Genomic DNA, 72,089 nt, shown 5'->3' with positions numbered 1-72,089 from the left:
GAGGGAGTGATGTGAGGCCAAGAGCCAAGGAATGTGGGTGGCTTCCAGAAGCTGGAAAAGATGAGGAGACAGATTCCCTGCTAGAGCAGAGCAGCAGAATGCTTCTGGGGAGCATTTCTGGGTAGGCACCAAGGCTTCCACCTCACATTCTTCCATGTCATAGAATTACAGTCTTCTGAAAATTATCAACCACAATGAAGATATGTATCAGCTACAGTGTTTATTAAGTGCCATCTATGTGCAAAGGCTTCTGCTTTTGTGTATAATTGCAGTGGGGTGATAGTAGAGAATAGTGCCCCCCCCCCAAAGATACGTCCAAGTTTTCACCCCCAGAACCTGTGAATTGAACTTATCTTGATAAAAGGTCTTTGCAGATATAATTAAGGCTCTCAAAATGAGATCATCCTGGTTTAACTCCAGTGACAGATGTCCTTCCAAGAGAAAGGCCAAGGGAGATTTGAGACATAGAAACTCACTGAGCAAAGCCATGTGAAGAGGAAGGCAGAGATTGGTGTGATGCTGCCACAAGCCAATGAATACTTGCAGCCACCGGAGGTTGGAAGAGGCAAGAAAGGATGCTCTTCTAGAATCTTCAGAGGGAGCATGACCCTGCCAAGACTTGCAGAGGCAGTTTGGACTTCTGGCTTCCCAAACTGTAAGAGAATAAATTTCTTTTGTTTTTAAGCCCAGTTCATGGTCATTCATTATAGGTAGCCACAGAATACAACAGTCTTCCTGAGCTTCTGTATTAGGCTGCAAGCCATTAAATCCTGTTTGCCTATCATGGTACAGACAAAAGCCACATTACCATCTCCATCTGCTCCCTCCCATCCCATCCCATCCCTTCTGCTTGCGATTCCTGTCTCGCCTTGCCCACACTTTAAAGACCCATTAGCACATACTTCTCTAGGTGACTAAGCTTTCAGTATTTACAGTACAACCAGCATGAAGACTGAAAATGTTTGGCAACCATGGATGGTTGCCAACTGGTGGATGGTTGCCAAGGTGCCAACTGGTCAGAACAGTCACCAGCTGCAATGATGGAGCAAAATCCAGGAGGCTCCTGCCATGCCAGGCATTATTCCTCTACGTGTGGGAGTGTGGCTACCAGATATTGGCAAGAGTTCTGGTGTTAATTCTTTTTTTTTTTTTAATTTTTACTGAAGTATGGTTTCTTTACAATGCTGTGTTAGTTTCCGCTGTGCAGCAAGGTGAATCAGTTGTTCATACACATATACCTCCCCCCACCCCTCTTTTAAAAGATGTCCTTCCCATTTAGGTCATCACAGAGCACTGAGTAGAGTCTTTGCTGGTGTTAATTCTTCAGTTCAGTTCAGTCGCTCAGTCGTGTCTGACTCTTTGCAACCCCATGAACCACAGCATGCCAGGCCTCCTGGCATGTCCATCACCAACTCCTGGAGTCCACCCAGATTCATGTCTATTGAGTTGGTGATGCCATCCAGCCATCTCATCCTCTGTCGTCCCTTTCTCCTCCTGGCCTCAATCCTTCCCAGCATCAGGGTCTTTTCAAATGAGTCAGCTCTTCACATCAGGTGGCCACAGTATTGGAGTTTCAGCTTCAGCATCAATCCTTCCAATGAACACCCAGGACTGATCTCCTTCAGAATGGACTGGTCGGATCTCCTTGCAGTCCAAGGGACTCTCAAGAGTCTTCTCCAACACCATAGTTCAAAAGCATCAATTCTTCAGCGCTCAGCTTTCTTTGTAATCGTGTTCCAAAATCAGTGCTATGTGGACTATCTCTTTGAGACCTTACCACAGTTCCATGGGCGAGGAAACCGAGGCTTAAAGGGGCTCCATGGTGTGCCCGAGAGCACGCAGGGAGCAAACCAGTGACGGAGTAAGGTCTGAAGACAGACCGCCCGACTGTGCTCTACTGTGAGCTGTGTGAGGAAAGGCCTGCAGAGAGTTGTTTTTCTATGGAGTAGGGAGTACATAGGAAGATGTGTCCTTGGTCTGAGGACACCTCGGAAAAGTGAATTTTCAACTTCAGAAAATGATGTCAGAGGGGATACCAGTTGATTCCGTCATTCGGTCCTGACTGGAACTGCAGGCCCAGGAATGCATCGGCCTTGGGGGAGAGGAGGCAGGAATGTGGGGCTCTCAGCCATGCCCCACCCCACACCAGAGAGAGGTGAGCCCTGTCCTCCTGGCACTGGTCAGTGCCAAGGACTCAGGGTGTGCAGAGGCCGAGGGATGTCTGGGGGAGCCAGGACTCCAGAGATCGGGCCCTGGGAAGTTTTCCTGAGCCCTGAGGCGTCCCCACACTTGCTGTTCTTTCCCCGTCTGCTCTCTTGAACCAGTCCTCCGTGAAGCCTTGACTTGGAAAGGACGCATGTGCTTCTGTGAGTGAGGAGCAGAGACTGGGTGAAACAAGCGGATGTGGATACTCAGCCTCAAAGGAGCCGAATGGAGCCAGAGATGAAACACGCGGGGCTGGCTGGAAAGAGGAAAGGGCCGGGCATGCAGGAGAGGGAAGGAGAGCCCAGGGGGCCACCCTCAGCCTCAGCAGGGGCCCTGGGGCTCTGCCTCTGAACGCCTGGTGCTCGCCAGACGGGTAGGTGGAAGGCAAAGTGAGGGGGACCTCATTAAAGCAAGGGCAGCTGGTGCCCTGGCATTGACCAGTGGGTGACCGCCCTGCCGCTCCCCCACCCTCCCGCCCCCTCAGACTGATAGCCATTTTTGCTGAAAGTCAGAGGCAGGTACTACATACGTAGGTGCACTGGACAGAAGCTGCTAAACAAATCTAGGCCCAAGTGATTCAGTATTCTGTGACATTAGTTAGTTGTTGGCGGACGTGTCACACCACATACAAAAGCTGAGCTATTTCAGTGCCTGTACTTATGAGTCATCTTGCCCACTTTCTGTGTATATTTTCCTCCACTGTTCTAGAATCGCCTTCTTTCATTCTGTGTATACAGGTGAGGATTATGCTCTTACCTTCATCTACATTCTTTTCTTGCTGTGAGATCAAAATAGCAACGACAACAAAAAAGGCAGATACGGCTTTCTTTGATAGTTCATGGAGATTTATAAAACTAACCTTGAGACTAGGGCTTCTGACATTACCCAAAAGTTAACATAAAGGCCCTTCTGAGATTTGCAGTAAGCAAAAGTGTATATCAAGATAGGCCTGCATTTGAAGGACCTATCAAATCATGTGCCCATCTTGCAAACTGCTAAGTCTTTAAAAATTCTTTTTTGCATTTAATGGATCTCCTTAACCCATCATTACCACAGAAGCCTAGAAAGTTCTTCTTTTAATGTCTTAGTATTTGTTAACACCAAGTAGAGAGGAAAAAAGAAAATATGGTGACCCAAGAGAAGATGGGTTTGTATGATAGAGAAGACCACAAACCACGTGTTTCATTCACTCCATAATCTCTGGAAGTTCTCCCTTGACATTTTATGTTGTTACATCATCCTATCTTGGAGGCTTCTCCAGTTGCTCAAATGTGGTAAGAGGACAGGAGAATTAGAAATATGAATGAAAGGGAGAATATGACTCCCTGGATTTAAAAATGTTCCTCCATTTCCCCTTTTTATGTTACCTTGAAGCCTCTAGGTTGACTCAGTCACGCTGTTTGGAGCTGCATAGCACATACTCGGACTTCCCCATTCAAACCACACGGCAAGAAGTTAGAAGCCTCTTGACTCCACACGAGTTTTTCTGTCTGCCTGCTCTCCATTCAGGGGTGGTCAGGCCTCGGATGAGGTTTTCACAAGACACCAAGGTTTCTTTTCAGTGGCGTCCAACCCGATTGCTTGGCAGATGGTTTTGAGAAAAGCTTGGAGTGCAGAGAGCTGCCCATGGTCATTTGTCCTGGCAGATGCCAACCAGTCAACACTTGAGGAATGACACTCCTCAGCAGCTGGAAATCTGGAGTGTTCTCAATTGTGAAAATGTTTTCTAGATGCTGCAGATGGTGATTTTGCTCAATTGCCAGCTGGGTTGTTCTTTTTATGGTGATTATGCTCTATACATTTTGAATTCAGTTTAACTATATTTTGAAGTAAAAAATGTGTGTATTTTTCACTCGAGGTGGCTGGGTCATTGTGTTCGTATTATTAATTAGGAGTCTTTTGGTTGAATGCAACAGAAAACCCAGCTTCACTGACCTAAACACTGAAGGGAATTCATTAACTCACCTAAAGAGGCCAGAGGTGGTTCAGGCTGTAGATGAGGCTTGTCAGTATCAAGGTCTCATTTCTTTTCCTCTCTCTGGCTTCCACTATGTGATCTGCGTCCCAGGGAGACATCCTTCATGGTCCTTCGATAGATACCAAAAGTCCTGAGGTTATGTGATTCCTTGTTCATGTTCCCAGGAGAAAGTACATCACTTTTTCAATTATCAAATAAAATTCCTGGGCTTCATTCTTTTGTTGTTGTTCAGTTGCTAAGTCTTGTCTGACTCTTGGCAACTCCATGGACTGCAGCATGCCAGGCTTCCCTGTCCTTCACTATCTCCCAGAGTTTGCTTAAACTCATGTCCACTGAGTTGGTGATACCATCCAACCATCTCATCCTCTGTTGTCCCCTTCTTCTGCCCTCAGTCTTTCCCAATATCAGGGTCTTTTCCAAAGAGTTGGCTCTCTGCATCAGTTAGCCAAAGTACTGGAGCTACAGCTTCAATACCAGTCCTTCCAATGAATATTCAGGGTTCATTTCCTTTAGGACTGACTGGTTTGATGTCCTTGTTGTCCAAGGGACTCAAGAATCTTCTCCAGCACCACAGTTTGAAAGCATCAGTTCTTCAGTGCTCAACTTTCTTTAGGGTCCAACTCTTACATCCACACATGACTACTGGAAAAACTATGAAAGTGAAAATGTTAGTTGCTCAGTCCTGTCTGACTCTTTGTGACCCCTTAGACTGTAGCCTGCCAGGCTCTTTTGTCCATGGAATTCTCCAGGCGAGGAAACTAGAGTAGGTTAGGCAAGGATACTAGAGTGGGTTGCCATTTCCTTCTTCAGAGGATCTTCCCAACCCAGGGATTGAACCCGGGTCTCCCGCATTGCAGGCAGATTCTTTACCATCTGATCCACCAGGGAAGCTTTGACTATGTGCACCTTTGTTGACAAAGTGATGTCTCTGCTTTTTAACACACTGCTGTCTAGGTTTATCATAGTTTTCCTTCCAAGAAACAAGTTCTTTTAATTTCATGGCTGCAGTCGCTCTCTGCAGTGATTTTGGAGCCCAAGAAAATAAAATCTTTTACTGTTTCCACTGTTTCCCCATCTGTATGCAGGTCAAGAAGCAACAGTTAGAACCGGATGTAGAACAATGGATTGGTTCCAAATTGGGAAAGGAGTGTGTTAAGGCTGTATATTGTCACCCTAATTATTTAACTTCCATGCAGAGTACATCATGCAAAATGCTGGATTGGATGAATCACAAGCTGGAATCAAGATTGCCAGGAGAAATATCAATAACCTTAGATATGCAGATGTCACTGTTCTAATGGCAGAAAGCAAAGAGGAACTAAAGAGCCTCCTGATGAAGGTGAAAGAGGAGAGTGCAAGTTCAGTTCAGTTGAGTTTAGTTGCTCAGTCATATCTGACTCTTTGCGACCCCATGGACTGCAGCACTCCAGGCCTCTCCATCCATCACCAACTCCTGGAGTTTACTCACACTCATGTCCATTGAGTCAGTGATGCCATCCAACATCTCATCCTCTGTCGTCCCCTTCTCCTCCTGCCTTCAATCTTTCCCAACCTCAGGGTCTTTTCAAATGAGTCAGCTTTTCGCATCAGGTGGCCAAAGTATTGGAGCTTCAGTTTCAGCATCAGTCCTTCCAATGAATATTCAGGATTGATTTCCTTTAGGATGGACTGGTTGGATCTCCTTGCAGTCCAAGGGACTCTCAAGAGTCTTCTCCAACATCACAGTTGAAAAGCATCAATTCTTTGTTGCTCAGCCTTCTTTCTAGTCCAACTCTCACATCCATACATGACTACTGGAAAAACCATATCTTTGACTAGACAGACCTTTGTTGGCAAAGTAATGTCTCTGCCTTTTAATATGCTATCTAGGTTGGTCATAACTTTTCTTCCAAGGAGTAAGTGTCTTTTAATTTCATGACTGCAGTCACCATCTGCAGTGACTATGGAGCCACCCAAAATAAAGTCTCTCACTGTTTCTACTGTTCCCTCATCTATTTGCCATGAAGTGATGGGACCAGATGCCATGATCTTCGTTTCTGAATGTTGAGCTTTAAGCCAACTTTTTCACTCTCCTCTTTCACTTTCATCAAGAGGTTCTTTAATTCTTCTTCACTTTCTGCCATAAGGGGTGTCATCTGTATATCTGAGGTTATTGATATTTCTCCTGGCAATCTTGATTCCAGCTTGTGCTTCATCCACCCCAGCATTTCTCATAATACACTCTGCATATAAGTTAAATAAGCAGAGTGACAATATACAGCCTTGACGTGCTCCTTTCCCATTTTGGAACCAGTCTGTGGTTCCATGTCCAGTTCTACTGTTGCTTCTTGACCTACATACAGATTTCTCAAGAGGCAGGTCAGGTGGTCTGTTTTTTCCATCTCTTTAAGAATTTTCCAGTTTGTTGTGATCCACACAGTCAAAGGTTTTGGCATAGTCAATAAAGCAGAAATAGATGTTTTTCTGGAAAATGCAAAAGCTAGTTTAAAACTCAGCATTAAAAAAACCAAGATCATGGCACCCTGTCCCATCACTTCCTGGCAAATAGATGGGAAAAAAATGGAAACTGGCAGATTTTCTTTTCCTGGGCTCCAAAATGACTGTGGATGTTGAGTGCAGCAATGAAATTAAAAGACACTTGCTCCTTAGGAGGAAAGCTATGACGAACCTAGACAATGTATTAAAAAGCAGAGATAATGGGACTTCCCTGGTGGTCCGGTGGATAAGATGCCAAACTCCCAGGAAGGGGACCTGGGTTTGATCCCTGGTCAGGGAACTAGATCCCACATGCTGCAAAGAAAGCCCATTTAATAAATAAAAAGCAGCCAAATAAATAAATATTAAAAAAATAAAAAGAAAAAAGCAGAGACCCCACTTTGCTGACAAAGGTGCATATCGTCAAAGCTATGGTTTTTACAGTACTCAAGTACATATGTAAGAGTTTGACCATAAAGAAGGCTGAGTGCCGAACAATTGATGCTTTCCAACTGTGGTGATGAAAAAGACTCTTGAGAGTCCCTTTGATAGCAAGAAGATCAAACCAGTTCAATCCTAAAGGAAATCAACCCTGAGTATTCATTGCAAGGACTGGTGCTGAAGCTGAAGTTCCAAAACTGTCCACTTGATATGAAGAGCCAACTCTTTGGAGAAGAGCCTGATGCTGGGAAAGATTGAGGGCAGGAGAAGAAGAGGATGGCAGAGAATGAGATGGTTGGATGGCATCACTGACTCAATGGACATGAGTTTGAGCAAACTCTGGGACATAGTGAAGGACAGGGAAGCCTGGTGTGCTGCAGTCCATGGGGTTTCAAAGAGTCGTACATGACTTAGTGACTAAACAACAGCAATAAAGCTAATTAAAAGAATAGGAATTGCAGAAAGTATTAGAAAGATTAAAGTAGAACAACAATTAACCTTTCATAAATTTCCTTATTGTCTCCTGTTCCTGATTTTATATAGTTATCATGCCATATAAACAAATTTAGTGTCTTCCTCACATTGTAATAGATAGCTACAGTCCATGGGGTACCAAAAGAGTCAGACGTGATGTAGCAACTAAACAACAACAACACACTCTTCTGCTTTTCACCTTCAGTTCGAGCCCTTCTGGTTCAGGTAAGAACTCTTAGGGCCTTTGTCTACCTCACTAAGCTTGATACGTCTGCTTCTCCCTGAGCTATACTGGGCTTCCCAGGTGGCGCTAGTGGTAAAGAACCTGTCTGCCAATGCAGGAGACTCGAGAGACAGGTTCTATCCCTGGGTTGGGAAGATCCCCTGGAGGAGGAAATGGCAACCCGCTCCAGTAGTCTTGCCTGGGAAATCCCATAGACAGAGGAGCCTGGCAGGCTACCGTCCTTGGGGTTGCAAAGAGTTGGACATGACTGAGCACACATGCATTTGCCACACTGATCTTTTTTCTAGCTCTTTCAAGAGCTACCTCTTTCTCATCCTTCAGTGCAATTGTCATCTCCTTAGCAAGGCTGAATGAATCATCCTTTCTAAAATAGCCAATTATTTTCCATTGAAAACTCTGTAGATGGCTCCAAAATTTTTATAGAAGATTAGTTTAGGGGCAGTAATCTGGTTGAGAGTATGCGATGGTGGGAGGAGTTGGTGGTGGCTTTCATCTAAGAAACTCGTTTTAAAGATGTTTGCACAGTGACTTACATAATATTGAGAAGCTACTGACTGTCCTTTGCAAGGAAGAGTAATGGTGGTGGGGTTGATGAATATTATGACGTTAAAGTATCCCTCACTGGGTTTCCCTGGTGGCTCAGTGGTAAAGAATGTCTGCCAATGGACGAGACATGGGTTCAATCCCTAGGTTGGGAAGATCCCTTGGAGGAGGAAATGGTAACCCAATCTGGTATTCCTGCCTTAGAAATCCCATGGACAGAGGAACCTGGCGGGCTACAGTTCATGGGGTTGCAAAAGAGTTAGACACAACTTAGTGACTTAACAACAAGAACAACACTGTAAATAGTCCTGGGTGACGTCATGGTACTTCCCATGTGTATTTCTTTTGTTGCATTCTATCACTGTCTGCAATTGTCATGTTTATTACCTGTCTTTTCTCCCCTTGCTGGAATGTACATGGTCCTTGTTTGTCTTCCCTATATACCCTACGCCATCTTCCACTCTAAGAACAATTCCTCGCTTATAGCAGTCAAGAGTAGTTTTTGAGTAAACGAGTAAATTGCCATTTAAGTAAATAAGGCTAATTCACTTCCCACCTGGACCATTTCCTCAAGTGGAAGATGTCTGTGGATTATTTTGGTCTTCAAATCCATGATGATGTACATATTTGTATTTCTATACATAGACATGACTTCCCACATAGCTCAGTTGGTAAAGCATCTGCCTGCAGTGCAGGAGACCTGAGTTCACTTCCTGGGTAGAGAAGTTCCCCTGGAGAAGGAAATGGCAACCCATCTCAGTATTCTTTTCTGGAGAATCCCACGGACAGAGGAGCCGAGAAGGCTACCGTTCATGGGATCGCAAGAGTCAGACATGACGTAGGGCTTCCCTGGTAGCTTAGAGGGTAAAGCGTCTGCCTGCAATGCAGGAGACCGGGGTTCAATCCCTGGGTCAGGAAGATCCCCTGGAGAAGGAAATGGCAACCCACTCCAGTACTCTTGCCTGGAAAATCCCATGGACGGAAGAGCCTCGTAGGCTACAGTCCATGGGGTCACAAAGAGTCAGACACGACTGAGCGACGACACATGCATAGACACAGGTGGCGCTAGTGGTACAGAATCTGCCTGCCCAGGCAGGAGACCTAAGAGATGTGGGTTCTATCCCTAGGTTGGGAAGATCCCTTGGAGGAGGGCATGGCAACCCAGTCCAGTATTCTTGCCTGGAGAATCCCATGGCCAGAGAAGCCTGGCGATCTACAGTCCATGGGGTCACAAAGAGTCGGACACTACTGTAGTGATTAAGCACGCATGTGTACATAGACAGTACTCCATTTCTAGGAAAGGAGACTGTGTATCAGGATCCTCCTACAGAAAAGTAGAGGCTGGGAGAAAATAAAAAGATATGCTGGAGATGCTATGGAGGAAAAGTAAGCGGAAAAAAGTTCAGCACTTGGAGGAAGGTACTGCGTGATGGGATGAGGCCATTCATAACTTTGCATTACCATCAAAAAGCTCTGCAGTGTTTTCCAGATCAAAACATCCTTTCCAAGCCTTAGGAGTTCTGACCTCTGCACCAAGTCCTGCTGTGAGCCTGTATCTCTTACTCTGTTCCCTGCTCCTTGGAAGCCTTGGCTCCCTTGCCACTCAGTTTCACTGCCAAATTTGGACTCCTTATGCGTGAGTCATAACGAAATGGGCACTGACTGTGTGTGCTGAGGCCCAGTTGCAGTGGAGCAAGGCAACTGTGCTGCAAGGAGTTTGGACCTTTTCTCATGGTCCAGCCACCTTGCCTCTCTTCTAGAACCTGTTCTATCTGTCCTGCCTGTCCTGGTGCCTACCAGGCCTGGTGGCTGGAAGTAAAGAAAGAAAGATAAAAAGTAAGAAGTAAAGAAACCTGTGGGTGGCGTGGGCAGTAGAGGCTGCAGAAGAGTGTTGGGGGCGACTTCACACAGAGTCCGAGGGAGACCAGGTGAGAAGCACAGTCTGGTGACTGCAGCTGAAGGACCACTTGTCACTTAAGATGTATGCTGCTTGTGAGCTTTCCTTGTTTGTTCTCAGTTGTAAGTGTACAGAGAAGCACAAATATGGAGGAGGTCTCTTTGCATGTATTGGCCAGGGATCTGTGAATCAGGCACAACAAGGTTTAGTATACTACTTCCTGCCTTTTCATGTAAGTGGTAAAATTTTGACTTTGTTAATAATTTCAATAACAACAACTTGGAAGTTCCCTTGCTGTCCTCGGTGCTCTCGCTGCCAAGGGCCTGGGTTCCATCCCTGGTTGGGGAACTAAAATCCAACAAGCCACCTGGTAAGGTCCAAAAAAAAAAGGGAAAATATTTACTATTACAACTATTAACACCACATCCACTGTGTACTGAGCACCTGTTATTTGCTAAGTGCTTTACTCACATTACCCCTAATCTTTATAGTCCTAGGGAGCAGGGATTATTGTTCATATTTTACAAATTTTACTAATAAGAAAATTGAGGTGCAGAATAGTTAACCCATTTACATAAGGTTATTTAGTCAATATGTTGCAGTATCAGAATCTGAACCCAGGTCTATCTGGCTCCAAATTGTAAAAGTTTTAATTTTTATTTGAAAATGAATTTTTAACGAATCATGCTTAAATTTTTTCTCTTTATATAAACTTATTGTAAACTATGTTCATGTAAACTATGAGCCATCTATTTATATAAGTATTCTAGAAAAAATATATTGCTCTTTAAAGTAGATTCCCTTGATAATACATGGATTTAAAGTTTTGGATGAATTTTTTGTTCCAACTTTGCACATTCTATACTTATTTTGAGCTAGTTCTATAAATGGTAAGCTTACTTGATAACTGTGTGTTGAAATTAATGTTTTATTTGCCATTTACAGATGTTAATGTTGAGAAATAAGGCATTTGTTATATAATTTCCTACCACTGGCAGAGAAGGTAATATGTAAATCATTTAGGAATTTTTCTATCAAAGAAAGCAGCCATTGTGTCTTTTTGTGTACAAGTATTTGAATATGATTCATACTTCATTCAAATACTTATCCACGACTATGCCGTGAGTGTTTTTTACAAAAATAAAACAATATGTACTTATTATAGAAGATTGGTAAATTACAGAGAAGGAAGAGAATCATGCATAATCCTACCAAAGACAGTTAAGCATTTTATATGGCTTTTTTTTTTTATATGGCTTTGTAATTAAAAAGTTTCAGTGTTTTACATTGTAAGCCACCTTGTACATGATAGGTCATTTCCCATAGCCAAGGAGCTATGTCTTCTTCTTTCCTTGTCTTCTTCAAGGAAAGTAAATTTACTTTTTGTTCACTGGTGAATTACTAATAGAAAAAAAAGTATAAAATGCATTGTTTTTTAATTGTAGCTGTCAGTCTGGGCCTATTTTGAGATCTGATATTTAAGACAATTATTCTAGTTTGTCTTGCATTAATCAGTTTCAGTTTGGTTCAGTTCAGTTCAGTCTCAGGCGTGTCCGACTCTTTGCGACCCCATGAATCGCAGCACGCCAGGCCTTCCTGTCCATCACCAACTCCAGGAGTTCACTCAGACTCACATCCATCGAGTCAGTGATGCCATCCAGCCATCTCATCCTCTGTCGTCCCCTTCTCCTCCTGCCCACAATCCCTCCCAACATCAGAGTCTTTTCCAATGAGTCAACTCTTCGCATCAGATGGCCAAAGTACTGGAGTTTCAGCTTTAGCATCATTCCTTCCAAAGAATACCCAGGACTGATCTCCTTTAGAATGGACTGGTTTAGTTTATTTAATACTTCATCATATAGATATTTTAACTATTGTTTTTTTGGGGAATAACTTCAAATTTACATTTTGCAAGAATAGAAATCATACCTATATATGCATATACTCTACACAAATTCACCTGCTAATATTTTACTCCATTTACTTTATCACTTACATAGGTGATTTCTCTTATATTTAACCTCTAAGTTATATATATTAAATTTTTTTCTGAATTATTTGCAGATAAGTTATACATATCATAGTCCTTTACCCCTAAATATTTCAGCATGTATATCCTAAAAGTAGGGATATTCTCTGGTTATTATTCTTAGCCCAGAACAATAAATTTAACTCTGATATAGCACTTTTTACCTAGTTTTCTGTTCACATTCCAATTTTGTCAGTTGACCCAATGATATCCTCTGTAGCATTCTCCCCTTTCAGTATCAGTTCAGGACCCAGCACATGGTCAGATACAGTCATATCTCCTTATCCGCAGGGGGCATTGGTTCCAGGAAGCCCTCCCTCCCGACCATGCCGTGTGCAGATACTGAAATCCACAGGTGCTCAAGTCCCTTGTATAAAATGGCATAATAGTCAGACCCCTGTATCCTCAGACTTGGCATCTGCAGATCTAGAGGGCTGACTGTATTGCATTTAGTTATTTAGTTATGTCTCTTTTGCCTCTTTTAATCTGGAACATTTCTACTGCCCTTTTTCAGAATTTGGCCCCCTCCCCCGCCTTTAGAAAATAGAATGGCCTTTTTTTTCAGGTTTGTCTCATATTTTCCCACAAGTCTAGGAAAACAGTCTCCTGTTATCTGAGCTGCCTAAAGCTATACTGGAGAGAAATGATTTCTCCTTTTCTTCTGCCTTTCAGATCTCACATATGTGTCTCCAATGGCAGAATTCAACCTGGAACCATTCAGGGAAAAGTCCTCGGGGAAAACAGAGTTCTAGGTTTTCTCCCCATCTGCAGAGCAGAGTGTAGAAAGGGGTGGCAACGATGCTAAAATGAACAATCGCTGACCTCCTGTCCTGTTAGGACCTGGGGACAGAAGGAGAACAAGACAGTGAGCGCCCTGCCTTTAGGAGCTTACAGTTTCCAGACAGACCTCCGGGTACTGAGAGGGAAACACATACAGGGCGCTCTCTCAGGGCTCAGAGGCCTGACAGAAAACAGAGGGCTGCAGCTCTGTGAAGGGTAGGGTGGGGTGGACTTGGGACTGTCTAGGTAGAGAAATGTTCATTGGAAGGACCGATGCTGAAGCTAAAACTCCAATACTTTGGCCATCTCATGCAAAGAGTTGACTCATTTGAAGAGACCCTGATGCTGGGAGGGATTGGAGGCAGGAGGAGAAGGGGACGACAGAGGATGAGATGGCTGGATGGCATCACCGACTCAATGGACATGAGTTTGAGTAAACTTGGGGAGTTGGTGATGGACAGGGAGGCCTGGAGTGCTGCAGTCCACGGGGTTGCAGAGAGTCGGACATGATTGAGTGACTGAACTGAACTGAGACTGCACTGAGGTAGAGAAGTGGCTCAGGCAGTGGGCCCCACAGAACAAGATCTATTTTCAAAACAACAGAAGGTCAGCATCACTGGAATTTGGTGGAGAGGGGCATTGTTTTAAGAGAGACAGACTAGTAGAGGCTGGGTTGTGCTAGGCTTTGTAGGACCTGGTGATGAGCTGGCATTTTGTCCTAAGTGAAAGAGAAATGTTATACCCCGTATGGCACCTTTGGGCAAATTAGAAGAGGCATCTACTTCTCAAGACATTTTCATCTTGTTGAAAAACTGTGGTAAAATACTTTTATTAGAAGAAGACACTTTACTGCCAGCTGCCAGAGGACATCGGTGACGAATATAAAATTTACACTGCCTCAGAGGGAAAGGTGCTCTTCCACAAGGCTGTTCTACTACTACAACCTATACCCAGTACATGGCCACCTGGGCCAGGCTTGATACAGCCTGTATGGTCTCTGTGCGGAGGGGACGCAAAGAGAGGGGAAGAGATCAGATAAAGTGTTTTGGAAGCAGATCCTACAATATTTTGGAGGCAAAAGGATTGGCTAGAGAAGATGGGAAAGGGAATGGTGTAGTGACGACTCATCAGGTTTGTGGGTGGCGGTGCCATTAGTGAAATGGGTACCACTGGGAAAAGACCAGGAACAAAGAAATCCAGGAGTGGGCTTCCCGGGTGGCTCAGTGGTAAAGAACCCACCTGCCAACGCAGGGGGCATGGGTTTAATCCCCGGTCTGGGAGGATCCCACACATGCTGCGGAGAAACGAGGCCCGTGTGCCACAACTACTGAGCTGAAATGCTGCAACTACTGAAGCCCGTGTGCCTGGAGCCCGCGCTCCAAAACAAGAGAAGACATTGCAATGAGAAGCCCGTGCACCGCAACGAAGAGTAGCCCCTGCGCGCCGCAGCTGGAGAAAAGCCCTCACAGCAGTGAAGACCCAATGCAGCCAGAAATTTTTTAAAAAGTAAAAAAGAAAGAAGTGAAAGTCGTTCATTCGTGTCCGACTCTCTGCGACCCCATGAACTATACAGTCCATGGAATTCTCCAGGCCAGAATACTAGAGTGGGTAGCCTTTCCCTTCTCCAGGGGATCTTCCCAACCCAGGGATCGAACCCAGGTCTCCCACATTGCAGGTGGATTCTTTACCAAAAAAAAAAAGAAATCCGATAGTAATTAAAATCCAGGTATTTGTCATCGTCCTCTGAATGTTCTGTTTTCAACTAAAAGTTAACCAAACTCTTGTCTTTTCCAAAATACATATCCTTGAAAAACTTAGGAGTCAAGGATAATATTTTTGCCCTTCAGGCTTGTAGAATTGGGTTAAACTCAAATTTTACTAGCATTTCCAAGTTCCTCTTAGGTACTCTGCCAGACTTTACACACCCTATCTCATTTTCTCTGTGTGGCAATCCATGAGGTAGTTCCTATTTTTATTTTCATTTTATAGAGATGTGAGGCTCAGAGAGAGATCTTATCACTCGATTTGAACAGGGTGCCCCAGTTACAAGTTCAAATCAAGAGTTGATCATACTGCCTGAGTCGCTTGCTTTTTTCAGTGTTATCCAATAGGAGTCTCTGCAGTGATGGAAATATATCTGCACTGTTCAGTAGTTATGTGATCTTTAAGCACTTAAAGGCTGATATGATGGAGGAACTAATTTTTTAGTGAAGTGATTTTATTTACTTATTTATTTATTTTTCGGCCAAGTTGTGCAGCATGCAGATCTTAGTTCCCCAATTAGGGACTGAACCCAAGCTTCCTGCATTGGAAGACGGAGTCGCAACCACTGGACTGCCAGGAAAGTCCCAGGCACTAAATTTTTTATTTCTTTTTCGTTCACTGGGTTCTTCCGTCGCTGCACTCGGGCTTTCTTTAGCTATGGTGAGCAGAGGCTACTGTTGGTTGTGGTGCCAGGACTTCTCCTTGCAGTGGCTTCTCTTTTTGCAGAGCACAGACTCCAGGGGCATGGGCTTCAGTAGTTGACGTTACACGGCTCTAGAGTGTGGGCTTGGTAGTTGCCATGCATGGGCTTGAGTTACTTCGAGGCAAGGGGTATCTTCCCAGATCAGGGATCCAACCTGTGTCCCCTGCATTGAAAAGTGGATTCTCATTCACTGTATCACCAGGAAAATCCCCCCAGGAACGAACATTTTAATTTAAATAACTACACTTGGCTAAAGCGTGAGTCACTCAGTCGTGTCAGACTCTTTTCAACCCCATAGACTGTAGCCTGCCAGGCTCCTCCATGGAATTCTCTAGGCAAGAAAACTGGAGTCGGTAGCCATTCCCTTCTCCAGGGAATCTACTTGACCCAGGGATTGAACTCAGATCTCCTGCATTGCAGGCACATTCTTTACTGTCTGAGCCACCAGAGAAGCCCCCTGTCCATGTGTGCATGTATTATATATATTATTTTATACATAATTAATTATGTATATAAATTTACATTTATAGCCCTTCCCATGTACCAGGCACTATGCTTTACAAATGTTAACTCAATATCTTCATATGACGCTGTGAGGTAGATAATTTAAATATCCTAATGTTACAAGTGAAGAAACTAAGGCAAAATTTGGGTGTGGCCAAAGACATGGGTTGTTGTTCAGTTGCTGTTCGTGTCTGACTCTGCGACTCCATGGACTGCAGCATGCCAGGATTCCCTGTCCTTCACCATCTCCCGGAGCTTGCTCAAACTCATGTCCATTGAGTTGGTGATATCATCCAAACATCTCATCCTCTGCCATCCCCTTCTCCTTCTGCCCTCAATCTTTCCCAGCATCAGGATCTTCTCCAATGAGTTGGCTCTTCAAATCAAGTGGCCAAAGTATTGGAGCTTCAGCTTTAGCATCAGTCCTTCCAGTGAATATTCAGGACTGATTTCCTTTAAGATGGACTGGTTGGATCTCCTTGCAGTCCGAGGGACTCTCAAGAGTTCTCCAGCACCACAGTTTGAAAGCATCAATTCTTTGGTGCTCAGCCTTCTTTATGGTACAACTCTCACATCCATACATGACTACTGGAAAAACCATCACTTTGACTAGACGGAACTTTGTGGGTAAAGTGATGTCTCTGCTTTTTAATATGCTGTCTAGGTTTGTCATAGCTTTTCTTCCAAAGAGCAAGGGTCTTAATTTCATTAAGCTTCAGTCACTATCTGCAGTGATTTTGGAGTCCAAGAGAATAGCATCTGTCACTGTTTCCATTTTTTTCCCTATTTGCTGTGAAGTGATGGGACTGGATGCCATGATCTTGGTTTTTTGAATGTTGAGTTTTAAATCAGCTTTTCCACTCTCCTCTTTCACCCTCATCAAGAGGCTCTTTAGTTCCTCTTTGCTTTCTGGCATTAGAATGGTGACATCTGCATATCTGAGGTTGTTGGTATTTCTCCTGGCTATCTTGATTCCAACCTGTGAGTCATCCAGCTTGGCATTTCACATGATGTACTCTCTGCATATAAGTTAAATAAGCAGGGTGACAATATACAACCTTGACATACTCCTTTCCCAATTTGGAACCAGTTCATTCCATGTCCGGTTCTAACTGTTGCTTCTTGAAGTACTGCATTTTGAACTCTTTTTGTTAACTATAAGGGCTATTCCATTTCTTCTAAGGGATTCCTGCCCACAGTTGTAGATATAATGCTCATCTGAATTAAATCTGCTCATTCCCATCTATTTTAATTCACTGATTCCTAAAATATTGATGTTCACTCTTGCCCTCTCCTGCTTGACCACATCCAACTTACCTTGATTCATGGATTTAACATTCCAGGTTCCTATGCAATAGTGTTTTCTACAACATTGGACCTTACTTTAACCACCAGACACATCCACATCTGAGTGTCATTTCTGCTTTGGCCCAGCCTCTTCATTCTTTCTGGAGCTATTTCTCCGCTCTTCCCCAGTAGCATATTGAGCACCTACCAATCTGGGAGGCAGTGGGGCGGGGGGGGGGGGGGTGCTCATCTTCCTATGTCATATCTTTTTACCTTTTCATATTGTGTAGCTGGTGGCAAAGCCAAACTTTGAGTAGTCCTTTTGGCTGCTAAGTCCATGCCTTTTGTTGTTGTTTACTCACAAAGTCATGTGACTTTTGCAACCCCATGGACTGTAGCCCACCAGACTCCCCTGTCCATGGAATTTCCCAGGCAAGAATACTGGAGTGGATTGCCATTTCCTTCTCCAGGGAATATTTCTGACCCAGTGATTAAACCCATGTCTCCTATATTGACAGACAGAGTCTACCACTTAGCCAGGAGGGAAGTCCCCATGACATTTATGGTAAGATAAATAAATATAATGGGAGGTGAGAGAGGGCAAACATTTTTACTAATAGGTGAGTGATTAACAATGTTTCCTATCACTTTAGACTAGACCTTAGACAACTGATCTGACATAGCAATTCCTAATCTCAAACTTTAAAGGAATTTTGGAGGTAAATCCATCCTTCTGTCCACTGACAGAGGCTATTCTGTATGCAGAGGGGGAATGAGGCAAAATGAAGTTGGGGTATGGTGATGGTTGAGAGGAAAGTTCTAGGAACGTTTGTACTTGTCTACAGATAACTACATCTAACACTTGTAAAGGTTTCTGTGATGGTGATTTCTTGTTTTCCTATTAAAAAAATTCACCATTGCCATTTGCTTTAGTTTAGTTTTTTTTTTTTTGTTTCTGATATATTCAAACAGAAGAGGATGGGAGGTGGAAGATCTGGAGAGGACAAATCCCAGACCAAAATAAAGTTGGTTGGAACCAAGACCTGCTTTATGTTCCCTAGGTGGCTGCTCTTTTATGTGGCCTGGGTTCTGGTGGCTACAAAGGCTAAAAAAAAAAAAAAAGTTACTATTTCAAAGAAAAGAAAAAACATAAATGAAGAAAACAAAAATATAAAAGAAAAAGAGAGGTATTTTTTCAAAATCTTCATATAATAGATCAACAGGAGAGATAAACTTTACTCAAATCTAATTTCTGCCTATTCACTTTTTGTTTGAAGTGAATATGCAGTCTTCCCCCCCTCACCAGGCCCGCAGTCCTTGTCTATCTTAGGCATATTTTACGTCTCCACGGACCCACCAGCACACTTAGCTGTGGTATAAATGAAGGGCACGTTCAACCTTATATACCATCATCACTGTTTCCAGGTGTGTGAAGTACGTTTGTGGTATCACAGAAAATTTTGGGAAAGACCAGAATTCTAAGTCAGGGAATAAAGGCATCATTTAAAAGGCTGTGCGGAGTACGTGGGGTATGTTTTGCCGCCGTCGTTTCCTGTGTTTCCAGCGGTAGGATTTTTAGGGCAAGCAAGTGGAACACGTGAGGGGGCAGGAACGGGCGCGCTAGGGGGATGTAGCAAACAGATATCTAGCCGGACGCCTTGGGCAGCTAAATCCAAAGCTTTCATTTCCCGGTTGCGGAAAGTTCCTGAATTCCCCGCAGAGGCCCGCTCAGGGTGACGGAAAAGGGGCCCAGTCCTCCTTCCATTTTTATAGCGTCGTTAAGCACTTCGCGAGGAGGTGAACCGTCTTTTCCGAGGGCTCGCCTGCGCCCGGCAGCCCAGGTAAAAGACGTCGCACGTGCAGCCAATCCGCGTCAGGGCGCGCGCCCTCGACTCCGAGCAGAGGAGCCAATCCCGAGCCCCAGCCGCCCAGGCGGGTGTGGCCTCCGCGCTGGCTCCGCCCCCTCGGCCCCGGCGCGCGGGACTGCCCGGGCGGGGCGGAGGAGCAGGCCAGAAAGGGCGGGGAGCGAGCGCTGGGGGTGTGATCGTGCCCGCGCCCGCGCCCGGCGTGTGGGTGGCGGCGCGCTTGTGCGCGCGCGCGCAGGGGAGAGGCCAGCCCCGCCGGCCGTTGTGGGCTTCGACTGGAGGGGCGGGAGGGTCACCTGCGAGCGTCTGCGACGCCCGCCCGCCCGCCGCGTCCGGAGCGCGCCGGCTGCGCAGGGCCGCTGGCTGCACACCCTGCGAAGCTGGGGCGGGAGGCAAGGAGAGTCCGCGCGCGGCGCCCGGGACGAGGAGAAGTCGGACCTTCGCCTCTGCGGCCGTCCGCGCCCGGCTGGGTAGGTGAAGCCTGGGCTTGGTCGTCGGGCGGCCCCCCGGAGGGCCGGGAGAAGAGAAGCGAAACTTTCCGGGCGCTTCCCCCCCGCGGTCCCTGGACCGTCGGCGGCGCGGGGAGGTGTCGTCTCGGGCGGCGGCGGCGGCGGCGGCCGACGCCATGTTGGGGTCTGTGAGAAACGGGGCGCTCCCGGGCGGCTCCCCGCGCCCTAAGGGGGCCGCGGCCGCCCGCCGGAGGGCTCGCGGGCCGCAGGGAGGGCCGCGCCGGTGCTCGTCCGGCCCGCGGAGAGGGGGACCCCAAGGTCCGGCGAGAAGTTGTGAGGGCGTGAAGACGGGTGTCCGTCGTGGCCACTGGCGTCTTGGGGTGCCAGCGTCTTTCTGTCCAGAAAGTTTGCAGGGTCTGGGCATCAGGGACCTTGTAACTTGAACAGCGTCTTTTTACGGAATTTGAAAACTTAAACAGCGTCTTTTTATGTGATTTGAGGCCAAAAAAAAAAAAAAAAAAAAAAATGGCACCGCATAATTTGCCCTGATAGAAGTGCTGGCTCCGACGCCTTTCTTATTTGGAGTCTTTTAAAGTCGTATGCCAAAGTTTTTCTTTAAAATTTTTGTTGGGAGGCCGACAGCTTGCTGTTCATGCGGCTTGAATACCCCGTGCGCTCTTACTACGTTGTAATAGTAACTTGCGTGTGCGGTGAAAAGAACGAGTAGTATGAAGGTTACAGCTAACCAAGCCCTTCTCTGTAATTCATAGACTCAAGGTTGGTTGTTTTTTTAGTGCGTTACTGAAGAAATTCAGCAAAGAAAGCCAGGACCGTTCACTGAGAGAAAGGCGTGTGTTGTTCCCTTAAGAGTAAGGTGAAGTGATCTTGACATTGTGAAGTTTTCCCCCTCCGTTTGGTTCTATAAAGGTGCATGCCTACGGTGTTCTGAGTATTTACATTTTTCTGTACTCTGGTAGCTCGTGGGGTCTTCAGGTTAATTCAGTATTAAGGAAGGCTTCTGTTTTTAATCTCTTCGGGTCCTCACAGCATTGGAGGTGAATGGTATTAAGTTACTTATTTGGAAAGCACATGTAATCGCCTCGAAAAATAAAACTGGTGCACTGACCAAGGCATCAGAAAAGATTCAGCTTGAATCAGCCCAGTAAATGAATGTCAATTACTAGTTTTAGTAAAGGCATCTGGGCTTCCAGATTTTTGTTGATTGTGTTGAGAGCATTCTTAATCACAAATAAGATAAATCCTTCGACATGTCTTGGAGAATTTCTCTTCTTAATCTGTAGGTTAAAATAGAACTTCTGCTCAGGTTTGATGTTAATATTCCTAGTTTTTGTTTTGTTTTTTCATTGTCAGGTGATTGCCATTATACATATGTGTTTTTCTGGCTGAAAAGGTACCTGGAATTGAGGTGATTTAACTAATGTCACAGATCTAGCGGACAACTTGGTATTTAACTGAGGTCTTATAACTGAAGCCTTCTCAGTTTTCTTACAGCGTAACTTTGCAGGATACTTAATTCATTCCCTTGGAGCAGTTTCTGTCCATTTTGTTTTCTCTGTCCTAGCTGCTCTTTCTGATTTTAATTTAGTTCCTTAGTGTGTGTGTATTTCCTAGGAATTTCCCTCATTTCCAAGGTTTTATGTATTGACATTTTTCCTCTTAAAAATACTCAGCCTATGCTCTTTAAAACTTTTTTGCACAGTTCTCCTTATCCCACCCCCTCTTCTCCCCAAGAATAAGTCACTTATCTATTCAGATGCATCCCAGTAAATATTACATTTTTTCTGCCATGGCACTTCCTTAACGGCAAGGGTTGCATGAGCTTTGACTTGCCTCTTCATCCTCAGGGTACTGAGAACATGATGCTCAGAAAAGGTTTGAATGGATGAATACACATACACTTTTTGTAAATATACTTCATGAATTTCTTGTTAAGTTGCACTTTCCAAGAGTGAAAGTAGTTAAATCTTTTCTAATTGGCCCCCCCCCCCTTTTTTTTTGAGATTTTATCTTAGTAACTCAACTAATTTTGGACTGGGGGTACAGAACTTGAATGTTTATGAAATTTCCAAGTAGATAATATACTGAAGTATAATCAAAGAAGTAGCAACAGTGGATCAGCAAAAAGATAGTAATCATACTTTTAAAGTGCAACTGTATTTAGTGTTTGCACTGGGTAGAAATAGTTAATGCCTTAAAATTTTGAAGATCATGTTTATACATTTAAGTTATTTGATAGAACACCCTCATTTCTCTTGTCACTTATTGTTTTTTTAGAATTGTCTTAGAATTTTGTTTCAGAACATCTTGCTTATTGGAAAACATAAACATTGCTTTTCTGTTTATGAATTTATCTTTGGAACCAGCTTTGTACACCAGCTGTGTGCTTAATAGCAAGGTGTATGTTGGCTTAAGTGAATAAAATGTGCTCCGTGGATACACTGTCACAGTGCTGTTTTAAATTGCAAACCCTCCTTAGGTGGTGTTCTGTAATTCTGTAATAAAATTACTGTAAAATTTGGGGTTAATTCCTTGTTTCCATAATTTTCTCTCCAGTCAACCCGTAAATCACAAAGTTTGTGCTTCGCTTAGGGGTGGGAGGAGGGGGGGTCCTGGGAAGAGAACAGAAGGCATTCAAGTAGTTGCTGTGAGTGCTAGAGAAAGCAAGGCTGCATTCTAGCTTGTGACTCTTGAATCTTGAACAGGTCACTTCATTTCTTTAACCTTCATTGAACTTATTTGTAAAATGGACACAGAAACTTTGCCTTCCAGTGTTTACTAAGATGTTTGTGGAAGTGCTTGGTGCAGGATGTTCAGTAGGTTAATCAGCAAATGAGCACAGTGGCAGTGAGTTATAAAGTTTTAAAAGGGAAGGAACCTGTAGAAATACCTAGTTCAGTTCTCAACTTTGGCTGCACATTAGCATTCCCCGAGTAGCTTCTTAAAAATACTTGATGCCTGAACCCCACCCTTCAACAAATTAATTACAGTTACTGGCTTTGGAATCAAAGTATAGGTAGCTTTGCCAGTTTTTTTTTTTTTTTTGTCTCTTTGTTTTAATATGCAGTCAGGGTTAAGAACCATTCATTTAATTCAGTCTCTTATGTCCTTATTCTGTTCATTTTGTGGTTGAATAAAGTGCAGAGAGAGGTTAAGTACCAGCCAAATTCCTGTCAGGTTAGAAAGAATGAATTTGGAAGAAAGTGAAGTGCACAGAGATTAAAGTAATAGTTACCTTTATTTCAGGCCAGAAACGCCACATTCAGAGCTACACTTCACTAGAAAAGTCCAGTGACCTTCATCTCCATTTTACATTAATGACCTACATGAGTGACTGTGTTCTTTAACCTTGTCATCATTTAGACCTCAGGTCTCAAACTGTGGCCAGAGATTGGCATTTCAGGGCCTGTCTTTGTATTTTTCCATCCTAACCAGTGAACCAACTTTTTGTCCTCATGGTCACCTGCAATCCTTCCTAGGCTGTTAGTTTTCTTCCTTTTTCCCAATCTTGAATTCTGTAGTTCATATACTATGAACCCACTAGTCCCACACAGTCCTCCTCTCCTTGACCTTATATTACTGGTCAGTTCTCAACTTGTAAATATCACCTTTTACTTTTTCTTTTGTCCCTGCCTGCTGCTGCTGCTGCTGCTGCTAAGTCGCTTCAGTCGTGTCTGACTCTGTGCGACCCCAGAGACGGCAGCCCACCAGGCTTCCCTGTCCCTGGGATTCTCCAGGCGAGAACACTGGAGTGGGTTGCCATTTCCTTCTCCATTGTCCCTGCCTAGCAGCCCTGAAAAAAGCACATCTATCATGACTTAAATATTTGTTTTCCAGCTGACTGTGTGTTAGTTCATTTCTAATCTTTTTTCATCCCAAAGTTGATTCATTTTCTTTATTGCCTTTTCACTCCTAACTCAGGTTGCTAAACCCAGTTTTTTTTTTTTTTTTTAAACCCAGTTTTGAAACACTTGACTCTTAACAGATGACCTTGCTTCCTTCTGTGGATTTTATGATGTGAATTTTCTGTTTTCTTCTTTGCATCAACTCTTTCATCTTTTTTTCTTTACATTTACATTTAATTCTTTATACTTTGTTTTGTTTAAACAGTAGTTGAAGAAAAAAAACTTCTTGTATTCTTCTTCTGCATTGGCAGGTGGATTCTTTACCTACTGAGCCACCTGGGAAGCCCCTAATTATACCCATAATTTTGTGTTCATTTTTCTAAATATTCTTTGTATTTTGTTAATTTAAAACCCATTTCTTTGTTTATGAGAATATGTTCAATATAAAATAATTATGCAGTATCAAAATATTTCACCCTAGTATCAATACTTAGAGATAACCAGTAGTACTGAATTTTTGGTGGGTGTCTTTCCAGACTTTAAAGAAAAAGAGTTATATTGTATGTGCTGTTTAGAAGCTTTTATTTCATGAACTGCCATATTTAACAATTTTCCACGTTAAATATTAATCTGTATTCTCTGAAGAGCTATCTAAAAATCTGTTGTATGGATTTGCCATAATTTTTTTTGTTGAATGTTTAGGTTGTTTCTGACTTTTCAGCATTATAGACAAAGCTACAGTGAATATCTTCATGTGAACAGCTTTGTACACTGGTCTAATTATTTTTTGCATTTTTCTTGGAAGTAGAATTGTGAAACTTTTTAAAGTGCTTACATTGCCAAAAATGGCATTTTGAAAAGCTTTTCCAGTACACTCTCAAGACTATGCATGTTCATTTTCTCCACATCTTAGGTGAGTAATACATCATTTAAATTTTTAATTCATTGATTAGCACTGAGAGCCAATGTTTTTTCCATTTACTGGTTGTTTTCATTTGTTTCCTGATAGCTCATTTGGTAAACAATCTGCCTGCAATGCGGGAGACCTGGGTTCAGTCCCTAAGTTGGGAAGATCCCTTGGAGAAGGGAAAGACTACCCACTCCAGTATTCTGGCCTGGAGAATTCCGTGCTCTCTATAGTCCATGGGGTCCCAAAGAGTTGGACACGACTGAGTGACTTTCACTTTTCACTTCATTTGTTCCTTTGGAAATTGCCATTTGTATCTTACCCATTTTGGGGGGGAATATTTTCCTTTTATCTCATTGATTTATGGGAGCCCTTTATATATTAAAAATGATCCTTTGCCACATTGTGCAACAGTTTTTCTTTAACTTTAATTCTTGCCTCCCCCAGTGTTGAAGTTTAAAATGTTTATGTAGTAAAATGTTTTCTGATATTTGGCTTTTTTAAAAAAATTGGCTGCATCAAGTCTCAGTTGCGGCATGCAGGGAACTTCGTTGTGGTGGCGCAGGCTCCATAGTTACAGTGGCCAGGCTTTATTGCTCTATGCGGTATCTTAGTTTGGATTCTTAGCCACTGGACCGCCAGGGAAGTCCTGATATTTGGCTTTTGAAATGTTATATTTAGCCATTCCTTTCTAGGGCTAGAAATTTAGGTTCTGTTTATCGCTATTAGAGTTGATGCCACTGGGAAGACTTGTGTTTTACAACCCCCTACTACCACCCCCAAGAGTTTTATTTTTCAGGATAAACTGTGGTTAAAAATTGCAGGGTCAAAGAACTCTGCTTTCTGAAATATTACTATATCTTACCTTTAGTTCTTGATTTCTTCCCACCGCGTTTCAGTGCCTATTGTGGCCTTCCGGCACAACGAGTTTATTTAGTCTCTGAGACTTGGAGGACATGTGAGAGCGTGTTGAAAAGGTGCTTTGTGCTCTCTTGTCTCCTTCTTTCTTCTCTTGCTTCTTCTCCTCCTTTTTAAACTAGGCATTCCCCAAAGGTTAGTCCTCTGTTCTCTCCTCTCATTCACAGCAGCAACAGTCATCTCTTCACAGATGACTCCTAAATCCCTTTATGTCCTGGAGCTTCCTGCTTTTCTTGGTGTTTCTGTTGTCTGATAGATGTTTGTCTGATGGATACCCTGAAGGTACTTCAAGATAAGTATGTCCCAGAATGATTTCTTCTCCCTGCTGGAACAAAGCTAGCATCTGATCTGCCCAATGCTTAAACCTTTGAAGTTATCTTACATTCAGTTTCAAACACATTCACTTGGTAGCTACATCCTTTCTGCCTTACCTTAATAATAGAGGAAGCAATCTCTCTTACTTCCATCTTCCCCTTTTTATTTCTGGTGTCAAATTTGTGGCTTAGACTTGGTACCTTTCGTTTAGAGAATATTGTAATATACCCTTGCTTTTTTTTTTTTTTTTTGCCTTCATTATTATTGCTTTGGTAGTCTCGTCATGTGTTCTGCCTGTGTGTACTTATTAATATTTTCCTAGTTAAAAACCTTAGTCTTCCCATTGCCTATATAGTAAAGTCAGATTTCTGCTTTACCGCTATACATTCCCCAGACCCTGCTTCCTCCAGCCTGGGCTCAGTTATTTCCTTATTGTATTTGAACACCATCATCATCTTTATCTCTTTCTCTCCCATAAATAGTTTGACTTTTGCTCTAAGGCCTAGCTTGAATTTCTAGTCATTTAAGAGTTGTTTCTAAATATTCCCTCTGATCAAAGTTACTCCCAACCATAATCTTTGGCCTGAGGTTTCATCACTCTTTTTATATTTCTAATAAAAAAAATTTATCTTTTGGTTTGTTTTTCCTCTGCTCCTTTAGACTTTGAGTGCACAGATTTGAGGTAATCATATTCCTCTGTTCATAGCACATTATATGCGTACCAAACACTTTCTTGTTTTGTTTCCTTCCTTATCAGTTTCTCCCATCATCCTCTTTCTTTTGGAAACATATCCTAATGTATAACACATGAATTACATATATCTGTATATAAGCTTGGTGACTACTTTGCTTCACAAAAAGTGTGAGTTTTGAGTACTTCAACCTTTGTACAAAGTGATCAGTAAATTTTTTTTTTACTTGAAATTAACTGAAAATTGCTGATTTTTCTAGCTTCCATATTGCTTACACTAAGAACCCAGGGATTTAATTTCAGTTTTGCTCTTCCACATCTAATTAGTTATGGCAGTCCTGAACCTTACCAGTTTTTTCTTTTCCTGTTGCAAACTTCAGACTTGCCTCAACTTTCCCCTTTTGTAGTAATTTTTCAGCTGGGTCCTGCTTTCAGTCTCACCCTTGTGAAATCTTTCATTGTTTCCACAGTTATCTTAAAAGAATCCAGATCAAATCAGGCCACTCATTCCTAAGGCTTTGAAAAGAACCCTCAGGAATCAACAAGATCTCTCCCCTGTTTTTCTCCATTTTTCCACTAAATAGCTTCTTCTGCTAAATAATTCTTATACTGCCTCTTCTGCAGCTGTATATGTAACTTTTTTTTTTCTGGGGGAGAGGTGGAAACACTTTATTTTAAAAATTAGGAGTCCTTACAGTTCTGATTTTAAAAGCAAGGGAGTGGAGTACATGTAACTTTTTTACAACACATTTTTACTTGTAGGGCTTTATGCCGTATCATTTTTTTTGTCTTTTGAAGTTCAACTTTTTTTTTCACAACCTGTTTCAAGTGTTCACCTGCTACATTCTTCCTTACCACTTTTTTTAATTATAGTATTTATTTCATTGTGTTTTTCGTTAAAACTTTTTGGAAACACGTCTTAATTCCCAGTGTCTGGTTCATTCTTTTTTTCCCTTTAACACAAAGCATAAAGTCTTGAATGTAATGAGATTGTAACTACTCTTAGGGCTATGATGGGTACCGGCTTTATTTTTCAAATATTGTACAATGATTTAACAGCTGTCAGCACTGTACAGCTGCCCCTGTACAAATACTTTCTGAAATGATGCAGTTTTTTAATCTGAAATTTGTTGATGAAAATACGCATACATCATCATTTTTTATTTGCTAACTAAACAGCTGTGCTTTTTGGCAAGAGAAGAAATCATTTTTACATATTATCATAAGATTGAGACTTTAAAAACAGGATCTGCTATGCTCAACACTTAGAATTCATAATTAGATACTACAGTTAAATAGACCAGAACATTTGCTGTAAATTTAAAATCTGTGGGCCTAGTGAAGCATTTGATGTGTGGGGTGTGGTTCCTGTTTTGTGTGAAAATTAGTACTATGAATGTCAAAAGTGATGTCTTTGATTTTTATAAAACCCAAGATTGAGAAGTTGCTGCCACTTTTAACTGCTCAGTGCACATTGCTGGTATGTATATGCAAGCAATTTTGTAGGCACTGTTGGGCATACAAAGTTGTAGGAAATGATGTTCTTTTTTTTCAGGAACCTCCAAGTCTGTTGATAATAAGCAGACATAGACATTTTTATAAAATTTAGTAGAATTGTAAGTGCCATAAAATGGTACAGGTGAAACACCACGTGGCAGTGAGGTACTGAACTGACTGATAAGATTTCAGAGTAGCAGGTGGAGGGGAGGAAGCCCAGAGCATATCCTGGGAATAACTGGTAGTCTGATTTGATTGTAAGAGAACATACAGAAAGGCAAAACTGAATAGATAGGCAGGCTGGGGCTTAACTGAAGGGCTTTACATACTAGATTAAGGATTTTGGATTTGATTTAGTTGGCCAGGGAACCTTTGGTTGTTGAATAGAGAGTTACCTGGTCATAGCTTTAGTTAAAGAATATTAATGTTGTCTTGTGTGATGTGGTTTAAATGCAAGTTAAAGACTAGAAGACTTGTTTCAGCTTGAGGTCATATTCTTCCCCTCTCTAAAGACCGTTTTTTAAAATTCATAATGCGACCCTTCTGGTTTTCTAAATTAATTTTAGAAAATCTTCAACTGTGGCTTAGTTGTTCTTTATATACCATGGTGAGTTTTTCTCTCATGCCTAACCTATTTGAAACTGCCTTTACTGAGATGCTGAATTAGTCATAGCTTTACTTTTCACTTCCTGTTAGTGTTTGAATAATTATTTTGAGCATATTTAATACTTATTACCATATATTTTAGCTTTATTGTGTCTTCAGTGGCTTTTCCCAAGTGCATAGTAAAGTCAAATGAATGGAATAAATATTTCTGAAGGTAGCAAAGTATAATGGAAAACCATGCATTAAAAAAAAATGGCGTCCTAGTGGAAAGGGGAGGGAAAAACTTTGTCTTTTCTTATTGATAGAATAAATACATTTTATTAAAATCCCAAATTTAATTTTCCACATGTTCAACTGTTTCTTGCTTTATTATCCTAGTTTTTTATTGATCATCTTACCTAGAATTTCCTGATAATAATAATCAGGAAATTCTAGGTAAGAATTTATATATAGGTAAATTGATACAGGTAAGAATTGATATAACTAGGTAAGAATTGATATAACTTTCGAAAGTAAAACCTTTTGTCCTCTGTTTAGGTGTGTAGAATTATTGTTCATTAGACTTAGGTGTATTAGGAGAGGGATAGTCTGCTGTAACACTTACACATTTGCCCAAGGAGGATGTACCTCTGATAGTTGCTGCTTTTTAAAAATATCTTTTTCCTCCCTGCTTTCCTGTTTGTGTCTTCTTTTCCTTCTACATTTGCTGTAGTCTGAATTCAGCAGTAACACAGATTTTAAAATGTTGATTGATGTTAAGACACAGTCAAAAATTTGATTGAAAATTAATTTGTAGGCAAGTAAGGCTTGTAGTGAGCTTCCCTGGTGGCTCAGTGGTAAAGAATCTGCCTGCCAATGCAGGAGTTGCGGGTTCAGTCCCTGGGTTGGGAACATCTCCTGGAGAAGGAAATGGCGACCCACTCCAGTATTCTTGCCTGGGAAATCCCATGGACAGAGAGCCTGGTGGGCAACAGTTCATAGGGTCGCAGAAGAGTTGGGCACGACTTAGTGACTAAAAACAAAAAAACAAAAACAACAAAGTCTTGTAGTAAACCAGAAGTATGACTTATTTATTATCAGAGTTCATTATTTTAAAGACAGAAAGGGCTTTGCAGATTATTTTATCCAAGGTGGTGGCTGCTGTGGGTGGGTGTAGAGCGGTTAGGTAGTTTGTATGAAATCTCTTACTTAGTGCCTGAGCTGAGATGAGAATCCAGGTCTTTTGGTTCATAGTTTATTGTTTTTTCTGGTACAGTGCACAGTTGAATGAATACTCATTCTCACTGATATCAGATGTCTTGGATTCAAGTAAGAAATTAGATGATTTTTTGTTTTAAAGTCACCTGCAAGGATGAGATAACGAAGTATTGGTTTTCAGTAAGAAGAACTGGGCCATAGTATTCTGTGACAGTTGGACTGCTTCTCAATTGTAACTAGTATTCTTCTTTTTAAGAGAGTTTTGCCGCCTCATCTAGTATTACATTTTTAACAGATGGTAGACACTCCATTGAAGAACATATTAACTTTAGAAACAAGGCTAGCAAAAGACTAGAGTGGAACTTGGACAATTCAAATACAGTTCTTGTCTACAGGAAAACTTTTTTTCAAACTTTGGATGGTTTAATTTTTTACAATTGGTTTATAAAGCTGACTTCTTAAAGGTTAAGAGGATTTCTTTGTTTTATTTTCGGTATGCTTTTGCTGTTTTAAACTATGAATTAAGGCTGCCAGACACCATTTGCTGAAAAAGAAGACAAGGGAAGTCATGTGGAGAACTGTTAGAATGTGTGCTGTGCCGCGCTCAGGCGTGTCCTCCTCTGCGGCCCGGGGACTGCAGCCCGCGAGGCTCCTCTGTCCATTGGATTCTCCAGGCCAGGATACCGGAGTGGGCTAGAATGTAGAGGTCCCTGAAGTGGCTGGATATGGGAAGAAACTAACAGAAATATTAGTACTTTTCATATAATGAATTAGAAAATATAATGTGGAAAAGAGATTCAAAATAGCAACCAAAGTATGAAGTATGTGGGAATCTATGTAAGTAACGTAATAATCCTGTGATACAAAACCTACAGAGTTACTGGGCCCATTAACCCAACGGTTAAAACCTTGAGAAGAGATAGTATCAACCTGTTAGGAACATCTGAAATTATAAAGATGTTAATTTAATCCAAGTTAATTTATGACTATAATATGAATTCATCAAAATTTCAGTGGATTTGGTCTGTTTATTTTTTTTCATTTATTTATTGTAATTTAACATGGTTCTAAACCTGAGCTGCACAGTAGAATTACCTGGGGAATTTTAAAGGATATCAGTGTAGGCCACGGAGAAGGCAATGGCACCCCACTCCAGTATTCTTGCCTGGAGAGTCCCATGGACGGAGGAGCTTGGTAGGCTCCAGTCCATGGGGTCGCTAAGAGTTGCACGACTGAGCGACTTCACTTTCACTTTTCATTTTCATTTTCATGCATTGGAGAAGGAAATGGCAACCCACTCCAGTGTTCTTGCCTGGAGAATCCCAGGGACGGGGGAGCCTGGTGGGCTGCCGTCTATGGGGTCGCACAGAGTCGGACACGACTGAAGCGACTTAGCAGCAGCAGCAGCAGCAGTGTAGGCCATACCCCACATACCTCAGACTAATAAAATCAGAACATATTGGGGAGAGATCTAGATAACCATGTTTCTTAACCTTTTATATTCATCATCACAGTCTGTTGGTTTCAATTTTGGTTTTTGAATTTCTGTTTTAATCGGTTCTAAATATTTGTAATGAATGATATTTATATATTTTATTATTTCTTAGAGATTTTCAAAACAAAAAGGAAATTTTACTTACTAAATAACATAGCTTGTGATTACCATATGCGCTTATTAGACATGTATAAATCTAAGATACAGTACAGGATTTTAGTGATCTTATTTTTCCTATATCTTGAAGCATTTTACTATTAGGAATTATTAACAGCCCCCCCCCCCCCCCACACACACCAAAAAAAAGAACATAGAAGTAATTGCCTAGAAGGATGATACAGTGATAAAATACCACCATTGCACCATTTTTCAGTTTTATTATTGCATTAACCAAAGGATTGCATCATTTTTCAAAAAGATACAAGAGCAGTTTGGAGATACCCTTCTTAGTCTTTTCTGTTTATTTTAAGCTTTCTTTTAACATATTTGCTAATATAGGTTTTTTTAATTTTATCTTTTCCATATAATGACGATAAAAGGGCAAAACTATACATTTCAGAGCGATTAGACAAGTCAGAAGATAAGTGGAAAGAAAAGGCTACACTTAGACTTAATGATGATGGTAAAGCATTAGTGAAATCTCAGCCTGCAAGTCTTCAACTGATGATTTTCTCGACGATTTCTCAAGACTCAGAATTGATTAGTAACCAATGTTCCTAAAAGCAAATGGAAATATTATAGATTCATGCTTAATAACTTACGAGCAGTTAGTTGGATATAAGGGATACATCTTTTATCATTTGCAAACATACAGATTGTTTTGCATCTGTATGCATTCAATAACAGAAACATGGAATAAGAAATTTGCTATGTTTAAATTGTTATAAAGATTGTTCTTGAAGTTACTTTTTACTATCCCTTTATTCGTATTGCTGTAAGTTGGTTGTAAAATGACTTAATGTAGTAAAAGTAAATGAAAAGAATATTTTGGATCCAGATGGTACATTGAGATGACTGTTCTTTCTGGTGTTCTAAAGGTTAGAGCTCCCCTGTGGTTTCAGGTAGCTAAGTTGGGAACCACTGTTCTGAGAAGATGTCATCTGGACGAATAAACAGAGGAGATTAGCTAAAACATGTAAAATGTTAAATATGGGAACTACTCTAGGCTGGTTTTACCAGGTGCATGTTACTGACAAAAGAATTAAAAACAGAGTAAAGGATTAGACCAGACAGCCCAGAAGTAGTGTTACAATACTGCATAAAAGTTTAATATGAGAGAACATCATAAATCAGTAGATTAGATTATTAATACCAATAAATAATAGCTACCACATGTTGACTACTTGCTTTGAACATTATTTATACATTATCTCCTTTAATCCTCTCCTGACGTAGCTATTATTATTTCCATTTATAAGTATGGAAACCTGAGGTCACGCAGTATTTGATGATTCTAGAGCAGTTAACATCTTTAGAGTGTGAATATTTGAAAAGAAAAAAGGGTTTTTCACCTATGCCAGAATAAATTTCAGGTGTATAAAAGCATTAAATGTAAAATTCATCTAATAAGACAGAATACTAAATAGGAACACCTGATATCTGGATAAGAAAAGTTTAGCAGTCATGGGAAAAAAATCACAAAGGAAAATATATGTAAGTATAACTACTTACGAAAAACTCCCTCTGTGTCAAACACCATAAACAAAATTGCAGAATAATATACTAGGAAAATCACTGAGGTAAATGGGTTAATAGCCTTTTTATATAATATACAGATTAATAATTAAATAGATGAACATAGGAATACAGATTAGTAAACATATTAGAAAATGGCTGGCCTCACTAGGTAGCTATAAAATAAAACATTCAGTTAAATTGAAAGTACTCTTCTTTCCTGTTTTAGGACCTTTGTTCATAGTATTAGTTCCTTTGTAAAGCTGACTCCTCATCCTTTAAGACCCATTGTGTAGCACCACCTCAGTGAAGTCTTTGAATTATTGAATAAATGAGTTTTTTCCCTATATCTTGGCACACTGCTGATTTCCTTCATTGCACTTCACCTTTTAGAATCACCTGTTCATTTACTTACTTACTGTCTTTATTCTCTACTAGACTCTGAGCTCTGAGAGGAAAAGGATAATATCCAGCATTTAGAAAGTATTCAGTAAACAGTTTTTGAATGGATAGACATAATAAATAGAAGTAAAAGAAATGAATAAAAAATCTGCATTTAAAAAAATCTACGCTGCTGAAATTTTTAAAGGAAAATATTCAGTGTGAGACAAGATGGGTCGGTACAGTTATTGTGCTGCGTGGTAAGTTGGTATTGCCTTTCAGAATGGAAACCCTGTAAAAGGCAGTCTGTGCTCTGAGCGTTGGTGCCTTTTGACCCAGTAATTTTTCTTCTTGGAATCTATCCTAAATAAGCCTTCTCTGCCAGAAGATTTATTCTTCCTAGCTCTTACTGTATTCACTGGTATTCCTGCCTAAGAAAAGTAGACAGAAATTCAGTTGGGCCACATTTTATATTAATAGTTGTCTTCTTTTCCTGCAGGTATGCAAGGGGCTCGCTCTTTGGCTAGCCTCAGTATTCTTGTATTCTGATACCCTCACAAAACTCTTTGAGAGTTCTTACTGTTTGGGGCACCTCAGGTGGTAGACTTGAATTTGAACTCTGCGAGAAGGTAGAGGTCCTCTTTCAGCCTAGGCCAAAGGGTAATGCCTTATAAATCCAGTTTATTGAGAACCTGCTTTGGGGTATCTAGCAATTATCCAGTTAAAGGTGGTATTTTGATTTCCCGTTTGATAGTCTCTCATCCTCTCAGTCCCTCCCTGTTGTGCCCAGCCAACCTTCTTTTCTCTGTGTGTGTGTGTGTGGGGGGGGGGGCATTTGTGTATTCTGGGGTTTTCAAGCTCAGTGCTTCCCCTTGTCAGAAAATATTTCAGGACTGACAGGGATAAGGGAAGGGAGGCCAAAGGTCTTAAGTTCTTTGTGCTCATTGTTTTTCAAATATATTAATAGGTTACGGTCCATTACGGAAGTCAATCAAATGGGCTACAGCTGTCATTGAAATAAATGAAGATGCTAGAATACATCCGAAGAAAGCATTGGCACCCCACTCCAGTACTCTTGCCTGGAAAATCCCATGGACAAAGGAGCCTGGTAGGCTGCAGTCCATGGGGTCGCAAAGAGTTGCACACGACTGCGCGACTTCACTTTCACTTTTCACTTTCATGCATTGGAGAAAGAAATGGCGACCCACTCCAGTGTTCTTGCCTGGAGAATCCCAGGGAGGGCAGAGCCTGGTGGGCTGCCGTCTATGGGGTCGCACAGAGTCGGACACGACTGAAGCGACTTAGCAGCAGCAGCAGAATGCATCATACATAGTTGAATTATATATGTTTGTAACACTGCAATATGAAATACATTTCATATCAGTGTCACTGTCAAACTTTGAAAGCTATTTGTTCTAGCCAAGTAACAGTTAATGCCCTAAACTGCACTTTCATTGCATAATTTTTAAACAGGGGAAGAGGTTTATGAACAGAGATTCAGGCTTCATACATTGCAGAATCAGAAGACTGGCCAAATAAATAATGATGACCTATCCTTTCAGGTTATTTTCTCAAATTAGTATTCTTTTATCCTCAGTAGGTTTAGGGTTTACTGTGAGGATCCAGAGGCTAGCAGTAACTTTTTTAGTTCTTGTAGAGTCAGTGGAGCCTTAAGGAATAATTAGTGTGCCGTAATATATTAGTTACAGCACGGGGGAATCAGCTTTGAGCCCCGGTTCTGTGACACCCATGAGCATGGTACTTAACTCCTTTGTGTCCATTTGCTCATCTGTAAAATGGAGCTAATAGTGCATATTCTATTATAAAGTTGTTCTGGGTAGGAAGTATAGCAACGCATGTGAAGTGCTTAGCTCTTGCTTGGGCTCCCAGTGAGTAGTTATTCCAGACTGTTTGCCTGAATCTCTCTCCTCATGCCTTCAGCTCACATTTCAGCTAATATTACTAGATGCTTCTTTGGGAGAGAAAAACTTCTCTAGTTATTTCACAGGAGTTTGAGACAGTTAAAATAGGAAAATAATAAATGTGAAAACCACTGCACAAATTTTCTTGATTTTTGTTTTTTTTTTCCTGTTTACCTCCTCCCCAACTAGGAGGTAAGCCTTGAAAAGTGGGGACCTTGCCTGTGTTATTTAGATTTTTTTTTTTCCTGTACCTAAAGCCGTGCCTAACAAACACTTGTTGAGTGTTTGACTATAATGTAAATTATGAAAAATTATCCATAATTATACTTCCCAGAGCTAAATAACCATTGTGGATATTATAGTATATAGTTTTCTAATTTTACATACTTAACTAGTGTCTATGATTATGCGCTTATATCATATTTCATTGAGTCTAAAGATGAACAGGTTTTACTATATTTTGTGTCTTTAAAATTGGGATTCTTATAATCAGGAGTTTACTGTGATTTAATTGGCAGCATTTTTCATTCTCAATAGCACATAAAATGAGACTGTTATCTTAAAAATCAATAGGATCTTAGATTTGATGAAATTTGGTATATATTTGAAACAAAAATGAGATCATTATGTTCAGCTTTCCCCACCTAAATGTCTTGAACATTTTCCCATATCACTGTATTTAGATCTGTCATATTCTTAACAGATATTTAGCATATTAATTGTTCAACCAGTTCCTTTTTTAAAACATTGGAGCTTTTCCTTTTTTCTGTTACAGTGCTGCATTGAATACCCTTGTACATATCTTTATGCCCTCAAGTCAGTTTTCTTTTAAGCGCCTGGACCTACAGGTGCACATGTTTTCTGTAGTATATGAGGGTAACTGTCCCTATATCCGTAATAGAACTGCTTCCTAAGAAATTTAAATAATTGTGTTAATCTGCTGAATGAAAATATATCCTAATGTTTTATTTGCTGACTTAATTATAAATGGAATCAAGCCTCTTTGTATGTTTACTGTTTTTTATTTATGTGATGCACTTGTGTTAATTGGCTGGCAGATTTGCCCTAATTAGAAAGAGAGGCCATCACAATTTGGAGCCATGCATTGTCATTAATTCTTGGGAATAACTTTCGGGGGCAGAGTCCATTCTTGTGGAAGGCAAGAAGTCTTTATAAGGACCCAAGATTGGGGGAAAAATTAGATCTAGAGCTTAAATCTATGCTCATTTAAAATTAATATGGGTTTTGCATATTGCTAAGATGTTCTTGTCAACATTTTTAAGCACTTTTGCTGTGACAGGTGATGTGAGTTTCAAAGGTAGATATCGGATGATCTGTGCCCTTTAGTTTCCATTGCAGCCTGTGGAGAAGACAGATTTCAGTCCTTCCACAAGAGTGAGTCCAGAAGGTACAGGGAATATGAAGAGCACAGAGGCAGATGTTCAGTCTAACTGAGTTTAAGGAAGGCTTCCTGGAGTAGGTATGAAACCTAACCTGAGTTTGGAAGGATAATAAGAGTTAGCTGGGGGTAGTGAATGGTAAAGGATGCAGCAGCGTGAGAGAAGATACGGGTGGTTGAAGTGGACTGCCATTGATAGGGTTTTCTTAGAACATAGGATTTGAGGTAAAGAGTGACTTAGGATGAGTCTGGAAAGATAACCAAGAACCAGATAATGAAGGGCTTTAAATGCCATACTAAAGATCTGCATTTTATAGGGTAAGGGAAGTAATTTTGAGTAATGGCATGATCAGATTTGCATTTGTGAAATTATTGCCTGAAGATTGATTAAGGGGCAAGACCTCAGGCAGTGAGATGTGTTGGGAAACCATTCTGGTAATCCAGGTGAGAGAACTGAGGCTTCAGCTCAGTGGTAAGAGCTTACTGGAAAAATTAGTCATTTCTCTTAGTTTATATTAATATAATATTTGACCCTCTTGTTCAGAATACCTCTGAGATTAAATTTTATGGAACTGATGACTTATTAATTTTCTAATTATTTGTTGTTTTACATCTGTAAGAAGTTTATTCTTTCATAAATATCCTCTTAACTAGTATGGTACTATATAGAGATGGTTAATAAGTGCTTTTGATGATTATGAAAATTGAGAGAGATTACCTCTTTTGGTGTGCTTAGTGATTATTTTAGAAACAATTGGAGAACTTTGCTTTGGGGTAAAAGCAATGATTTGTAAGATTAAATTTAGATGGTGTCACTTTTAAAAACTTATATGCATTTATAATTTGTATGTGCTGATTCCTCTCTCTCTCTTTTTTAAGGCTATTAGCAAAAGATGGTGGATCGCTTGGCAAACAGTGAAGCAAATACTAGACGTATAAATATAGTAGAAAACTGTTTTGGAGCAGCTGGCCAACCCTTAACTATACCTGGACGTGTTCTTATTGGCGAAGGCGTATTGACTAAGTTGTGCAGAAAAAAGCCCAAAGCAAGGCAGTTTTTCTTATTTAATGATATTCTTGTATATGGCAATATTGTCATCCAGAAGAAAAAATATAACAAACAACATATTATTCCCCTGGAAAATGTCACAATTGATTCCATCAAAGATGAGGGAGACTTGAGGAATGGATGGCTGATCAAGACACCAACGAAATCATTTGCAGTTTATGCTGCCACTGCCACTGAGAAGTCAGAATGGATGAATCATATAAATAAGTGTGTCACTGATTTACTCTCCAAAAGTGGGAAGACACCCAGTAATGAACATGCTGCCGTCTGGGTTCCTGACTCTGAGGCAACTGTATGTATGCGTTGTCAGAAAGCAAAATTCACACCTGTTAATCGTCGTCACCATTGCCGCAAATGTGGTTTTGTTGTCTGTGGGCCCTGCTCTGAAAAGAGATTTCTTCTTCCCAGCCAGTCCTCTAAGCCTGTGCGGATTTGTGACTTCTGCTATGACCTGCTTTCTACTGGGGACATGGCCACGTGCCAGCCTGCTAGATCGGACTCTTACAGTCAGTCGTTGAAGCCTCCTTTAAATGATGTATCTGATGATGACGATGATGATGATAGCAGTGACTAAGGGCATATATAAATATTTAATTGGGTGTGACTATCTGAGAAATCAGCTCTGGGGGAATGTAAAATTCTGAGCTTTCTCTCAGTTTTGCTCTTGCCATGAATTTGCCTGAGAAACTTTCAACCTATGTGCCTCAGTATACTCTATAGAAAATAGGTCCTGTTATCATCCCCCTCCCCCCGCCACCTCCCCTCACCTCCCCCAGCTCCCTATTCTTCTACAGGGACAGACTATTGCAAATATATCAGACAAATGTTTGGTTTCTTGTTTTAATCCTAGACTACTATCTTGGATGGTTGGGAAGAGATATTTAACATATCATGTGCTGCATTGTTGTTTATTATATGTTCTGTTATATGGAAAAACTAAAAGCAAAGGATGGAGAAAGGAGTAAGATATGGTTAGTGAATTATGTTATTAGCTTTTTTCTAACCATCCTATCTAAAGGTTAAGATATCAGTAACAGAAATACATGTTTTGGAAATACTTTTTCATATACCAGGTGGTGCCTTATCATAATAGCACTGTTGCATGAAATAAGCCCCTACCTTCTCACTTTCTAGTTTGTTTTAAAACTACACTGGTGCTTTCTGAGGTAATAAAGTGAATGTTATAGATGGGTGTAATTAGGAAATACTTCTCATTTGACAGCTACAGGTAACTAAATTTTGAGGTCCTTCATTCTGTATGAATATTTTTTCATAAAACATTATTGTGATTATATTTTTACTTTTTATAGGTACCAAATTATAATTGTCATTCTTAGGAGTTTGGTTTGAAATTTACCAAGGACAAATGGTTATTGCATTTTATCCACTGACATATTTTTAAGGTATAAATTCATCTGCTTTAACATTGTTTCTAGAATGAAAAATCTTATACAATTTCTCAAAATATAAACAATCTCTTTAAAAAAATCTCATGCTAGAGCACAGATAAAGATTTGGAAGAAATAATGTAGGAGGATGGTCAGTACAGACCAGTTAAGTTTGATAGACTTCATATCTGTGGAAGTATTTTCTATTTCAGTGTGAAACTATCTCGAATTTACAAATATAGTGTTATATTTTATAAAATTTTGTAAAGTCCCAAACAATATTTCTATTTTTGTAAAACAATTGTATGTTTTAATATGTTTCTGAAATCATTTTGCAATCTATGGGAGTAGAGCAGCAGTTGATCTTTCTAAATTGTGAACTTTATTGAGTCCGTCTAGATTGCTTTTGAGAAGGGGTAATTTTTCACTCTTTGCTTTTGAGGCAGCCATTAGGTTGAAAGTATATTTATCATATAAAACTTGATGCGTTTTGCACTACTCTCTCCATTTGTATGCTGCAAATAATCTTTCAAATACGAAAAATCAGCCTGAAGTTTGTTTTAAATTCTAAATTCTTTTGTTTTAAAATCTTTAAATCTGGATGTATGGCAAATGTCATGAGAGGTTTGATTTAATAATTTGTGACAGGGGATTCTTTGGTTTGGTTAAGGCACTAACTTAACTTTTAAATTGTGAAAGTGCCTGAGATAGGTCTCCCTGTAGGAAATGTGAAAGAAAGGCACAGCAGGCATTTTGTTTTAATATCATATGGACTTTTGTTTCTAAGCAATATTTACACATAATCAATAAACGTATCTGAAAAGAACCATAAAACCTGACATGTGCTGATGGAGAGTTGGTGGTACATAGGAACCTAGCAAATTCAAGAACCAAGGGGAAATGTTCTGAGATAACATTTATGTTGGCAACCTCTATTGACTCTGTTTTTACAATAAAAAGTATTTTACAACTTTATCTTCTGTTCTGTGCATGTTGTAACTTGAAGATTTTTTATCCCTTGCTAAGGTTAACGGAGACGTTATGCATATTTTACCTCATTTCAAGAGCTGTGAGTGTCTTCAATGTCAGGGGTCTCCAGCCTCTGGGATCTAATACCTGATGATCTAAGGTGCAACTGATGTAATAGAAATAAAGTGCACAGTCAGTGTAATACTTTTGAATCATACAGAAACCATGTCCCCACCCCACCCTGTACCCTGATCTGTGGAAAAATGGTCTTCATGACACTGGTCCGTCCCTGGTGCCAGAAAGGGTGGGGCCCGCTGTTCTGTGGTTCAGGCATTATTCTAGGCACTAGGAGTAAAGCAGTGAACAGAAATTGCCTCTTTTTCATGGAATTTACCTGCAAGTAGAATCCAGACTGTTTTCTTCCAGACTTTTTTCTGTGTTTTTTGTAAAACTTAAGAATTTTACTTATAAACCTGAAATCATTTTGGTCCCAATTTCTCATTCTGTTCTTTTTAATGAAACTTACTTGGACTGTACTGGATCCCCAGTACATTAATGAAATTGATAACTGGTTGGCATAAAGGAAACAAAATCCCATAGATGCCAAAGAAAAACGTTAAATTGAATACACCTTAATACAGGAGTTCATGCCTTTGGGTCAGGTACATAAAATGGCCAGTTTTGTACAAAATCAAATGTTTATATATGTCTTTTATGCTGAAATTCTTATAAACAGGTAGTTTTGAACTATACCATTATTCCTGAACGATTCCAGTAGTTGAGCTGCAGTCTTCTTTGTCTAACTTGTTCTTAAATACATGTTTTTGCCTTATACAGTAAAGTATTAGTTATCTACAAATACACTAGATTGCTGTACATTGTAGAAGATAAATTGAATAGTAATGACTAGGATGAAAGTACATGAAATTGTGTTTATTGGTAGTGACCAAAGTTTTTATTTAAAAGCTAAATTAGAATCATTCAACATGTATTAAATGTTAAATAAATACCACTGAGATACGAGCTAAATCAAATCCCTTATGGTTATACAGTGGAGGTGATGAATAGATTCAAGGGATTAGATCTGGTAGGGTACCTGAAGAACTATGGATACAAGTTTGTAACATTGTACAGGAGGCAGTGGCCAAAACCATCTCAAAAAAAAAAAAAAAAAAAAAAACTGAGGAAAGAAGAGATGCGAAAGGCAAAGGAGAAAGGAAATACCCAACTGAATGCAGAATTCCAGAAAATAGCAAGAAGAGATAAGAAAGTCTTAAGTGAACAATGCAAAGAAATAGAGGAAAAATAATAGAATGGGAAAGACTAGATATCTCTTCAAAAGAGCTGGAGATACTAAGGGAACATTTCATGCAAAGATGGGTACAATAAAAGACAAAACCAGCAAGGACCTAATAGAAGCAGAAGAGATTAAGAAGAGGTGCCTAAAATGCACAGAACTACACAAAAAAAGATCTTAATGACCCAGGTGACCACGAAGGTGTGGTCACTCACCTAGAGCCAAACATCCTGGAGTGTGAAATCAAGTGGGCCTTAAGAAGCATTACTATGAACAAAACTAGTGGAGGTAATGGAATTCCAACTGAGCTATTTCAAATCCTAACAGGTGACATTGTTAAAGTGCTGCACTCGATATGCCGGCAAATTTGGAAAACTCAACAGTGGCCACTGGACTGTAAAAGTTCAGTTTTCATTCCAGTCCAAGGAAGGGCAATGCCAAACAGTTGTACTCATTTCACATGCTAGCAAGGTAATGCTCAAAGTCCTTCAAGCTAGGCCTAGGCAGTACATGAACCTAGAACTTCCAGATGTACAAGCTGGATTTAGAAAAGGCAGTAGAACCAGGGATCGAGTTTCCAACATCTGTGGGATCATAGAAAAAGGGAATTCGAGAAAAATGTCTACTTCTGCTTCATTGACTACGCTGAAGCCTTTGACTCTGTGGGTCACAACCAAATTGTGGGAAATTCTTAAAGAGATGGGAATACCAGACCACCTTACCTGCCTCCTGAGAAATCTGTGTGCAGGTCAAGAAGCAACAGTTAGAACTGGACCTGGAACAACGGACTGGTTCAAAATTGGGAAAAGAGTATGTCAAGACTATATTGTCACTCTGCTTATTTAACTTATATACAGAGTACATCATGTGAAATGCTGGGCTGGATGAAGCTCAAGGTTGAATCAAGATTGTTGGGAGAAATATCAACAACCTCAGATAAGCAGATGTCACCACTCTAATAGAAAGTGAAGAGCTTCTTGATGAGGGTGAAAAAAGAGTGAAAACTCTGACTTGAAACTCAGCATTCAAAAAACTAAGATCACAGCATCCGGTCTCATCACTTCGTGGCAAGTAGATGGGGAAACAGTGGAAACAGTGATAGATTTTATTTTCTGGGGCTCCAAAATGACTGCAGGTGGTGACTGCAGTCATGAAATTAAAAGATACTTGCTCCTTGGAAGAAAAGCTATGATAAACCTAAACAGCATTTAAAAAGCAGAGACATCACTTTACCAACAAAGGTGCATATAGTCAAAGCTGTGGTTTTTCCAGCAGTCATGTATGGATGTGAGTTGGATCATAAAGAAGGCTGAGCACCCAAGAATTGATGCTTTTGAACTGTGATGCTGGAGAAGACTCTTGAGAGTCCCTTGGACTGCAAGGAGATCAAACCAGTCAATCCTAAAGGAAATCAACCCTGACTATTCATTGGAAGGACTGATGTTGAAGCTGAAGCTCCAGTACTTTGGCCACCTGATGCAAAGAACCAATTCATTGGAAAAGACCCTGATGCTGGGAAAGATTGAAGGCAGGAGGAGAAGGGGACGGCAGAGGATGAGATGGTTGGATGGCATCACCGACTCAATGGGCATGAGTTTGAGCAAACTCCTAAAAATGGTGAAGGACAGAGAAGCCTGGTGTGCTGCAGTCCATGGAGCTGTAGAGTGTGATGTGACTTTGTGACTGAACAACAATATTTATTAAGTATCTGTTATACTTTAAACTTAAGGGTCATTTCTATAATGGTTATTTTTAATGGCATTCTCTTAAAAATATAAAATTTCTTAAAAATTACTTTGGCATCTGAAGTAAGAAAATTTTTTTGCAACAATATCCTTCTACCAAATTTCAACCCTAGAAAGTAGAATTTTTAAGCCTTTTAACCAACAGTATTGCACTTTGCATCCACTCTAAATGTAGTGTTTGTCAAAAATAAGTTGGCAACAGAATTGCTTGGCTTGATAATGTTATCCTTTTAATTGAGTAGTAATAGAAAAGGTAGTGGAAGTTGGTTGATGACATTGCTAATGCTATGTTGTCTTCACCATCCAAACCATTGTTACATTTGATTATTCACATTAGTTGAAATGATTGCTGTAAAGCTTTGATGGTATTAGCTAACAGTTTACCAAGGAAAAATGAGTACTGTAGTCAGTATCGCTTTAATCAGACTCACTCCAGTCAGCTTAATGTTTTGAGGAAATAATGTGCTTTACTCTAATTTTAGCTTTATTGAGATATAATTCACTTACCATAGAGTTCATCCATTTAAAGCATACAATTAAAAAATTAAGCTGAAGTTATACTGTTCAGTGGTTTTTGTTATAATCTTAAAACCATCACCACCATTTCCAGAACATTTTCATCACTTCAAAAGTTGCCCTGCACACATTAGCGATCACTCCCCTTTTACTCCTCAATCTCCCCAGCCCGAGACAACCACTAACCTACTTTTCTGTGTATAGATTTGCCTTGTGTGGGCATTTCACAAATCAGGTCATACATTATGTGGTCTTTGGTGACCTGCTTTTTTTCAGGGGACCTGTGAGGATGCCCTCCTCACCCTGCCTAGCCATCCCATTCTTAGCCATCCACACACAGGGACACTTGACTCTGCGTGGGCTCTGATTCCCTCCCTGGGTCACTCCCACTCCCGACCGAGTGCCCTCCATCCTGCTTTGACACCAGGCCTGAAGCCTTAACCTTGTGTGAACGCCCTTCCTTCTCAGTGTGCTTGGGTTAGGAACTCCGGCTCCAACTGACGCACCCATGCCAGGCTCCAGCTCCCCGCATGTGGACATCTTGCCCGCTCTGGGCTTCGACTCACCACACCAGGCTGCCTACCCTCCTCACCCCATCACCACCCTCCCCAGTGCACTCTCCTCTCTGGCTCTGACTCCTTACCCCCACCAGGCTCCTCTGTACAGACCCCTCCCTGTCTGTGGTCCACCCAGTGGCTTAAGACTGAATGCTCAGAAGGAGAAGGGAAGGACCTATGCACACGATACCCCTCCTAGAAAAAGAAGAAAGGCGGGGTGGTGGTGAAAGCAAGCGAGCAGGGGGATATCTGAAACAACTCACCCGATGGGATGTACAGATAAGAACTCTGAGCTGCTCTGGCTGACGGAGGTGTGGAGCCAAGAAGCAGTCCAGCCCTTGGCTTGCCCTCCCGCCACCTTGCTAAGACCCCTGGGGATTTGCAAACCCTGGCTTTAAACCAAGTCAGCTGACATTTGTATGTTGCCCAAGATAACCCACGTGGTTTCCAGTTCTTATTTAATGATGATTGGAAAATTGTAAAGTTATGTTCAGGGTTGAAGCTGAAGTTCCAATACTTTGGCCACCTGATGCGAAGAGCTGACTCATTAAAAAAGACCCTGATGCTGGAAAAGATTGAAGGTGGGAGGAGAAGGGGATGACAGAGGATAAGATGGTTGGATGGCATCACCGACCTGATGGACATGAGTTTGAGGAAGCTCCGATAGATGGTGAAGGGCAGGGAAGCCTGGTGTGCTGCAGTCCATGGGGTTGCAAGGAGTCAGACATGACTGAATGACTGAACAACAGATGTTCAGGGCTTTAGTTTAATTTATAAATAATCAACTTGTTTTAACAGTGCTGTGACCCTAAACCTAGAATAAGCTTGAGGGAGACCTAACACCTCAATTTCAATGAAGAATCTATGAATGGAATATATTGAATTTTAAGAGAGCTTTAGTGAAAGGAACCAGAGGAATGGGTTTGAAGCACACAATTCTCCAGAAATTATTTGAAAATTATTTCTTTGATATAAAAAGTGGCTACTATTATACACAATTCTATATTTATATGTGAGCCAGGATGGTAAACCATGATATAATTTAAGAAAATTACATGAGTCACATGTATAAAGGTAATGTTGCTAATTAAATGAAAATAATTAGCAATATGTCATCAAGAAATAGGAAAAGCATGCAAACTGCCAGGGGCAAGGACAATGAGTTTAAAAGAGATTATATTTTTAGAATATCTGGATTTTTTAAAAGACCAGCTTACTTTTAACTTGGTATAGTAAAGCATATTTTGGGATATAATGACTCAGTTTCACAGGTTTCTAGCTTTTAAAAGCTCTCTTCCTGAATTCAAGGAGAATGGTATTTTTCAGAGTCAAATTTACACACATCTTTTAATTATTGATTTTGTTAATATTTCACTTTGGGGTCTACGGAAGAACAGTTTATCTTGCTGTGGGATGACAAAGAGAAGAAAGCTCTTCTGAGTGAATAAATCGGGCATGCCAGCAGCGGTGATAATTGGAATGCTAGCAAAATGTAGCTCAGCCAGGGCTTATTCTCATTTCAAGTCATTCTGTGGCCTGATCTGTCATCAGATGAGTGGCTTTGAAGTCTGCTCCCAGGCTGCTTTGTTTGGCCTTGGAGGATAGCCACTAATTAGGACATTATGTATCTAAAGAATGCAGCTCTTTCCAAGCCTTTGCCAGTTCTTAGAACAGCGAGCTTTGGAAGGAAAGATTGGGGTTTGCTCCCTGGCTCTGGAGGTTTGGAGGAAACCCAGCTCAATTGTGACTCAACTGCCTGTTTCTTGGGCTCGTTTGGGACTGGCTAAGGGCAGAAGGCGGCCTTATTCAGCCTTTCATGTCTCACACCGTGCCTGATACATAGTAAGCGCTCAACATCACTGCCTGTTGAAAGTGCGGTATGTCTCCCCTGGAGCATCCTCTCCTGGGAGGATCTTTCCTGAGTGTGCCCAGGAACACCAGGCCGCCTGCTCCAGCCCAACTGACTGGCTCTGAGGGTGCGCCGGCAGCGGGGCGGCCTGGCTTGTGCTCCAGCGCCAGGACGAGCCCACGTGGGGCTGCCCTGGGAAAGGAGTCTGTGCCCCTTCACCGTCTATGCCCCTCCTTTGCTGAGCAAGAGCCTTTCTTGGTTTTCACGTTTCTGCAAAAGAAAGTCACATAAGTTTTTCCTTTTGCAAGTGAGCTTTGGAAATTGAATCTGCTTTAGTAAAGGTGAAGAACTTGTCTACTTATCTTTGCTGTTGTTTAGTCGCTAAGTCATGGCCCAATTTGTTGCCACCCCATGGACTGTAGCCCACCAGGCTCCTCTGTCCATGGAATTTTCCAGGCAAGAGTACTGGAGTGGGTTGCCATTTCCTTCTCCAGGGGATCGAACCTGAGTCTTCTAAGCCTCCTGCATTGCAGGCAGGTTCTTTACCACTGAGCCACCTGGGAAGCCCCTACTCATTATGACCTCTTTGCTAATCTCTTAGGTTACTCAAATCCTTTCTCAAACCAGTCTAAGGATAAATACTAAGCTTCAGGCAGACTTCTGGTGGACTTCCACTGCCTCTGAGCAGGAAAAACTTTCCTAGTAACTTTTCTTTGGGAACAATTTGAATATGTATTTAAATTTAGAGGACGTACTGCTGTATTTTCCGATGAAATGAGAGGCCAAGAGCTGTCTCTTTATTGAAGCCGATGGCTGGATTTAGATCAGCAGAGGCCAAGACTGATCAATTGATATCTTCAAACTATGGCATATTATAGGGATGTATTGGGGATTACCAGGTGGCACAATGGTAAAGAATCCGCTTGCCAGTGCAGGAGATGCAAGAGATTCGGGTTTTGGTCCCTGAGTTGGGAAGATCCCCTGGGGTAGGAAATGGCAACCCATTCCATGGACAGAGGGGCCTGGTGGGTTACAGTCCATGGGGTTCCAAAGAGTTGGACATGAATGAGTGACTGAGCATGCACGCATAGGGATGTATGGTAAAAAATACCATCTTTTCCCAGGTTTTAAAGTTTTAGTCAGTTTCCATTGAAGGCTCTATGGCTGAAACAAAAAAGATCTTATAGATTTTCCACAAAATATTGCAGTGATCTGAATTTGAAAAATAGAAGTTTTAAAACTTGGTGTCACTCTTGTTTCTAAAAGCAAAAAAGAAAGTTGAGAACTGACTCAATAGGATTGAATTCCTTACAAGTAAACTTCATAAACCAAATCTGGATATAATATATTTCAATAAAAGAAACTATATAATATTTTAAAATGTTTGGCACAAGCACGGAATAATCTCTGGATTATTGGAAAAACCATGTGACTACTGGAAAAACCATAGCTTTGACTATATGGACCTTTGTCAGCAAAGTAATGTCTCTGCTTTTTAATATGCTTTCTAGGTTTGCCATTGCTTTTCTTTCAAGGAGCAAGTGTCTTTTAATTTCATGTGACCGTCAGCAGTGATTTTGGAGCCCAAGAAAATAAAGTCTGTCACTGTTTTCATTGTTTCCCCATCTATTTGCCATGAAGTGATGAGACCAGATGCCATGATCTTTGTTTTTTGAATGTTGAGTTTTAAGCCAGCTTTTCACTGTCCTCTTTCACTTTCATCAAGAAGCTCTTTAGTTCCTCTTCACTTTCTGCCATAGGATGGTGTCATCTGCATATCTGAGGTTATTGATATTTCTCCTGGAAATCTTAATTCCAGCTTGTACTTCATTCAGCCTGGCATTTCACATGATGTACTCTGCACGTAAGTTAAATAATCAGGGTGACAATATACAGCCTTGATGTACTCCTTTCCCAGTTTGGAACCAGTCTGTTGTTCCATGTCCGGTTCTAACTGTTGCTTCTTGACCTGCATACAGGCCAATTTTGTGTAGTCTCCTTGTGAAAAGAAACTGCAAAGCAAATGACTTGGAATCTTAGACAAAAAAATTAATTGCCAGAAATAGGCAAGCAGTGTACATGAGATTATCAGGGGAGAGTGGGAAGAATCCAATAGGCATTCAAGAAAACTGACACTTCAGGGAAAGGAGAAAGACATATTGAAAAGGGGATATAGGGGAGGGAAATTAAGAGTGTTCCTGAAGCCAAGAGAGGAGAGCGAGGATATCTGTAAGACAGTGACGTGATGTGTTATGGAGTCTCGGTTTGCTAGGGAAACCCAGGAAGGGAGGGATTTGACAGGGAGGAAGTGAAACCAGGCTTGGGTTGACAGAGAAGGAAAAAGCAGAGGAGTTGAGATACAGAGGGTTTTGCTGAAATAAAATACAGATGTGATGATGATGGCTGGAGTGAAAAATGGTGTCTTTTGATCACAGTAAGCTGTCAGATTTAAGATGTCATAGGTAGAACAATTCAGGGTGATGGCAAGGTCCAGGGGTGGCCAAGGGAAGGGCAGCCTAAATGCCGTGGAGCAGATTCTCTTTTGAGAGCAAAGAACTAAGACTGAAGCTACTCAGGACAATGGCAGGACTAGGGGTGGACAGGAAGATTGAGCAAGGTGCCAAAGGCTTCTTGAATGAGGACGAAGAATGATGCGGGTTGGCATCTGACATTGACAGAGGACAGTGTACAGGCTAGTTCCGCATCAGCATGAATGGGTAAGCTGTCACTGGGAGCCGACAGTGTGGTTCTCCTCCCGCTCTTGGGTCCAGTCTGCATGAATGGCATCTCTTTGGGAAGGTGACAGGGGAGGAGTGGTGGCCTTGCAGTGATGAGCTGGGACTCGTTTAGCCCGAAGAGGTGAAGGGGAGGCCCACTGTGACATGGTTGTGGGCAAGACAGAGTTTATCATGGAATGAAGTTCCAGAGGGCTCGTGGGGAAAGGTTATGGAGAGAAGGGAGCAGGCGGAGGAGGTGATCAAGGACAAGGAAACAGCTCTTTGGAGGTTAGAGTGTGTCTAAGAGATCCAGTGGTCATGTATGGATGTGAGAGTTGGACTATAAAGAAAGCTGAGAGCCGAAGAATTGATGCTTTTGAAGTGTGGTGTTGGAGAAGACTCTTGAGAGTCCCTTGGACTGCAAGGAGATCCAACCAGTCCATCCTAAAGGAAATCAGTCATGAATATTCATTGGAAGGACTGATGCTGAAGCTGAAACTCCAATACTTTGGCCACCTGATGCAAAGAACTGACTCATTTGAAAAGACCCTGATGCTGGGGAAGATTGAAGGCAGGAGGAAAAGGGGATGACAGAGGATGAGATGGTTGGATGGCATCATGAACAGGATGGACATGAGTTGGAGCAAACTCTGGGAGTTGGTGATGGACAGGGAGGCCTGGCATGCTGCAGTCCATGCCATCGCAAAGAGTTGGACACGACTGAGCAACTGAACTGACTGAAGAGGTGACAAAGGGACTCCCATTTTGGCTGTTGACCAAAGATGATGAAAACCTGGTGCTTGGAGGGAGTGGCAGACTGCAAGTGATCCAAAGGATGAACCCAGAAGCCCCCTAGGAGATGGCAGGGGGCCTTAGGTCTTTCTGGAAGGAGACAACCTTCCTTGGACAGGAAAGGAAGAGTTTTCGCCAGAGGGAAGGGCATGTTCAGAGATACAGAGAAGAGGACACTTCATGCTCCAGGGGCCATGATTAAGTAGCTCAGTGGGAATGGGACATAATGAGGAGAGAGGAGGAGAGAGAAGGCGGGGAGAGAGAGGAGACTTTCAGAACATGAGGTTCTGACCCTTGTTGCACTGACCCCAGCCTGCAAGAGGAAGAGGTAAATATTAACATGGACACTAAGGAACAGATCTTTTTGTTCATTTTGCTTTTTTAGGACCCAACGTAAGCAAGTAGATGTAGTCACTGTTTGTTATCTTTCCTTTTTATAAATGGTGATTATCAACTGTGGTGTTGGAAAAGACTCTTGAGACTCACTTGGACAGCAAGGAGATCTAACCAGTCCATCCTAAAGGAAATCGGTCCTGAATAGTCATTGGAAGAAGTGAGGTTGAAGCTGAAACTCCAACACTTAGGCCACCTGATGTGAAGAGCTGACTCATTTGAAAAGACCCTCATACTGGGAAAGACTGAAGGCCGGAGGAGAAGGGAACAACAGAGGATGAGATGGTTGGATGGCATCACTGACTCAGTGGACACAAGTCTGAGTAAACTCCAGGACTTGATGATGGACAGGGAGGCCTGGTGTGCTGCAGTCCATGGAGTCGCAAAGAGTAGGACACAACTGAGCCACTGAACTGACTGAACTGATCAACTGTGATAAATCTCTTGTATTAACAATTGAATCTAAGATCCTGTACTCACTTAGACACCGAATATATGCACATCGTTGGTGTTGCTGTGGCTTCATCACCTGACAGTCCTCAAAGGAGACACTGATATTATTAATTAATAAATTTATTCATGCCTGGGCTTCTTTAATTAAAAATCCTGGGAATAAGTAATTCAGAAACACAAGGACAGACTAGAGAAAAGGAAGAAAGTATGGACCCAAGGTAGGATTTGAGGCTCTGAAGTGCAACAGAGATTGATGCATTCAGTTCAGTTCAGTTCAGTCACTCAGTCGTGTCCGACTCTTTGCAACCCCATGAATTGCAGCACGCTAGGCCTCCTGTCCATCACCAACTCCTGGAGTTCACCCAAACTCATGTCCATCTAGTCTGTGATGCCATCCAGCCATCCCATCCTCTGTCATCCCCTTCTCCTCCTGCCCCCAATCCCTCCCAGCATCAGGGTCTTTTCCAATGAGTCAACTCTTTGCATGAGGTGGCCAAAGTATTGGAGTTTCAGCTTCAGCATCAGTCCTTCCAAAGAACACCCAGGGCTGATTTCCTTTAGGATGGACTGGTTGGATCTCCTTGCAGTCCAAAGGACTCTCAAGAATCTTCTCCAACACCACAGTTCAAAAGCATCAATTCTTCAGCACTCAGCTTTCTTCACAGTCCAACTCTCACATCCATACATGACCACAGGAAAAACCATAGTCTTGACTAGACAGACCTTTGCTGGCAAAGTAATGTCTCTGGTTTTCAATATGCTGTCTAGGTTGGTCATAACTTTCCTTCCAAGGAGTAAGTATCTTTTAAAATCATTTAATTTCACTGCAATCACTATCTGCAGTGATTTTGGAGCCCAGAAAAATAGTCTGACACTGTTTCCACTGTTTGCCTATCTATTTCCCATGAAGTGATGGGACCAGATGCCATGATCTTCATTTTCTGAATGTTGAGCTTCAAGCCAACTTTTCACTCTCCTCTTTCACTTTCATCAAGAGGCTTTTTAGTTCCTCTTCACTTTCTGCCATAAGGGTGGTGTCATCTGCATATGTCAGGTTATTGATATTTCTCCCGGCAATCTTGATTCCAGCTTGTGTTTCTTCCAGCCCAGCATTTCTCATGATGTACTCTGCATGTAAGTTAAATAAGCAGGGTGACGATATACAGCCTTGACATACTCCTTCCCCGATTTGGAACCAGTCTGTTGTTCCATGTCCAGTTCTAACTATTGCTTCCTGACCTGCATATAGGTTTCTCAAGAGGCAGGTCAGGTGGTCTGGTATTCCTATCTCTTTCAGAATTTTCCACATTTTATTGTGATCCACACAGTCAAAGACTTTGGCATAGTCAATAAAGCAGAAATAGATATTTTTCTGGAACTCTCTTGCTTTTTTGATGATCCAACAGATGTTGACAAGCTGATCTCTGGTTCCTCTGCCTTTTCTAAAACCAGCTTGAACATCTGGAAGTTCACGGTTCACGTATTGCTGGAGCCTGGCTTGGAGAATTTTAAGCATCACTTTAGTAGCGTGTGAGATGAGTGCAATTGTGCAGTAGTTTGAGCATTCTTTGGCATTGGCTTTCTTTTCGATTGGAATGAAAACTGACCTTTTCCAGTCCTGTGGCCACTGCTGAGTTTTCCAAATTTGCTGGCATATTGAGTGCAGCACTTTCACAGCATCATCTTTCAGGATTTGAAATAGCTCAACTGGAATTCCATCACCTCCACTAGCTTTGTTCATACTGATGCTTTCTAAGGCCCACTTGACTTCACATTCCAGGATGTCTGGCCCTAGGTGTGTGATCACACCATCATGATTATCTGGGTCATGAAGGTTTTTTTTGTACAATTCTTCTGTGTATTTTTGCCACCTCTTCTTAATATCTTCTGCTTCTGTTAGGTCCATACAATTTCTGTCCTTTATCGAGCCCATCTTTGCATGAAATGTTTCCTTTGTATCTTCTAATTTTCTTGAAGAGATCTCTAGTCTTTCCCATTCTGTTGTTTTCCTCTATTTCTTTGCATTCATAGCTGAGGAAGACTTTCTTATCTCTCCTTGCTATTCTTTGGAACTCTGCATTCAAATGGGTATATCTTTCCTTTTCTCCTTTGCTTTTTGCTTCTCTTCTTTTCACAGCTATTTGTAAGGCTTTCTCAGACAGCCATTTTGCTTTTTTGCATTTCTTCTCCATGGGGATGGTCTTGATCCCTGTCTCCTGTACAATGTCATGAACCTCCATCCATAGTTCATCAGGCACTCTGTCTATCAGATCTAGTCCCTTAAATCTATTTCTCACTTCCACTGTATAATTATAAGGAATTTGATTTAGGTCATACCTGAATGGTCTAGTGGTTTTCCCTACTTTCTTCAATTTAAGTTTGAATTTGGCAATAAGGAGTTCATGATCTGAGCCACAGTCAGCTCCCGGTCTTGTTTTTGCTGACTGTATAGAGCTTCTCCATCTTTGGCTGCAAAGAATATAATCAGTCTAATTTCGGTCTTGACCGCCTGGTGATGTCCATGTGTAGAGTCTTCTCTTGTGTTGTTGTTATGACCAGTGCATTCTCTTGGCAAAACTCTATTAGCCTTTGCCCTGCTTCATTTCGTACTCCAAGACCAAATTTGCCTGTTACTCCAGGTGTTTCCTGAGTTCCTACCTTTGCATTCCAGTTCCCTATAATGAAAAGGACATCTTTTTTGGGTGTTAGTTCTAGAAGGTCTTGTAGGTCTTCATAGAACAGTTCAACTTCAGCTTCATCAGTGTTACTGGTTGGGGCATAGAGTTGGATTACCATGATATTGAATGGTTTGCCTTGGAAACAAACAGAGATCATTCTGTCGTTTTTGAGATTGCATCCAAGTACTGCATTTCGGACTCTTTTGTTGACCATGATGGCTACTCCATTTCTTCTAAGGGATTCCTGCCCACAGTAGTAGATATAATGATCATCTGAGTTAAATTCACCCGTTCCAGTCCATTTTAGTTCACTGATTCCTAGAATGTCGACGTTTACTCTTGCTATTTCCTGTTTTACCACTTCCAATTTGCCTTGATTCATGGACCTAACATTCCAGGTTCCTATGCAATATTGCTCTTTACAGCATCGGACCTTGTTCTATCACCAGTCACATCCACAGCTGGGTATTGTTTTTACTTTGGCTCCATCCCTTCATTCTTTCTGGAGTTATTTCTCCACTGATCTCCAGTAGCATATTGGGCACCTACCGACCTGGGGAATTTCTCTTTCAATATCCTATCATTTTGCCTTTTCATACTGTTCATGGGGTTCTCAAGGCAAGAATGCTGAAGTGGTTTGCCATTCCCTTCTCCAGTGGACCACATTCTGTCAGATGCATTACGAGTTGGTTATTAGATGTGACAGTTTCAGAGTGGTCCACCATTTGGATGTTTAATCATTCTCAATATTCCCTGGGTTTCTTTGTGATTGCTCAACAATTGAATATTAACTCATCAGTTCAATTTTTTTTTTTTGCCCTTTTAAAAATAATAACAGAGTCTATAGATATTGAGCAGTTCGGTCATATTTTAGGTAAAGGATGGATTATTCTACCTCCTTATCATCAACTTGTCCTTGGATGTTCCCTGGGAGTCCCATGCAGTGATAAAAACTGTTTATCTCGCTCTCTCCTGTTTGTGAGATATGCCTTCCTTAGCCTGCATATGGGATGTGAGATAAAGGCACATGGAAATGTGCGTTCTGACGCGTAAGTGTGAACTGGTCAATCTTGGGTGGGCTCATGCGTTGGTCAGAATCCAGGATCGATTCTTTTAAACTCCAGTTTTGCCCCTGCTGTGAGGTGGCAGGTGAGCAGGATAATGGAAGTTTGTGGCTGGAAGGGTCAGGTCATCTGACTTACTCTGTAAAGTTGAGGAATTTGGGCCCTGGTGGGGACTTGCCCAAGGTCGCCTAGAGCAGTGAGCTGGAGGCCCACGGAGAACTCAGCTTCCTAGTTTCGTGATAGCCATTTACCAGGCAGGATCAATCATTTAGGCACCAATGTAACCTTGATATAAAAAATGCTGACTTGAGGATGCGTCATTCATTTACAATGAATGTTTTAATGAAAAGGACAGAGTGCAGGAGGAGGACTCATCATTAATACTGGGGAGCGGCCTCTCCTAACGGCTCACCTCCCCCACCTGGATGGTTCTGGGGTTTGGGTGCAGGTGGGCAGGGTGTAGAGAGACAGCAGCCCCTCGAGTGTGTCTGTGCATGGGGTTAATTTTTACACTAGCACATGAGGCAAATGTCCAGCAAACTTAAGGCTTCTTCTGAAAATCCTTTAGGAAGAGACTGGCTCACAGGCTCTCAGTCAAGACAAACAGGCTCGAGTTTCCCCCGCTATTGGCTGCTTCTTCCTTTAAGCACAAAATGAAGTCCCTGGGTTGCACTCTGGGGGCCATGGTGTACCCCAAACACATATTTCAGATAGTGAATCATGAGATGTTCCCCCATGAGAGGCCTCAGGGGTCTGAGCCTGAGGAACAAGGAACAGCAGCCTCAGGTCCTAGAGAGGCAGCAGCATCTCTATGCAACAAAGATGGAAAACTATTTAAAGGTCTTTAACTGAGTCACAATTGACTCTGACTCATTTGAAAGCATATTTGCCTATGTCATGCCACCACAGACTATCATTTTGTTGAAACCAATACATTCCAATATGACAGTCACATAAATTACATTGTCCCACTCTTTAATATTTCTTCCTCCCTTCTCTCACGTTCTCCCTTTCCCCTCTTCACTTTTTGTCTCCAAACTTAGCTTCCCTCCTCAACCCTCTGCACCCCCTGCCCCAGCAGAATTCTTTTAACTCTCTCTCCTCTGAAAATTAGAAAAGACCCTGAGGCTGGGAAAGATTGAAGGCAGGAGGAGAAGGGGACAACAGAGGATGAAATGGTTGGACGGCATCACTGACTTGATCGACATGAATTTGAGCAAGTTCCAGGAGTTGGTGATGGACAGGGAAGCCTGGCGTGCTGCGTCCATGGGATTGCAAAGAGTCAGACATGACTGAGCGACTGAACAACAAAACCCCTAAAAATGGTATCCATTTTCTATATCACTCTTTTTTTCCTTATCACTCTGCTCCTCCAAACTTATTAATTACAGCTTATCTCTTAGATGTAAGGATAAGGTTCTTTTTTTTTTAACTTAAATTTTTTTAATGTGCTTAATTTGTGTCTTTTTAGGCAAAAGAATATTGGGTGAATGCCCTCTCCTTTATTTTTTCCTCTTTTCAGTGGATGCTAATTTCCCAGCTGCTCATTTATTGGCTGTGTGACTGGACACAATTTTCTTAACCTGCTTCAACCTGTTTCCTCTTGTGGGAAGAAGGCATAATAGTAGCACTTTCCGGACAGAGTTGTTTTTAAGGAGTTCATCGTTCAGCAGATGTTTAATGAATAGTTAAGCATGAGATGATCAGTGTTTTAATTTACTACTTGTATTTTAAATAACATGCAAATATCTGCTGCCTAATGATAAAGAATATTTTTATTCATTTAAATTTCACTTGTTTCATTCCCACAGTATATGTGAATAAGGTTTGCTTAAGAAAACTATTTTAAATAAATAGATCTCCTCATGGCTTTTAGTTTTTAATGCATTTTATGTTTTGGAGTGTTTCAGGTTCAGAGAAACATTTGAGAGAAAGTACAGTGCGTTCCTATATGCCCCCTTCTCCCCGCCATACACATTCTCTCCCACCTTCAACATCCAGCTCCAAGGTGGTATCTTTGTTACAGCTGATGGACCCACATTGGCCTTTTATTTTTTTAACTAGGTTACTTGTAAGGATAGATTGTTTCTTAAGGTAGTCATTTCTGTATTCCATGAGGCATCCTAAAGCCTCCCTTATCCGGCATTTAAGGGAAGGGTAGCGGGTCAATGGGGCCCAGCTGCACACCAACCTTTTATTATCTATTCAAGATGCAGGAGCTTCTTGGAACTGGATGGATGGTAAGAATAGTACAACCAGTGTATCCTGTCTGACTGCCCCCTTTCTTTTCTCTTCTACTTCGTGAGGTTCTTTAAGGGCCTTGAAATGCAGAAACGCAGCCCAAACCCAACAATGGGTGGGAGACAAAGCCAGCTTCAGAGATGCCAGCGTGTAATGCCGAGGGGACGTGGGCAGAATCCGCCAACAAATAATAACACCAGAGGCTATTCAGACTGAGTTCCGCGTGGGAGTGGCGAATGGGTAAGGAGCGTCCCCACCAGCCCTCTTCATTCTGCCTGGGAGTCCAAAGCCAACCAGGCCAGGCTGGGGAGCATCCTGGCCTCCCATTACTGTTTCCTCAACCAGGCTACCCACTCTGCTCCCCTTGCCAGCCTGTGCGGACATGCTTGGAAAACCAGGCAGGAAGATCTGGCTAGACATTAACTTTCACATTAAACTCTGCCCAAATTAAAAAGGGGACATGTGGCCCTGTGTCTGGACGGTTGGCATATTTGATGCTGACTTATTCTTTGCACGGTCACCATGTTTTAGTTATAGAAGTGATAATATAAGTTCTTCTCCCCAAACCAATGGACATCTTAAAAATTAATAGAAGTGGAATTTGAACCTGGGACGTGAAAATGACTCAAGAACAAGGTCCCGAGAGCCTCCTGATTATCTTTGTTGTTTTTCTAAAAGAGGGAGACAAACATCACACAAGCGAGGGATAAAGAGAATATCTTCATTTTTTCCTAAACCTTTCCATCTTAATGTCTGAAGTGAAAGTTGTTCAGTCGTCTCTGACCCTTTGTGACCCCCATAGACTGTCCATGGAATTCTCCAGGCCAGAATACTGGAGTGGGTAGCCTTTCCCTTATCTGGGGGATCTTCCCAACCGAGGGATCGAACCCAGGTCTCCCGCATTGCAGGCAGGTTTTTTACCAGCTGAGCCACAAGGGAAGCCCAAGAACACTGAAGTGGGTAGCCTATCCCTTCTCCAGTGGATCTTCCCAACCCAGGAATCAAACTGGGGTCTCCTACATTGCAGACTCTTTACCAACTGAGCTATCAGGGAAGCCCTCTTAATACCTATTGTCAAATATTATAGTTGTCAGGAAATGCATTACAAATTCATTTTAAAAGTGATCAGAAGTTAGGAAGCAATTCTCTTGGAGAGGAAACTGAATGGTTTCTGGAGATGTTCAAAAAGATAGGCTGACAAGTACAGTGTTGTGGAAGGCCTGGTGTTGGTCTGGGTTCAGCTGCATAGTAAAACCCTGGGGGAATATACTTCACCCTCTCGCTTTCACTTAGGCAAGTTGGGCGTCTGATTTACGGGCTAGGGGTGGGGAATCCCCTCCACTTTTGGCCTAAGTTATGGCGCCTAATCAACCGGCTCATTTAACCATAAATGTGAAAGCTTTGACTGAAAAGCTGATTTAAATGTGGGCTACTAAACTTTCTTGAGTCTATAAGAGCTCATCCTCTGCCCAGCCGTTGCATTCAGGGAAACAGTCCTTTAATGTACCTCATTTCACACTTGCACAGACTAGACCAGCTCGGCTGGAGGTGGCAGGAAGCTCCCTGTGCAGGTTCCCTGCCCAAGGCTGGGTGGAGCGGGATGGGGGTTGGGGGTGGGGTCTGCGTGAGCACAACCCAGCCCCTCCTCAGAAAACCTTTCCTGTCTCTGACTGCCAGCACCTGCCAATTCTCCATCAGCTTTCTCCTGTAATATTTTCTCTGTTCTTCACTACCGCAGTAAACGGCTGTAAAATGTTAAGTATCCACACCCTCAGTCCCATCCTTCCTGCCCCTTCCCTGGTTCATTTTTCCCTTCCTTAGCCCTTAGCTACCATCCGACACACTATTTGACTTTGTTTACACATTTTGTTTGTTGTCTCTCCCGCTGGAAGTCAGCTTCTTGAGGTCAGGGCTTTTCCTTTGTGTTTACTGTCTTATCTCCATCACCTAAAACAGTGCCTGGCACATAATAGCTGCTGAGTAAACATCTGCCAACAAAGGTCCGTCTAGTCAAGGCTATGGTTTTTCCTGTGGTCATGTATGGATGCAAGATTTGGACTATGAAGAAAGCTGAGCGCCGAAGAATTGATGCTTTTGAAGTGTGGTGTTGGAGAAGACTCTTGAGAGTCCCTTGGACTGCAAGGAGATCCAACCAGTCCATTCTAAAGGAGATCGGTCCTGGGTGTTCATTGGAAGGACTGATGCTGAAGCTGAAACTTCAGTACTTTGGCCACCTCATGTGAAGAGTTGACTCATTGGAAAAGACTCTGATGCTGGGAGGGGTTGGGGGCAGGAGGAGAAGGGGACGACATCTGGCTGGATGGTGTCACTGACTCGATGGACGTGAGTCTGAGTGAACTCCGGCAGATGGTGATGGACAGGGAGGCCTGGCGTGCTGCGATTCATGGAGTCGCAAAGAGTCGGACACAACTGAGCGACTGAACTGAACTGAACTGACTGAAACATCTGTGGCCTGAAAAGAATAGTGGCAGGCCCTACCGTTCAGGCCCTCTTCATAGCTCTAAGGACACTGGCTCAGAATCGCTGAACACGGGCCTCGCTGGTTTCGTGGCAGAGCGAAGGCTGAAGGCAGTGGCGTCACAGGGCAGGCTCCCTGGGCGTGCGCTGTGCCGTCGCAGGGACCTGTGCTCAGAAGGGGCCTCTGCTTTGACGCTCTGTGGTCACTGTTCTCAAAATCGCTAATAATTTTTTTCTTTGAATGTCTGCTTTGTAAGGGAAGTCCAAAGGGAGCACGGAGCGTGCCCGTGCACTGCGAGTGCCTGTCGCACATTTCTGCAGGGTCCCGGGCGCCTGTGGACCGGTGTGCCACGCATGCGCACTTGGTAAGATGTGAGCCTGACGGGCTGAGCGCATGGCATCTCTGCCGAGGTCTGCAGAGGCTCCCACCGCCTGAGAAGCCATCTGCATCAGAACCTGCTTGGAAAGCAAAAAGGCAAGGAACGTGCTGGTTATCCTGTCTCAGTCCTGTTCGTCTCCTGGTGAGCTGACCGCTTGCTCTGACAATGACACTGTGGAAGGAAATGGAGACAGAGCCCTCCACGCCACCGGTCCTTACTTGTCAGTCAGATGACTGGCCGGGCTGGCACTCTGCTGCTGCTATGTCACTTCAGTGGTGTCCGACTCTGTGCAACCCCATAGATGGCAGCTCATCAGGCTTCCCTGTCCCTGGGATTCTCCAGGCAAGAACACTGGAGTGGGTTGCCATTTCCTTCTCCAATGCATGAAAGTGAAAAGTGAAAGTGAAGTCGCTCAGTTGAGTCCGAAGGAAAATTAAGATTAGCTGAGTGAGTGACCTGCAGCATTGCCACGGTTCTGTCAAGAACCCAAGACATAGGCCGGTACCGATTCTGAAATGGGAGTTTTGTCCAAGGGCGCATTTAAAACAGGCTTGTGTTTGCATTTAAAACAGGCTTGTGTTTGCATTTAAAACAGGCTTTGCACACTGTAAACTGTAAAATTCATGCTGATACTTTAAAATTTTACCTTACCTTTTTTGAGAACATTAACTAGCAAATAAAACATCCAGGGAAGAAAGGAAAAAGCTTTACATTTAGTACATTTAATGGTACTTTCTCTTGCTTTTTGAACAAGTACAGTTCGGTTCAGTTCAGTCGCTCAGTCATGTCCGACTTTTTGTGACCCCATGAACTGCAGCCAGGCCTCTCTGTCCATCACCAAGTCCCCGAGTTTACCTAAACTCAAGTCCATTGAGTCGGTGATGCCATCCAACCATCTCATCCTCTATCGTCCCCTTCTCCTCCTGCCCTCAATCTTTCCCAGCATCAGGGTCTTTTCAAATGAGTCAGTTCTTCGCATCAGGTGGCCAAAGTACTGGAGTTTCAGCTTCAACATCAGTCCTTCCAATGAACACCCAGGACTTATCTCCTTTAGGATGGACTGGTTGGATCTCTTTGCAGTCTAAGGGACTCTCAAGAGTCTTCTCCAACACCACAGTTCAAAAGCATCAATTCTTCGGTGCTGAACATGGGAACCCACAAGTGGGCCCACAAATGAATTAGCTGGCCCTGTTTGTCACGGCTATGGTTGAGTAATCCAGTCCTGTCTATCAAATTCTGGGGTCTTGTTTCTTAAATAATTATGTAAGTATTGTTTCCACTGCTGTTTAATTGCTGTGCTGTGCTGTGCGTAGTTGCTTAGTGTGTTAGACTCTTTGCATCACCATGGTCTGTAGCCTGCCAGGCTCCTCTGTCCATGGGATTTCCCAAGCAAGAATGCCAGAGTGGGTTGCCATTTCCTTCTCCAGGGTATCTTCCTGACCCAGGGATTGAACCCACTTTAGTGCTGAGCAACCTGAGAAGCAGAAAGCTAAACTTACCAGCAGATTGTGTTCCGCCTTTTGTTGTTGTTGTTGGTTAGTGGCTAAGATGTGTTTGACTCTTTGGGGACTCCATAGACTACAGTCTGCCAGGCCTCTCTGTCCATGGGATTTCCCAGTCAAGAATCCACCTTCTTTTACAAGTCAACTACGTAGAACTTGGCACCTAATTTCTCATGGGAACATTGTTTTGAATCATGGTCGGCTCTCCAAGCTAGACCTGAAAAATGTACTGAAACAATAATTTGGCAGATTGTCTTCAGTATATTTGAGCTGTTGGATTAGAGGAGCTAAAGACCATTAGTGCTGTTTGCACTGTGGGATTCTACTTAGTTGTTGGGTGGAGCCGTGGGAATTCTGATTGGTTCTGGCCAATGAACCGTGAGCCCTGGCACATGTCACCCAAGGCCAGTGTCTAATAGACAGCGTGAGATCCTCTGAGGGAAACTCTGCCATAGTGACTGGCAGTATTCCAGGAATGGCTCCCCATCAGCCTGGGTACCAGGGAGGGGGTGACACAGCAGGGTCCCTGTGGACTGGGATGGCATGGAGCTTTATCAGAGCATAACCTCACCTGCTCTGATCAATGAAATTGTCAATTAGAGTTCTTTGCTTGTGAGCAATAGAAGCCAGTTCTGGCTCACTAAAGCAAATAGGCACTTGTTAGATTCTGGGGGCAGCTCACAGACTTGAAGAAAAGTCTGGGTCTTAGGCAGCAGGACAACACCAGGACACTCTTAGTTATTCCTAGGCTGATACCAGCACAACTCAGCTCCAGCCGTTTTCTGCTCCTTTGTTACCCCACCCAAGAGCCAGATTTTGGGGAGAGAGAGCTGGATCATCTTAGTTTGGGTAATCTGCCCCCTCGCTTGGGGCTTCCCAGGGGGTGCAATTGTCGCACCTGGACCCTTTCCAGGGCCTGAAACTGGGCTCTCGTCTAACACTCAGAAATGAATTGTCCGAGGAGACACATGTGCTGACAAAGCAAGAGATTTTATTGGGAAAGGGCACCCGGGTGGAGAGCAGTAGGGTAAGGGAACCCAGGAGAACTGCTCTGGGGCGTGGCTCGCAGTCTCAGGTTTTATGGTGATGGGATTAGTTTCCGGGTGGTCTTTGGCCAATCATTCTAATTCAGAGTCTTTCCTGGTGGCCCACGCATCGCTCAGCCAAGATGGATGCTAGTGAGAGGGATTCTGGGAAGTGGACGGACATGCGGTGTCTTTTGACCTTTCCGGAACTCTTCCAGTTGGTGGTGGCTTATTGGTTCCGTGTTCCTTATCAGGATCTCCTGTCATAACTCATGCAAATAGTTACTATGGTGCCTGGCCAGGGTGGGCGGTTCCAATGAGTGTGCTTCCGCTAACACAAAAGAACCTGCCTGCCAGTTCAGGGGACGCAAGAGCCGTGAGTTTGATTTCTGGGTTGGGAAGATCCCCTGGAGAGCATGGCAACCCACTCCAGTATTCTTGCCTGGAGAATCCCATGGACAGAGAAGCCTGGTGAGTTACAGTCCATGGGATCGCAAAGAGTCAGACACAACTGGGTGACTGAGCACACATGCATGCCGCTTCCTCAGCCAGGAGCTGAGGACCTTGATGGACAGTAGCACTGCCCACAAAGAGACATGGAGATGTTTGTTTCCAAAGCAACAGACATCTACCAGCACTGCTTGTGCACTCTTGGAGTAGCCTAGAGGGGTGGATCGAGAGGAAAGCAACATGAAACTAACCACACCCCTAGGCATGATTTCATAAGTTGGGGTCTGTAGCTTGGGGATGCTGTTGACGTATTTTGTGTCTGAACATTATAGTGGCTGCTGCAGGCACTCCAGGTTGCTGAGGCCTCTTCCTTCTTGGCCTTCAGGCCAGCAGTTCTGCACACAACTGGCTGCACACAAGGGGTGAGGATGGGGAAGGGAGGCTTCTCTAAAAATAACCAATGCTGAGACCTTACCCCTGAGATTGAGGTTTAATAGTCACTATCCAATAGTGAGCTTGGATATCAGAATTTATTGGGGGCAGGAGGAGAAGGGGCCGACAGAGGATGAGATGGCTGGATGGCATCACCGACTCGATGGATGTGAATTTGAGTGAACTCCGGGGGATGGTGAGATGGTGATGGACAGGGAGGCCTAGCGTGCTGCGTTTCATGGGGTTGCAAAGAGTCGGACATGAGTGAGTGACTGAACTGAACTGAACTGAACTGGTAAAGTTAACACATAGCCAAGGTTGAAGGGATCTGTTTTGGGATCTTAACCTGGCCATGGCCCCACCGTTACTCTTGGGTGAGAGGACTGAGTGTGGAGAGTTTCTCTCCTGTAGGTTTACTGCCAGAAACAAGTTCAAACTTCTTTTTCTTTCTAGAAAAGCTTGAGATATTTTTTCCCCTGCAGTAGCTTGCTGCTGCTGCTGCTGCTAAGTCGCTTCAGTCGTGTCCGACTCTGTGCGACCCCATAGACAGCAGCCCACCAGGCTCCCCCGTCCCTGGGATTCTCCAGGCAAGAACACTGGAGTGGGTTGCCATTTCCTTCTCCAATGCATGAAAGTGAAAAGTGAAAGTGAAGTCGCTCAGTCGTGTCCGACTCCTAGCGACCCCATGGACTGCAGCTTACCAGGCTCCTCCGTCCGTGGGATTTTCCAGGCAAGAGTACTGGAGTCGGTTGCCATTTCCTTCTCCAACTGCAGTAGCTTGGTCCCACTTTATTTATGCGAATGTAGCTTTAGGCCTGTTGCTGAAACAAATATACTGACTTAGCTCTCAGAGGAGGAGATGAAATACCAGAAAGACTTGGGGCTGGACCGTGTTCATCTGTTGTGTCTTCCTCTGCCCTGGGTGCCCAGGTGACCCCTCTAAGGTCCCTCTACCCTCAGTTCTTGCCTGGGAAGAAAAAGGGATGATCAAAGTCTTTCAGATACAGATCCACCTGCCACAACAGAGTGGTGAGGTCGTGTCTCAGGTCCCCCGTCCCAAAGCCTGGCCAACCAAGCGTGCACGTGCTCTTCCAGGGGCTCCGGCCCACCTCCCTTTCCACGGCGGTCACAGGCGGAGCGGGAGCGGCGCACCCCTGGGAGTGGGGCTCGTTTTTATCCTTGAGTTGCCATTATCAGGAGATCTGTCCCTGCTGAGCTGCTTCCTGTCTTTCATCCCAGCTTAGCGTGTTCCACGTTGGTGTCACTGTCTGTCATCCGTTTGAGCCTGCGGAATAAATAAATGCTGACTCCGGCTTTGGGAGGCCTTCCAGAACATCTGGCCCAGGGTTCCTTGCAAGCTGTAGGTGGAGGCGTTTCTGGACACTTCTGAGGGGGGAACGTGGTAAGCCCGGGCCACTGAGTCCCTTCCGTGTGACTCAGGCGGCTGGCCCCCACCAGCCAGCTGGAAGGACTGCAAGCAAAGCCTCCCCGTTCGGGGGGTGAGGCCAGGGCACAGCTCCCCTCTGCTGCGGCCTTGTTCTGGGGCTTACTGGCCACAGCGTGGACTGGGTTGCTCCCGCCGGTTCTCTCAGCCACATGCCCGCACCCCTGGCGCTTTGTGCCGCTGGTTTGGCCTCTGGGGGCGCTGTTCTTAAATCCACTCAGGAAGTCAGGCAGCCTCACAGAGGAAGCAGCAACGGGCCCCTTAGAGTCAGACCGTTTCGGCGGAGGAAGGTGATAGCGTCTGACTTTTCCCAAGGGAAACTTTTCACAGGAAAAAATGTAAAAACTCTCCGCCAGAGTCTCAGAATCGGCAGTGATGGTTCTCACTGGGAAGCGGCATGGTGTCTACACAGGAATGGTGAGGCTTCTTCTGCCACGCTGACTGCTGACCGGAGGCTTCCCGTCCCCGTGGTTACTTAACGATGACCCCAGGAGAGTGGACAGCCAAACGGTTAAGATTGTGGTCTTTGGAATCAGGTGGACCTGTGGTTAAGAATCAGTTTGCACTGTTACGAACCTTGTGAACTTGCAGAGTCACTCGACTTTGCTAAGGCCTCGATTCCTTCCTTCAGAAATTGGGGACATAAGTGTTTAACTGAATTTGCATTTCCTTACCTTCTTCAAGTCCTTTGTTCTTTTAGCTGTAAACTGGGGATAACAACTGTTCCTGGGACTTCCCTGGTGGGCCCGTGGTTAATAATCTGACTTGCCAATGCAGGGGACGTGGGTTGGAACCCTAGGAATCTGGGAAGATTCCACACGTCACAGGGCTGCTGAGCCCCTGCTCAAAGACCACTGAGCCTGCATGCCAAGAGCCTGTGCTCTGCATCGAGAAGCCACCACGACGAGAAGCCCGAGCATTGCGACTAGAAGGTAGCCCCCGATCTCTGCAGCTAGGAAAAGCCCGTGGGCAGCAAGGAAGACCCAGCACAGCCAAAAATAAATAAATAAATAAAACCCCCAAAGCAAAAAAACAAACCCATAAAACAAAAACCAATTGTTCTAACCTCAGAGGGTTGTTGTGAGGATAAATGAAACAAGGTTTTTGAAGTTCTTAGGCCAGTACTGGGCACATAGTAGTCACGCATAAAATGGAAGCTGTTTTTATTAGGAATGATGATATCTGTCATCTCTGTTGTAAGCAGTTCTTCGGATCAAATGAAGCAAGGTTTACAAAAGCACTTGGAAAGCTGGAGACGGGCATACATACAAGCTAATTGTTTGGAAACTGAATTCAGCTGTTGATTGAATGATTAATTTTTCTCCTTTAACAGTCAGTGTAGCCAATGGCTGGCTGATGAAGTGTCCTCAGGGGCCAGAGCCCCCACTGGTCCAGGCCCTGCTCTTGCCTTCAGTCGAGGGCTAACCTATCACTGCATGAAGACAATATGAAACTTTTCCAAGACTCACAACTCTGATCATTTTTTTTTTTTTTGGCAGGATGATGTAAATCTTTTATTTTATTTTTTGAAAACCCTCACCAGATTTGTCCCTTCGCCACTAATCTCTGAGAAACCCGATGATTAATGGGGACCCATTGTTGGGCTCTTACGTAAGGAGTCAGAGCTGAACCCCTGCTTCCCGGGGTGGGCTGTTTAGCAGGATGTGCGTGGCCTTGCGGCCTATCTGGCTCTCGTGATTCCTGTGGAAGTTCCGCAGTGCTATGGGGAATCCTTTATCCTGAGCAGTTGCAAGATAGCTTGTTTTCCAATAAACCTAGAGTAAGCATCTAGTTATCTCTTGCCGTGTAACCACTGTCCCCTGCTTCGTGACTCAGAGGGCCAGCGGGGTTCTGTCTGTCTGTCTGTGCCGCCCTGTCTGTCCTACAGCGTTGGGACCTCGGCTGGGAAGGCGCAACAGCCCAAGGCGGCCACAGGGCAGACGGAGTGAGGCATCTTCCCTCATAAATTCCAGCGGTGTTTTATGTGGACCATGTTTTTAAAAATCTTTATTTAATTTGTAACAATATTGTTTATGTTTTGTGGGTGGTTTTTTTTTTTTTTTTGGCTGTGAGCATGTGGAAATCTTAGCTTCCCCACCAGGGATCGACCCACACCCCCTGCATTGGAAGGTCCAGTCTTAATCACTGGACCACCAGGGATGTCCCCAGCCATTTTTTAAAAGAGTTTAAGAACACTAGTCAAAGTGGGTGGAGTGCTTAGGCTTATTTGGAAGAAGGATGCCAATATCCATGCACTGGTGCCTTGTGTGAGACTGAAGGTTTCGTTTGTGAGGCTGTAGGCTGTTTAAAGTCCCTCTTGTACCACTCAAGCTAAGATGCTAACTTCCTAAAGGAGCAAAACTTCCTCGTTTTGCTGAAATCCCAATCATCTGCTTTCATATAAGCAGAGACGTAGCTCATACCTGACTCCAGTTACCAAAATAAGATAGTCACAGCTGAGAGCCTTCTCTAATTAGACCCTACTTAATAGCCATGTAATTTCCTATTCATTTTATCCTGAGGAGAGTTTACATCTATTTGCACTGGTTTACTATAATTTGAGAAGTCTTAAGTTCATTGTAGTTTCTTAAAAAAGAAAGTAACAATGTAAATATGTATATTTGTATTTTTTAATCGGCAGGGTCAGGGCATGGACAGAAAGGGGAAATACTGATGGATAGACAGATTCATAGCAGGACAGAGAAGATAAAAATCATGTTTCACTCCCCCTTCCAGAGATAACTAATGATAAACTTTCACCCACTTTTTTAGTGACATATATTTAAAACATCTTGTTATAAATATGGTGCTCAATTGTTATAGAAAATTGAAGGAAAAAACTTTATAATTCCCCCTTAAGGTAACCAGTGTTACCGTTATTACCTTACCATGTTGTTACCTTTGCTTTCTGCCCTGTACATATAGGCAAATAATGAATATGCGTTTTCCCAAACAAAAATCATAGCACAAACTTTAATTGTACTAGATAGAAATGACAGCACACGGGAAACACACATATTTCGCATTTCAGTCTTATTTATAAACACTGATGCAAAATATCATAAAATATTGGGTATAAGATCCATCAGTCTGCTTGAAGAAACGTAGCATGAGCAAGTGAATTTCATTTCAGAAATGCAGAGATAAAGAATATTAGGAAATCTGTCACTCAGTCTTATGTGAGCACTTTATGTGATCATTTTGATACTGAAAAGTCATATGAAAATTCACATGATTTTTAAAAATCTGAAATTAATAGTAATACCTTGATTGGACACAGTTCTGTTAGAGTCAAAGAAAAATAAATGGCACCCTTTTCTCCTTGTTTAAAAGTGCATGTCAATATAGTGAGCAAGACAATGAAACAAGTCTAAATATTGGAGAGAAGAAGGCAAAATTGTCTTCATTTGAAGATATGATTGTTTACCAAGAGAATCATTATAAAACTTTGGAAGTAATAGAATTCCCTGTAGTTTACAAGTTAAATATATATATAATGAATGGTTTCTTATATCTCAGCAGCAACCATTTAGAAAATGTAATGGAAAAGATATTCTACTTACAAAAGTATCAAGAAAATGAAATACCTAGGAATACATGTAACTAAACCCCAAACAAAATAGAATAAAATCTGTATGAAACTCTGCTGAGAGAAATAAGGTTGGGACACATGGAAAGATGCACATTCTTAAGCCAATCTGTAAATCCTATGTAATCTCTATAAAAATCCCAAGTGATTCCAAATGAATTCTGAGACTCATAGGGGGAGAGGAACAATAAGAAAATGGCCAGGATAATTCTGGAAAAGGCAAGTCACAAGGAGGTACTTGCCCACTTAGTACTAAAAGGTGTTGTGCTGTGCTGTGCTTAGTCACTCAGCCATGTCTGACTCTTTGTGAACCCATGGCATGTAGCCCGCCAGGATATTCTGTCCATGGGGATTCTCCAGGCAAGCATACTGGAGTGGGTTAGAAGGTATTACAAGGCTATAGCAACTATGTGTATGATATCAATACTGGAACAAACAGATCAATGAAACAAGATAGTGCAGACGGGAGTGTGTGTGTGCTGTGGACTGAGTTATGTCCCCCCAGCATTCATAAGTAAAAGTCCTAACCCCCAGTATCTCAGGATGTGATGGATTTGAGATACTGGAGTGTCTTTAAAGAGGTCATTGAGTTAATATGAAGCTGTTAGGTTGACCTTAATCCGATATGATTGGTGTCAGTGTAAGAGCAGATTGGGACATGACCTTGTGCACAGAGGGGAGACCGTGTAAAAACACAGGAAGACCGCTGTCTAAAACAAAGGGGAGAGGACTCAGAAGAGTCAGCGCTGCTGACACCTCGGTCTCAGACTTCTAGCTTTAGAATGATAAGAAAATGAACTTCCTATTATGTGCCATCCTGAATGGGATGGGGGCTTGGGGAGAATGGACACATGTATATGTACGGCTGTGTCCCTCCGCTGTTCACTAGAAACAACCACAACATTGTTAATCGGCTACACTCCAATACAAGATGTTTTTGGTGTTAAAAAAAAAAAGAAAAGAAATTTCTGTTGTTTAAACCATTCAGTCTGCTGCTTGTTATGGCGGCCCTAACAAACTAGGACAATGTTTATATGTATGAGATAAAGGTAGGGTTTCAAACCCTTGACAGCTACCTAGCAGAAACACCATAAAGCTTGATCCTTACTTCAATTTTTATACCAAAATAAGTTGTAAATACTAAAAATTCAAAGATTAAAAATCAACTGTAAAATACTAAAATATGGGTAGCTATTTTTATTGTCCTGAAATGCAGAAGGTAAGATACCAAAGGGAAATGATAGAGGAATATTTTATAGATTCAGGTACATGCAATTAAATAAAACAGCTTGAAGACTAAGAATAATAAAGTTGAAATACAAATGACAAATGAAGGAAATAGGTTTGCAGCAATTATGACAATGAGTTAATATCTCAAAGATACAAAGGACATTTACAAATTCATATTAATAAGGCAAGGCCTTTAAAAATGAGCAAAGGACATAAACAGCAGTTCACAAAAGATTAAAAGCAAATGAGAAGTAAATATATGAAAATGTGTTCATTCTCACTCATAATTAAAAGAATACCAATTAAAGCAATAAAGATAGTCCTTGTTTGTGGTAACTGGTGGCAACTGCAAAGAGGGACAGTATCAGGTCGTGGGGCAATGGGCTTTTGAAACTTTCTGGGGGTGTAATTGGTTCAGACTTTCTGGAGGGGAGTTTGACAGTATGTGTTATTATTAGGACAGGCATATTCTTTGAGGCTGGTTTCTGATTGTGTCTAAGGAGATAATTGGACATACGTGTAAAGGTGATTGCATGAGTGTGCTCCTTGTGATATTTCCTACATTTTTGTAATAGCAAAAAATGTAGGAAATGTCCACCAGTAGGAAATTAGTTGTATTCTGGAAGACAATATGGCCATTCAGATTAATGGCCCAAAGATATGTCTATTTATTATTATGTAAAAATGTCTATTAGAGACTCAGTGGAATAAGCATTTGAAAAAAATGGATTTCATGATTCCATTTTGTAAAATTATATGCCCAGAAAGATGTCTGTAAGATAATTTGTTAGAATATTAGTAGTGATTGCCTGTTGATGATAGAATTTGGCATAGTTGTCATTTTTTTGCTTATCATTTTTAGTGTTTGGAATTATGATGAACACAGACTATTTTTATCATCAAAATAACAGTTTTCCTTGGGGGAAAACTATTCACAAATATTTTTAATCATTGTAAAATAATAACAGTTCCTCTATTGTTAGGCATTTACATTTTTCTAAAATTTCAGTATTATGAATAGTGCTGTGATGAACTTTTTTGTGCACAATGTTTGTTCATATTTATGATTATTTTCTTGGAGTGAAACTACTAGATCAAAGGTATGAACATTTTAAAAGCCCTAGATACGTATTGTTAAATCATTTCTGAGAAATGATTTGAATAGCTTTGTTCATCACACCTTTATCAATATTGAGTATTATTACTCTGGATAATATTTGCTAAATTAATGGGAGTAAATGATATTCCATTGCTATTTTTATTTGAATTTCATTTTTTACAGATTAGTCACTCAAGATACTTCTGTAAATTCTTTAGTCATATCATATGCATTTTTCTGTTAAAGTATTGCTGCTTAACTTTTAATTAACTTACAGATATAGTAATATTTTGTCATAGTAATATTTTTAAAATTTGAGTTAATAGTGAGATTTTTGAGTTTTAACTTGTTTGGACTTCCCTGGTGGCTCAGACATTAAAGAATCTGCCTGAAATGCAAGAGATCTGGATTCAATGCCTGAGTCAGGAAGATCCCCTGGAGAAGGCAATGGCAACCCATTCAGTATTCTTGTCTGGAGAATTCCATGGACAGAGGAGCCTGGAGGGCTACAGTCCATGGGATCGCAGAGAGTTGGACATAACTGAGTGACTAACACTTTCACTTTCTTTCGCTTTAAGTTGTTTAATTGTTGTTGTTCAGTTTCTCAGTCGTGTCTGACTCTTTCCAACCCTGTGGACTGCAGCACACCAGGCCTCTCTGTCCATCACCATCTCCCAGAGCTTACTCAAACTCATGTCCATTGAGTCGGTGATGCCATCCAACCATCTCATCCTCTGTTGTCCCCTTCTCCTTCTGCCTTCAATCTTTCCCAGCATCAGGGTCTTTTCCAGTGAGTCAGTTCTTTGCATCAGGTGGCTAAAATATTGGAGTTTCAGCTTCAGCATCAGTCCTTCCAATGAATATTCAGGATTGATTTCCTTTAGGATTGACTGGCTTGGTCTCCTTACTGTCCAAGGGACTCTCAAGAGTCTTCTCCAACACCACAGTTCAAAAGCATCAATTCTTTGGTGCTCAGCCTTCTTAGTAGTTTAATTGATTGATCATTTCCTTTATAATTTATTTTATTGATGTTATGCTTTATGTAGTCTTTCCCTATCCAGGTATAAGATGAAGTAACCATATTTTCTTATATTTGGTGTCAATTTTTTTTTTTACATTTTAACTTAAAAATTTTTTGAGTGTGAAATGACATGGTGTTCTAAATATTTTTCCAAGTTTCCATTTCCCCATGACTTTAAATTAAGAAAAAAATTGACTTTATATTTTAGAGCAGTTTTAGATTTACAGCAAAATTGAGCAGAAAACACAGAGTTCCCTTATTTCCCCCTCACCCCCTACCCCCAGCCTCCTTCACTATCAAAATCCCCCACCAGAGGTGTACATTTGTTACAATCAATGAACCTACATTGACACAACATTATAATCCAAAGTCCATAGTTTATATTAGGGTTCATTTTTGGTGTTGTAGGTTCTATGGGTTTTGACAAATGTGTAATGACACGTGTCCACCTTTATAGCATCCTGCAGAGTGGTTTCACTGCTCTGAAAATCCTCTGTGCTCCACCTATTCATCCCTCCCCATCCCCAGCCACTGATCTTTCTATTGTCTCCATAGTTTTTCCTTTTCCAAGGTGTCATACAGCTGGAATCCTATATTGAGGTTGGAATCATCCCATTTGTAGCCTTTTCATATTGGCTTCTTTCACTTAGTAATGTGCATTTAACTTTCCTGTATATTTTTTTCAGGTCTTGGTAGCTTGTTTTTTTTTGTTGTTGTTGTTGTTTTTTAGTGTTGAATAATATTTCATTGTATTGACCATTATGTACCAGTTTGTTTATCCATTCTCCTGCAGAAAAATCTTGGTTGCTTCCAAGTTTTGGCAATTATAAAAAAGCTGCTATAATATCCACGTGCAGATTTTTGTAGTGACATAAGTTTTTATCTCATTCGGGTAAATACCAAGCAGCAGAACTGCTGGATCTTAAGGTGAGAGTATGTGTGTCTAGTTTTGAAAGAAACCATCAAACGGCCTCCCAAAAGGACTGTAGTAATTTGCAGTCCCATCAAAAGGGAAGAGCCTTCTCAGCCCTACATCCTCGTGAGCCTTTGGTGCTGTCAGTGTTCTGCTTTTCAGTCATTCTTATAGGTGTATAGTGGCATCTCGTTGCTGTTTTCATTTGCATTTCCCTAGTGACATAGGGTGTTGAGCATCTTTCGTACATATGTATACATGTATTTGGCTGTGCTGGGTCTGTGTTGCAGCATGT

The 72,089-nt window shown here is 42.1% G+C and overlaps 1 protein-coding gene across 3 annotated transcripts; it reads left to right on the top strand.

The window, feature by feature from the left end:
• The first annotated feature begins 19,570 nt into the window (after nt 1–19,570).
• On the top strand, nt 19,571–39,935 carry PLEKHF2 (pleckstrin homology and FYVE domain containing 2). Of its 3 annotated transcripts, none has more exons than XM_061439327.1 (2): nt 19,571–19,659; nt 37,383–39,935. In XM_061439327.1, the coding sequence occupies exon 2, from the start codon at nt 37,397–37,399 to the stop codon at nt 38,144–38,146; it is 750 nt and encodes a 249-aa protein (XP_061295311.1). In that variant the 5' UTR covers nt 19,571–19,659; nt 37,383–37,396; the 3' UTR covers nt 38,147–39,935. The 3 variants fall into 3 exon arrangements, with proteins under 3 accessions (XP_061295311.1, XP_061295312.1, XP_061295313.1); XM_061439328.1 differs by lacking the exon at nt 19,571–19,659 and adding an exon at nt 20,478–20,565; XM_061439329.1 differs by lacking the exon at nt 19,571–19,659 and adding an exon at nt 34,034–34,290.
• Nucleotides 39,936–72,089: the final 32,154 nt, after the last annotated feature.

This window comes from Bos javanicus, chromosome 14, assembly GCF_032452875.1.
Source record: "Bos javanicus breed banteng chromosome 14, ARS-OSU_banteng_1.0, whole genome shotgun sequence".
Classification (NCBI taxonomy): domain Eukaryota; kingdom Metazoa; phylum Chordata; class Mammalia; order Artiodactyla; family Bovidae; genus Bos; species Bos javanicus.
Note: the sequence above shows the minus strand (reverse complement) of the source record. Positions and strands in the feature narration are given on the sequence as shown.

Excerpts from the sequence above, each read along its gene's own strand:
- PLEKHF2 (XM_061439327.1), top strand. The coding sequence starts at position 37,397 with ATGGTGGATCGCTTGGCAAACAGTGAAGCAAATACTAGACGTATAAAT.